Raw genomic sequence first — 62,500 nt, 5'->3', positions numbered from 1 at the left:
TGTGTGCGCGCGTGTGTGTGTATGTGTGTGTGTGCGTGTGTGTGTGTGTTTGTATATATATGTATATATATATATATATATATATATATATATATATAAATGTTTTCAGTTATAAATAAGTATTTCCTTGATTCCTTTAATATCACGGCTTTTAGTTTAATTTCTAAGTTTGGTATATCTGCTAATGTGTACGCCTTTTCTTTCAGCTTTTATTTTGTTCACAGTGATGTTTGACGGGATCCATGGTCTCTGTTCACGGCTGCCTCTGTGAACAATTCTTGGCTGCTGGTGCCACATGCTTGATGGAAAAAGAAATGGAGATTCGACACGTGTGTGGAATGTGTACACGATTGGCACACACCTATGGATTCTTTCACCAGTTGCAATGAGACAGTCAAAAGGACATAAACAGACAAAAGGACATATTTATAGCCATGGTAGTCATGATGGTGGTCATGATGATGTGGTAATAATAAAAATAATTTGTATATTGTTTTGTTCAAGCATTTTTTTCATCATGATGCTGGTCATGATGATGATGATGGTAATAATTATTAATAATTTGTTTATTGTTTTGTTAAAGCATTTTTTTTAAAATCATTATTGCTTCTATTGTTTTTTTAACTAGAATATTCTTAATTCTGTCAAAGTCTATGCCAAGAATCTTTATTTGATGAAATTTTTTGACCTGGCATAAGGATTCCAGAATTAGTTTTGTAACTGGCCAGAGAGAATTCAGAAACTCCAATTTTTTTTCTCTGATTTTTTCTCTTGACAGTGTTAAAAGTGACATGATCAGAATCTGGCCATAGTAAAAAGCCAGAAATGAAAGTTCATGATTCAGTACTGGGTTACTCTGAGACTATGATCCGGGCAAGAGGGGTCGGAATAATTAGCTCAAGATAGGGTCGCTGAAAATGTAGAACTGGTCTATAGAGGGGCCCTTTTTATCGGTTGGATCGGTTTTCAATTAATTGCAAATGAAAAGTTTCGTGCACTAAATGGTAGGTTTCTGGCTGACCAACACCTTACAAAAATAAGGAAACTTTTACACATTCATTGAAACCATGGCAGCAACATAAAGAGATCTTTATCTTCTTTCCTTTTGCAAAAGAGAAGTTCGAATGATAAATTGATAAAAGCTGTGAAGGTATGATTAAAAACTTCTTCTGCCTAAAAGGCATCAAAGGACGCTGCTCATTCTGCATGAAAGAAATGGCAAGATTATTGCCAATCTAAATAGATCTGTGTAAGACGATGCCTGTCCTGCAAGGCTCTTGCAAGTTATTTCTGATCGATTTTTGCTCTTAACGGTTGTTATTGGACCATCAAATTCTATTTTGTGCGGAAATTGTTGTAGAAACAGTTGCAAGTGTTATAAAGGGTAATTTATAACAAAATGACACTACCTTTCTGAAATTATCAAGAAAACAAATTGAATTAATCAAAAAGGTTCAGTTTTATTTAAAAAAGGAAACAAAAATAACTGAAGCTGAGGGCCTCTGAAACATTTGTACGTTCTGTTTTTTTCCACTGTTTCACACAATTTCAAGTTTTGAACATATTTTTCTTTTTTTTAAATATTCTTCTGTTTACCATTACATTTAGGTATTAACAGTTTATTATTTCATTTCAGTTCGTTACAAAAATCGCATCTTTTCCGTTTGTGACCGCCCGTACGTTTTGCGCACCCCAGTTACAGAGCACGTGCCATTACTTAATAAATCATTAGTAAAAATATGAGACGTGCGTCTGGGGGGTGCAAATAATATGCGCCCACTAAGCTGGGGGGGGGGTACAAACGGAAAAGATCCCAAAAACGTTTCAATTCTGAAAAAGTTCCCCTTTATTATTTTTTTCTTGTGTTGTGATTTCGAAATGGCAGCTATATTGGTCGCGACAGCTTGATGTAGAGAGAAAATTGAGCTGAAAAATACTCTTGAAACTTCTCACTACTAGTTGAATTATTAAAAAAGGCACGTGCACAATTTTAAATGCCGAAAATCTAGAGTACAAGGATTCAAAATGCTAGAAGATTCTATATAAATAGCCGAAAGTTGAGTTCCATGAACTCTCGCCATTTTAAAACTTTTCTTGTTTCAACCAAGGTCACGTGACTCTGCAGAAGTCACTTCGAAAGTCTTGCTCAACATCTCAAACCGCTTCGTGGCCTCGATGAGCTCCAAAAATTGACAGTAACTTCAAACGTTGTGTAGCCTATACTCACTTTGCAAGAGTTTAAACAGTGTACAAGTTTATTTAAACATCACTACATTTCTCATGTTTGTTTTTAAGAGCTTGTTTTTCCACGATATTATTCATTTACTGATGCTACTACTACCACCCATAGTTTTTTCACTAGCTATTTAGAAAGCAAAAGAAACAAAAAATGAGTATTAAAAACTACTGCATAATTATAACCAGGGAAAAAGGATTTTGATTTTTTGCTTTGTGACTTTTTGATTTGAGTACTGCGAATATAAAAAACACTGATAAATTGTAAATTGAATTTGGTAAAAACATTAACATGCTTGGTAATTAAAAAGGTTTTCGATCCAAAATTTTTCACAAAATTTAGTTGTGTGGCGTGTGACATTTCCTGACAGTACATCTATACAGTATTTTATGCTAACGATTCGTCACAAAAAGTGTACAGATTCATAACCTTTGTTTTAGTTTTTCCTCAATTTATTAAGAAAATGCTCAGACCTTTATATGTTTCAGGCTGCAACGCATTAATATAAACTGCTAGGAGGCATAAAATTTTTGGATCTATTCTGTTCCTCCCCCCAGCTTAGTGGGCTTATATCTTTTACGCCCCCCGTGAGCACGTGCTATCTTCTAAATAGTAATGTGCTATATAACATATAATTTGGAACTGGGGTGCGTAAAAAAGAGGGGGGGGGGGAGGGCGGAGAGAAACAGAATAGGTTCAATTTTTTGAAAAAAGCGAGTAAACTTGCGTTTGGAATTTTTATAGAGAAAAAAAAATTATTTTAGACCAAATATTTTTGAGATGCAGAATTTAAGTTTGTTTTGGTTCTGTAATAAATTTTGTTCTGTGGCACATATTCTGGTCAATTTGAGTGCCTTAAAGTACATTTTTGCCTAACATGCTTGATTATTACCCTTTTAATGTTTAAATTTATCTGTTAGAAGCAAAAAGCCAGCATCTCTACTGATTCTACCCTAGCTACGAGTTTTTGGAGCTAATAGTCTAATAGTTTCTTAAAAAACTTCATTTGATTGTTAACAAAATGCTAAAAAAAATTGGATCTATTCTGTTTTCTTCTTCGCCTTCAATTCTGCGCAATGTAACTGAAGAACCGTGATTGTCACGTTTAGTGAGAAACTAAGACCTGAAGTGCCTCTTGTAAAAATGTGACTGTTGCAGGTTGTATCATAAGTAGGAGGTCCATCATCATCGGAGGAGGAGGAAGACCCTCCCCTCCCATCATACCCTTGTCCGCTTGGATGTCTTATTTGGTAACTGTTATCTCGAATATTGCTAAAGACAGAATTTACATAGTTCATGGTTGTCTCCTGTTTTGTTACTTTGTTCCAGTCAAGTCAAAAGTCAAAATGGTTGGTTGTCTATTGAAATTGGAAGTCAAAGAATGTGTTATGCAGGAGCTAACCGGATATGAAAGAAAAAAACCGCATTGGAGTACTTTTACATGTTATTTTCAAAGTCACAATGGTAGCTATAGTTTCCCATAAACCTTGCGCGTGATCCCTAATTTGAAATTTGGCAAATAAAACAGTAGACATGTTTGGTAGGACCAAGATTTTACCAGAATTATAATTTTTGTTATGTAAGGTTATGTAGGTATTGTTATGTTGGATAAGTCACAAATCTGGCATCCCTCCAGAAATGCGTGGCGATTCGAGATTTAATAAAGAATTTTGAAGTGAGTTATGCAAGTCACTTAACCTACATAACACAAATGCTGCTACGACTGATGACCGATTGTGCTCTCATATTCCATTCAAAGATCATTTAGAAGTAAATCGCGACGAGTTTGATAGGTTCCGACGAATGAAACTCAATCGGTTAAGAGTATTCGACAATCTTTCGTTCTGGATAAGTGTTTAAGTTGTTCTTTCAACCGTATTATCCAATCGAAGAGAGGAACATTTTTTTAAGAAAATAGATTTGCAATTGATTGCACAGGTTGAGGTGCCATCCGGACGTGACATCTGATCAGACCGTGCCAGACGAAAGTAACATCTGATCAGACCATCCCAGACCAAAGTATCCTCTAATCAGACTAAAGTGCGCTCGATAAACCGTGTGCGCTCGAAGTGCGATCGAAACTGTCTCTGATCAGACCGTGCCAGACGAAAGTAACTTCTGATCAGACCATCCCAGACCAAAGTATCCTCTAATCAGACTAAAGTGCGCTCGATAAACCGTGTGCGCTCGAAGTGCGCTCGAAATTTTCTCTGATTTGACATTTCCAGACGGAAATGACCTCTGATCAGACCGAAATCAGTCCAGACGAGTTTGCGATTATGGCCCAGACCAAACCCAGACCATCGTTCAGACGAGTGTGCGCCTAAAATCACTTCCGATCAGACTATTGTGCGCTCCAAATCACCTCTGATCAGACTCAATTGCGCTCAAAATAGTCTGATCTGTGAATGGTTTTCACTACGAATGAATTTTCTTTAAATTTGTTATAACATATTCATGTCATGAAAATTGATCTTTGCAATATTAAAGTCATCTTAAGAAAAGACCTTTCTAAAAGTATTGCTAAAAAGAAGAAAACCTAACTGCTGAGAAAAACATTTATTTAGTAAACCATTAGTGCATATTTCGAATTAAATGGATGAATGTAGAAAGTTTTCCATATAAAACTTTGTGTTCTACAGTTAATCAAAATATCAATTTAAGGGAATCAGGATTTTCTGTCAACTGGACCCCTTTGGCTCTGATCAAAGCCATGAGACCCTATATGTGTCTGTGATCAGAATGCTGGTTTTTGTTGCCCCTTAGCAGAGCCAAAATCTCTCGTTAAAAAAACCAAAAAAAATCGAACGAAAAAATTTTTGCTCGAAATGGTCTCTGATCAGACTCAATGGCACTCAGGATCTCCTCTGATCAGACTAATGTGCGCTTGAATCCGCTTCTGATTAGACTATTACCATCCTGAAGTGCCCTCTGATCATACCATATCCAGACCGAAGTTACCTCTGATCATATCATCCCCAGGCCAAGGTGACCTCTGATCATATCATCCCAGACCAGAGTGACCTCTGGTCATACCATCCCCAGACCGAAGTGACCTCGAACCAAATCCCAGACGCTGTAATTTCGGTCTGAGAACACACCGTATGCGTTGAACTTGGTCTGATCAGAGGTCACTTCTGCATGGAACCTCAACCTGGATGCTAACTTAGGATCACCCGGATCATCTACCCTACAACGTTCCTTGGTTTCATACAAGTAGATTTATGATTTGAAAGGTTCCAAGGATGTCACACAAAGACCAAACATGATTTTCCGAAAAATAATAAAGGATCCATTAAAAAAATTTTGCGACTACCAAAAAAATAAATAAAACATTTTTTGTCGAAATGACCTTTACAAGTCGCAAAACCTCTTGGATATCATACCACTCACTCATGGCATATAAAATAAAAATTGGTGCATTAAACTATCTGTTTAATACAGTGAGGGCATTTAAATTTAAGAAAACGCATCTAAAAAAATAGTCTACTGTTTGAAATTTTGTGCACCGAAACAATAGTTGAGTTTTGTATAGTTATATATAGCATCTTTTTGATGTTATTGATGTATGGGAAAACAAATATGGATTACATTTGTTTACATTTAAGCATTTACAGATTTAGCATGGTTTCAGAGAACATTCAAACCTTATTTGTTTAAGAAGACTTCTTCTTCTACTTAGCACACAATTTTGCATTAAATTTAACTGCAGTGTTTCTTTGGCGCATCCCAAAGTGATACTGGGAAATCACATCAGTGATGCGCTATTGAAAAGTATAAAACCGTATATTGTATATAGTCAATTTATTTGGTGCAGTTAAACTCTTATACGATGTACTTATTCATTGATTGTAGTTAATCCTGAAGGGCATGTTATAACGTTAACTTAAAATCATTGTTTACCGCCTTTTAGTTCACATATTATGTCGGTTACCCTAATTCCTGCACTGGAAATTACTTGTTCATATTTGTTGTGCCTTCTCTGCAGCTACATTATTACCAACTCACTTTTTCAGAGTCCAGTTGCTCAATTTAATTTAGTTTTTGATAATCGCATTTACTTTCTAAGTAAAATAGACAAGTGTCAGATAGGCATTTTGCTAAGCGAATTCAAATACAAACTGTGTTGAGTGCACTCGCCGCACAAAATAACTCAACAGAAATTCTAATAGCGATTCAGATAGCAAGATCAAGTTTACAATATCGATTGTGTACTACAACGCGCAGTCTGCATTACAAAAGCGAACTCCACTGGGCATCGAACCCTTCTGGGAAAAACTTAGTGCAGACACAACTTTGAAGTGAGAAAAATGGAGGATGTAGGCGAAATTGGTTCTTCTTGCGCAAGAGAATATTACATTGGATACGCTACTTGAACCAAAGCCCGAGAATGTTCAACTTCCCCTCGAACCGATTTACGAAAGTACAATAACTTGTTCCTCAGCACAGTCAGAACGAAAATGTCTAGCTAGGAACAAACAATTGAAAATGAATGACGAGAATCAAGGTCAGAAATAGATGAAGATAGGAAACATGTGCGGAGACAAGCCATGGAAACAATCTGATAGCAAAACAGTATCTATGTTATATCTCAGTCTGGGCACCGAAGGAAGACGAATCATATGTAGCAGAAATCCGCACCTCAAGATGGTTATACTAACAACGTTGGAACTTTGGAAAAACATGGAAGATACCTTCTTTCGTCCGCGTAATTTTACAGTTGATGGATACTTGCTCCTCAACACCCAGCAATCAAAAAAGGGGAATCAATTGAACACTTCTTTGGTAATTTGACGGAATTGTCCCTGAATTGCACCCTTGGAAATCAATAAGAGACCCTTATCGAAGATCTCTTTATTGCCAATATGCAGGATCCTGAAATTCAAAGAGAATTACTCAGAGACACTCTCGAACGCGCACAAGCACTACGCTTAGCCACAAATATGGAGCTCGGACAACGAAATCAGTTACAAATTTCAAAGACTCAACCAACGTCAGACGTGAATGCAATAACCCCAAAACGGCCCTTTTTCCAGTTGAAACATCGACAAAATTTTACAACCCTAATCAATAAACGAATCAACTATGCCGAAACTGTGGCCTCACTTGGTCAGCGAATCACAAGGATAGATGTATTGTAAAAGGCAAGACGTGCAATGATTGTAATTTACAGATGCACTTTTCGTGTTTGTCGTAAACCAAAGTCAACATCTACTAAATCAACTCGCCCCAATGTCAACTCAATTGAGGAAAATACAAGTGAACAGTCCGTTAATGCAATCCCAAATACCAATTATAACCCCCAATGTGGTTCAAACTATGACAGTTCAGACGACAATGAGGTAGCTAGCATTGCTAGTACTACAGTACAAATCGATCCCCAGCAAGCAATCTTACGAACAGGAAAAACGAAAAAAAAGACTCCTCATCAACTCCGGGAGCGTGTGCAGCATTCTAAACGAATCACTCGCCACTGAAATTATCAATAATTCTACACTTGCGACAGCACCTGCTCAAGAAATCAAGGCCATTGCTAATGAGCCCATACCCATCATTCAAATGATGCAGACGCCGGTGGAGAGTAATGGCTGGCGGATTGAAGACGCAGATTTTGTGATCGTTAGAGATGGATTGAAACCACTCATTGGTAGAGATCTATTTGAGGTACTTGGGATATCAATCACTCTAACGCTTTCTTCAGATGAAGGTAGTATGGTCAACACTATCACCACTCAATGTCCATTCAAAACATTTCCTCAATTTATTTCACGCATTAGCAGATCAAAAGTTCACATCGTTAAACCTCATTTTCACTAAAATTTCCAACCTAAATATCAGAAGGGTAGAAATGTACCCATTAATTTAAAAGAACGAGTTAATATTGAAATTAAAAAACTCCTTAAAAAAGAACACATAGTAAAACTTAATAATCGTTCAGATCAATATTTTATTTCTCCAATCGTTTTTACAGTTAAAAGAGATCGAACTATAAAAATAGCTTTAGACTCTAAAACACTTAAAAAAGCTATACATAAAAACAAGTACCAAATGCCTGATATTGGGACATTGATAGATTCCATGTCAGAAATAATCGCTGATTACAAAACAGAACAAGTCGATAACATTTATTTCTCATCTATAGATCTCAAATATGCTTAGAGTCAACTGAATCTGCGTCCTGACACTGCTAAACATTGCGATTTCAATACTGTAAGCGGTGATATGACAGGCACATATCGGTCTAAAACTGGTTTTTACGGGCTTACCTGCCGACTTTCAAAAGGCTATGGACTATACATTAACCGGCCTCGAAAATACCTTTTGTTTCCTTGACGAAATCCTCATTGTATAAAAAGGTTCGGAAGATAATCACTTTCAACTTGTAATAAACTACCTTAAAAAACAAGACGCAGATAATCTTTACCTAAATTTACCTAAATGTCACATTGCAAAACAAGTTTTTTCTTGGTTGGGATATAATATTACTCAATCAGAAAAATCACCTCTTGAATCTAAAACTTCTGCAATCCTTTCATTTCAACCACCCAATACACTTAAAAGATAACGCTCCTTCCTTGGTCCATTGTATTGGCAAATTTATCCCCAACTTAGCACAAATTTGCCATCTTCAAAGACTCCTTCTTCGAAAATCTAATAAATACCTCTGGACTGATGAACACACTATACTTTTTAATGCTAATAAAACATGAATTGGAAATCATACAGAAAACACTCATTACAATCCGCAACTCGAAAAACGTATAAAATGCGATGCTTCTCGTTCCGGCCTAGGGGCAGCATTATAACAATTGACAGCTAACGGCTGGAAGCTAATTTCATTTGCATCTAGATTTTTGAATAGTAACGAAGAACGTTACAGCATCAATGAGCTTGAAATCCTTGGAGTGGTCTGGTCTCTAGAAAATTTTAAAAATTACCTTTACGGTAATTAATTTTCCATCATAACTGATCAACGAGCCCTTCTTTCCATTTTAAGAGAACATAGATCCAATACATATTATAGCAGTCGCCTATCAAGATGGGTTGATCGTCTTTTACACTATCAATTAAAAATAGAACATTTGTCAGGCGCAAAAATGGGTCTTGTTGACTACATATCCCGTAATCAATATCAACCAGCAAAAAGTTTTTCTAAATATGACGAGGAGTTTTTAGTTGCCTCTTTATCTCGTATACAAGCTGATGCCAAACTAATTCAACAAGAAAAAAATATTTCGGCTCTTCGACTTAATATAATTCATCTAGAAAATAAAACTGAGATACAAACACCTAATATTCAACAAACTAAACAAATATTGAATAAAAATTCCGCGATTCCTTAACTCAAAAGATTTCGATACTCGCCAAGCGAAAGCCTAATTCAAAATTTATTCCTTTTAATTGTACAGATTTCGATAGACAACTTGCATCGCGGGTACGCTTAACTCAAAATCAGTTAACACCTGCTGAACATAATAATACTTTACAACAAATTCTCCAAATCACCCTATTTTGATTGTGCTCTTGACCCGCGAGTACGCTTTACTCAAAACAAATCAACACCCATCGGACATAATCCTCATTTATTAACACAACCACAAATTACGCATACCTCAAAAGCCCCATTTGCAATTCACGCTAGCCAAATTAACACCAAATTAATTCCACACAGGCATCGCATAGTGCAAAAACTATTAAATCTAAACTACAAAATGAGCCTCAAATTCAACCATTTGAGGCGCAAAACACCATAAGGTGTCACTCGCTTACCAAAATCAGCCACAATTCAATGAGTTAAGCCACTTTAACTCGTTAATCACAAATGAGCTTCAAATTCCTGCCTTAATTAGCACTACAAAATCAAATATTTTAAATATTTCACGTGCTCAATTGATAAACAAAAAAAAGTGGCTTTTTACCCAAACTCATTCTGAAATTCAGTTGGTTCCTAACTCCATTAATCTAATTCAAAACTCATGAAAAATGAGCCAACAAGTGTGCGCCATGAAAGGAAAATCACCCTCTACTCGAACTACCCTAACTTCGCCTCGCGTTTCGTTCACAGATAACACAACACAACACACGCCTCGCCAATCAACCGCATGCTCGAATTACAGTACCCCACTAACTGATAGCCCTCAAGTTTTGTCCTTCGATAACGTGATTGGAAAAGTGTTTAACAAAATTTTGATCGCCTCTCTCACGAGCAAAGATGCAGTGCTCAAAGAAGTCCGGGACTGCATCATCTGGTCTGACGAGGAAGGATTGAAACAGCTAAACCCCTACCTGCATAGCTATTGGCGAGATTTGCGTGTCAGCGTGGTTAAGTTTGCATGGATGAGAAGGTGGCCATTCCAAACGCCCTGAGGGACGCACTCATCGAGGACCTTCATGCCAGTCACCCGGGTAGCTGGGAGATGGTATGTATGTCCCAGCACTGTTGGTGGCCATACATGAGTACAGACCTTTTAATTCGAGCACTAGAGTGCAAATCTTGCACTGCAATCGGTAAAAATTTAAAATATATAATTCCTGCAAAGCAATAACAAGCGCATAAACCATGTATAGTCCCGAAACAAGAGATAAACAAGAGATACAAATAGGTCTTGCAGGCTCTATTAATAATGAAAGAAAAGATCATGAAATTTATATGTCAACATGTATTGATAGATTTTCCCAATATCAATCTGCTGAAATTTTTGATAACGCAAATGCTTCCAATGTAATTAAATTTTTAGATTATTATATACAAATTTACGGAGTTCCCCGATCATTACGAATAGATCAAGCTCGCTGTCTTATTGGAAACCAAGTACAAAAATGTTGCACAAAAAATAATATAACATTGATGCCAGCTCCAGCAAATGATTACCGAACTATAGGTTTAGTAGAACAGCTAATTAGTACAATTAAACAACGGCCTGCATGTACAAAAGAAGCAAATAAAGAGTTAAATTCACTCACCAAAAAGCAGCACTAGATCAATCCTCTACCAGCTCCGCATATCTAAACATATAACTACTAAGATTTCGCCTTTCGAATCACACTTTGGGGGGCGGAAAGCCAACACTCCGCTTAGAAATTTTAGTGTTAAATCAAACTTTCTGATTTAAGTTACGAGAAAATTTTAAATCATAATTTAGACGAAGAGAAGGCAACGCCCAACAAATTGCTGCCTGAAGATCACTGGGGAAATTATCTCAGTGATGAAGAAAAAGAAAAGAAAATGTGCAAGGCCACTCAGAAAGCTCTCTCTCTCTCTCTCTCTCTCTCTCTCTCTCTCTCTCTCTTGAACGGCTGGCAGAATATGATGAAACTCGCTTCTCACGCTCGATAAAGGTCCATCGCGCTATAGTCATTAGGGAATCTCCTGTTCAGTTAAACAGCGCCCGCAAGAAAGACCCGAAGAAACGGTCCGAAAAGAATCTGGACGGCTTATATGAGGTGTTAGCTCCTTGCTCGTTCAGGAATAGTGACCGAGCCAGGAGCTAACAGTGTCAGGAATAGTGGTATTGCAAAGTTTGGAACCAGAGACGAACGGAAGACTAAGTTGACTGAGTATATCAATCGAAGGGGAATCAGAAATAATGAAAAATCAGCAGAGGCCAAAATACTGAGTCACAAAAAAGAACTCAAACGAATTCAGAAGGGCGACCGCAAGATGAAGCGCCACAAACGTGACACAGCCAGCGGTATATCATCCAATCGATCAAACTTTTCTCGCGCAAGGCGAGTCAGAATGCCAAAAGTGCCACTCAATCTCGCGCCGCCAGGGTTCTCGTTTGAACCTGAAGAAAATTCCTTTCCGCAAGTCACAGATTCACAATTGGTTATTGCACCTCCTTCAAGAAATCAATCTACAGAACTAATGATACCTTCTACTTCTGCACCCTTGGATGCATTGCATCAAGTTCGTTCACGAACAACAAAGAGGGCACAAAAAAGTCCAAAATATCTTGGATTTGAAAATGATGATTCATCCAGAGAATCGACAAAGTTATGTCCACCCAATCCAACACAGCCCCGCAGAAAACGTTGTGCTGGCGATTTTCAATCAGTACAATCTTCTGTTGTTCAGACAATTGTTAATACACCAGCCCGAGTAGAGCCTATTCATAATCCGTTCCCCCCGCCAATCATAGGAGAGGTCTCATCTACTGACCCATGCATCCGACCTTCAAATCAAAGTCCTCCAGAAGAAATGATAATTGGTGAGGAGGATATGTAAACTCAAAACTCTGAATGAATAAAACTTGATACATTATTGTTTACGACTAGCTATGATAGCCAGTAAATATTTTGTTGATAACTGTTTTACTGGTGAATAGGTATTAGTATGTAAACAATATTGATTATAAAATTTCCATGTTATGCAATTTTGATTTTCACCAAAAACGGAGAATTGTTGTGCCTAGTCATTTTATTTGTTGCAGTTAAAATCCTATACAATGTACTTATTTATTGATTGTACTTAATCATGAAGAGCATGTTATAGAGTCAAATTAGGTTAATTGTCTACCGCCTGTTAAATCACATATTATGTCGGTTACCCTAACTCCCGCACTGGAAATTACTTGTTCATATTTGTTTTGACTTCTCTGCAGCTACATTATTACCAACTCACTCCTTCAGTTTTGCATCTCGAGTTCAGGTACTCAATTTAATTTATCTCTTGATAATCGTATTTACTTTCTAAGTAAAATAGGAAAGTGTCAGATAGGCGGTTCTCCAAGCGAATTCAAATACAAACTGTGTTAAGTGCACTCGCCGCACAAGTTAACTCAACAGAAATTCTAATAGCGATTCAGATTGCAAGATCAAGTACACAATATCGATTGTGTACGACACCGTAAATGGAGGGAAAACAAGATATATCAATGGTGGTAACCAAGCTAGGGTCATAAATTATTCCTTTAGTTTCATAGTAAGACCGTACTGATAAATCAAATATGAATTCATATATTATCGTTTATGAAATACAAAAAAAACTACAACCGGTTTCAAGGCCGTTTTTTTTAAACTTTTCAGGTGTGCGTGAACTATTTTAATGAGATCAAATAAAGAGCTATTCATGCGATTCTTTTTATATTTTTGACATAATAATGTTCCAGTGTTGTTATTGTACAGTACAATTCATTCAATACAAAATCACTACGTTCTCCTGCAACCAGTCTGAAGTTAAAAGCTTTAACTATTTCAGAATCTCACTGGTACTTGACTGTTTGCCTACTTTACATCCATCGTAAAATACACCACATGGCCCTCTTTTGTATTTTTTCTGACAATATTGTGAATTATAACTACAATTAGAGGCAATTAATTTTTGTTCTTACATTTTTTTTGTACACGTTTTTGGAGCTACCCGGGCCGAGGAATTTGGCCAAAATTATGTAAGATCAGCGGCAACTAGCGTTGACAAGTCGGAAAATTCACCGCAATTTTCTTACATAATTTGGCGTTGAATGCGTTGAATTTAAAGACAAAAGTTCAACGCATTCAGCGCAAAATTATGTAAGAAATGGCGGTGAATTTTCCGACATGTCAACGCTAGTTGACGCTGATCTTACATTTTTAGCGTTGAATTTAGCGTAGATCTTACATATTTAGCGTTGAATTTAGCGTAGATCTTACATATTTTTGCGTTGAATTTAGCGTTGATCTTACAAAAAATCAACGCGTAGAACTCTGGGTAGAGGACTCGAACCACTGACCTCCTGTTTACTTGTCGCCTCTTCTACCATTGCGCCACCGTACCTTGGTTTCCTTAAGAGCCGAAATCCTTATAAAGCGTAGATCTTACATATTTTGCGTTGAATTTAGCGTAGATCTTACATATTTTGCGTTGATTTTAGCGTAGACCTTACATATTTCGCATTGAATTTAGCGTACAACTTGCATATATTTCGTTGAATTTAGCCTAGATTTTACATATTTTTCGTTGAATTTAGCCGAGATCTTACATAATTTGAACGTATTCAACGCATTTATCATGTGAGAAGTACGAGGAAAAATTTAAATTTTTTTTTAAGTTTTGAAAAAAATTTGAATTCCTAAAATGGTCTGAAATGGTTTTTGCACCGTAAGAGAGCAAATGGTTATTTTTTGCTGACTTTATTTTTCTCAATTGTGCAGTATAGGGGTCGAAACAGTAAAAAAATTAATTTTTCGAAAAAAAACTTGAGAAAATTTGAAAATTTGAAATCTTCAAATGGTCTGAATTGGATTTTGCACTATAAAAGAGCACTAAAAAATGATTTTTCTCTGACTTCACATTTCTTACCTTTGCAGCATAGGGGTCGAAACAGTGAAATTGACTTTTCGAACAAAAAACTTGGAAAAATTTTGAAATTGTAAAATGGTCTCAAATGGATTTTGCACTATAAAAGAGCACTAAAAAGTGGTTTTTTGCTGACTTCGTTTTTCTCACCTGTGAAGCATAGGGGTCGAAACAGTGAAAAAAATTGACTTTTTGAAAAAACACTTGAAAAACTTTTGAAATCATAAAGTGGTCTGAAATGGAATTCAAAAAATTCAACCTTAAATTTGTAAGATCTAAGCCAAAATTCTACGCAAAATATGTAAGATTGGTGTTGAAAGCGTTGAATTTATGTAAGATCTACGCTAAATTCAACGCTAAATATGTAAGATCTACGCTAAAATTCAACGCTAAATATGTAAGATCGACGCCAAAATTCAACGCTAAATATGTAAGATCTACGCCAAACTGCAACGCAAAGTATGTAAGATTGGTGTTGAAAACGTTGAATTTATGTAAGATCTACGCTAAATTCAACGCTAAATATGTAAGACCTACGTTAAAATTCAACGCTAAATATGTAAGATCTACGCCAAAATTCAACGCTAAATGTGTAAGCTCTACACCAAACTGCAACGCAAAATATGTAAGATTGGCGTTGAATGCGTTGAATTTATGTAAGATCTACGCTAAATTCAACGCTAAATATGTAAGATCTACACTAAAATTCAACGCCAAATATGTAAGATCTACGCCAAAATTCAACGCCAAATTTTGTAAGATTGGCGTTGAATGCGTTGAATTTATGTAAGATCTACGCTAAATTCAACGCTAAATATGTAAGATCTACGCTAAAATTCAACGCTAATTATGTAAGATCTACGCCAAATTTTATTGCAAAATATGTAAGATTGGCGTTGAATGCGTTGAATTTATGTAAGATCTACGCTAAATTCAACGCTAAATACGTAAGATCTACGCTAAAATTCAACGCTAAATATGTAAGATCTACGCCAAAATTCAACGGAAAATTATGTAAGATTGGCGTTGAACGCGTTGAATTTATGTAAGATCTACGCAACATTCAACGCTAAATATGTAAGATCTACGCTAAAATTCAACGCTAAATATGTAAGATCTACGCCAAATTTCAACGCAAAATATGTAAGATTGGCGTTGAATGCGTTGAATTTATGTAAAATCTACGCTAAATTCAACGCTAAATATGTAAGATCTACGCTAAAATTCAACGCTAAATATGTAAGATCGACGCCAAAATTCAACGCTAAATATGTAAGATCTACGCCAAACTGCAACGCAAAGTATGTAAGATTGGTGTTGAAAGCGTTGAATTTATGTAAGATCTACGCTAAATTCAACGCTAAATATGTAAGATCTACGCTAAAATTCAACGCTAAATATGTAAGATCGACGCCAAAATTCAACGCTAAATATGTAAGATCTACGCCAAAATTCAACGCAAAATTATGTAAGATTGGCGTTGAATGCGTTGAATTTATGTAAGATCTACGCTCAAGCGTAGATCTTACATAAATTCAACGCATTCAACGCCAATCTTACATAATTTTGAGTTTTTTAGCGTTGACACCTCGGCCGGGGTAACTCCAAAGTTTTATATCTTCTCAGTGTGATGAAAATCGCAGAGCTGCAAAAATTTTCAGAAGAAATTTAAGCTTGCTTGATATGACCGCCAGAAATGAAAAATTCTGCGTGTACGACGTGTACGGTTCAGCGACACAGGTACAATACGTATGGTTTCTCTGTCTTTCTTATTAAATCCATATTTCCCCCTTTTATGGATTTGGATAATCCATTTGACCGTTTCCTCCGCAACTGTTTAAAGTTTAGCCAGATCACTAACTCGCAATGTAGAAGGTTTTCTAGCCCTCGTTCTAGTGGAGATTCTCAGAAACGTTTTGACGACTTACGACCCATTCGACCAACTCTCGCACCATTCCTCAAAACAAATTAAAAGAGTTTTTGCACACCATTTTGTTCGTCGAATTTTAACTTGTATATCTTGTTTGCTCTAACGGATGGCAATATTGCTGTTTCTGTTATAATCGTTTTTCTCTAACTTGAAACATTTATCTTTTCTTTGAACTTTTTTCAATGGAGATGACTTGAGCCTGCTACTTTTTCGGTAACGCTTGTGTGCACGCTGTTTAATGAACTTATACCCAAATCTTAGCTTCTTTTTTCCGTCCATGCAAATAATTTATTTTGAATCCCAACAGCGTGGCAAACATAAAAAAGCGCAAAGCAGTTTAATCTTATTTTCTTTATGCCGGGGTCGATAATTTTTCCGAAAGTTATGTAAGAAATGCGCTGAAAGGCGCTTATTTTTCAAAAAGTTCAAAGCAAAAACCTGACATAATAATGCGCTGGAATGTGCTGAGATGCTATGGAACTTTGAAAGAAATGCGCTCAAATGCACTTATTTTTCAAATATCTCAGCTCGAAAACCTTACGCAATATTGCGCTGAAATGTGCTGAATTAAGCTGGACTTTGTAAGAATTGCAATGAAAATTCAACGCAATTCTTGTAATATTTCAGCGCATTTTAGCACATTTTAGCGCATTATTATGTAAGGTTTTTCTCTGAACTTTTTGAAAAATGAGCGCATTTGGGCGCATTTCTTACAAAGTTCAAACTTTTTCGAGCACTTTTCAGCACATCATTATATTAGGTTTTTCTGCTAAAATTGCTGAAAAATAAGCGCGTTTCAGCGCATTTCCTATATATTTTTTTGAAAAATTTTTCGACCCGAGCTGAAAAAAAATATCTCTGCGCTTTGTGCTTTTTTTCTGTTTGTCACGCTGTTGGGATTCAAAATAAATGATTTGCATGAACGGAAAAAAGAAGCTAAGATTTAGGTAAAAGTTCATTAAATGGTGTGCACACAAATGTTACCGAAAAAGTAGCACGCTGAAGGCATATCCAGTGAAAGAAATTCGAACAAAAGAAGCAAAATTTCTTGAAAAATTAAAAAAAATGAGTGCCGACAAATATGTTTCATATATATTTATTAAATTTTTTTTCATATATGTTTTGGGGTATGATGCAATCAGATGGATAAAAAACTGTTTGATAGATCTCCAAACAAATTAAGAGTTCTTGTTTACTCAGAAATCCAATTTGTTTTTTAGAATTTTGTTTTTAACATTATAAGGCTTCTATGAATCAAAGACTAAATGGAAGATTGTTAGCAACATCTTACAACAGAAAGAAAGGGAAAAGCGAATTCAGCGCTTTTCTTACATAATTTGAGCGCATTCAGCGCACTTTTTACCGAAAAATGCGATGAAACGGCGCTTTTATCTCGACTCGGGGACGAAATCGTGTTTGAAAACCACAAAGTTCACGCCTTCTGTCACGCTTTAACACAAACAAACGTTTTGAGGAAAAAAAACCTCTAACAGATCATAAATTGCGATGAACGTAATTTTTTTGTTTCTTAGTGTATATTGCAATTTCATTGTGTTATCATCTCCAGTCTGTATAAGATTACAATTACTCAATTGTTAGAACGGTTGAAGGAACGAGTCTTTCCACCTAGACTTCTTCAAATATAGAAATTCTGTATAACCAACCGGAAGCGTACCTATTGCTGCAGCAAAATTCCCTTTGCAGGACTGAGTTTGAAAGAATATTTTCGGTTGTTGTCAGCTAATCATGATATTTAGTTGACAAAATCCCAACCTCTTTGTCCAAACAAATTTTGTCCGATTTCTTAGGTGGTTGAATTTTGTTTAGAAAAAAAACATGATTCGGTTGATGATGATAACAAATTTCACTCCATTACCTGATGATAACACCTCCCACTCCAACACATCCCACTCCCACCGCCGCATCTTCTTGTCCTATTTTTTTAGTACACTCTCCAACTAATGCTACCAAGTTCGTATTAGCCAAGGCTTCCCCAAGCCAAACCTATTGGGAATAGGTTCTCTAAACTTAAGTTATCGACTGTGAGAACCAACTCCTTTGTCCGTAGAAAATTTGTTCAATTTTTAAGTGGTTGAATATCATTTAGGAAATATGTATTTTCCGCAAGAATATGATTTTGTTGGTGACGATGACAATTTTCATGATAACAACATTTGTTATCATCGCCAACCAAATCATTTTTATGCGGAAAATAGTTATTTTTTAAACGATACTCAACCATATAAAAAATCGGACAAGTTTTGCTGGGGCAAAGAGGTTGGTTCTCACAGTCGATAGCCTAAGTTCAGAGAAACTTTTTTTAATGGGTTTGTGTTGAGGAAGCCTTGGCAAATACGAATGTGGTTGCATCAGTTGAAGAACGTACACTGTAACAAAGTAGGAAAAAAAGTGGGGTGGCGGGATTGGGAGGTGGACTGGGAGGGGGGGGGGTAAAGTTGACAAAAACACCACATAACCGCTCTCCTCGCAATTAAAATTTCTTCACTTCATTTATTCTTTAAATTGCTTTTTTAGAGAAAAAAAGGATGTTAGATAACTACTCAGAAACAATGAAACAATGTTTTCGTTCCTTACACAGGTGGTGCATTTCCTAGGTCAAAATGTACAAAAAGATTAGCAGATCAATATTAATTGCCATAGATTTAATTTGGGATCATTTAACCACTGAGATGAGCAGGAGTCATAACGGTTTCTTAAAAACAAAATTTGGGGTAAGTGGAAAGGCAGTTATTGAGGAGGGAGCTGCGTGACTGAGGGGGGTTGAAACTTTTGAGATCAGGAATCGCTCTTCTCGCTAAGAAATTTTCTCCTTAAAACACATTTGGTGAATCTTATTCCTAGAGTCTAGTACTATTTCTAGTCTGTTTACTCAGAAATCCGATTTGTTTTTTAGAATTTTGTTTTTAACATTATAAGGCTTCTATGAATCAAAGACTAAATGGAAGATTGTTAGCAACATCTTACAACAGAAAGAAAGGGAAAAGCGAATTCAGCGCTTTTCTTACATAATTTGAGCGCATTCAGCGCAATTTTTACGGAAAAATGCGATGAAACGGCGCTTTTATCTCGACTCGGGGACGAAATCGTGTTTGAAAACCACAAAGTTCACGCCTTCTGTCACGCTTTAACACAAACAAACGTTTTGAGGAAAAAAAAACCTCTAACAGATCATAAATTGCGATGAACGTAATTTTTTTGTTTCTTAGTGTATATTGCAATTTCATTGTGTTATCATCTCCAGTCTGTATAAGATTACAATTACTCAATTGTTAGAACGGTTGAAGGAACGAGTCTTTCCACCTAGACTTCTTCAAATATAGAAATTCTGTATAACCAACCGGAAGCGTACCTATTGCTGCAGCAAAATTCCCTTTGCAGGACTGAGTTTGAAAGAATATTTTCGGTTGTTGTCAGCTAATCATGATATTTAGTTGACAAAAACCCAACCTCTTTGTCCAAACAAATTTTGTCCGATTTCTTAGGTGGTTGAATTTTGTTTAGAAAAAAAACATGATTCGGTTGATGATGATAACAAATTTCACTCCATTACCTGATGATAACACCTCCCACTCCAACACATCCCACTCCCACCGCCGCATCTTCTTGTCCTATTTTTTTAGTACACTCTCCAACTAATGCTACCAAGTTCGTATTAGCCAAGGCTTCCCCAAGCCAAACCTATTGGGATTAGGTTCTCTAAACTTAAGTTATCGACTGTGAGAACCAACTCCTTTGTCCGTAGAAAATTTGTTCAATTTTTAAGTGGTTGAATATCATTTAGGAAATATGTATTTTCCGCAAGAATATGATTTTGTTGGTGACGATGACAATTTTCATGATAACAACATTTGTTATCATCGCCAACCAAATCATTTTTATGCGGAAAATAGTTATTTTTTAAACGATACTCAACCATATAAAAAATCGGACAAGTTTTGCTGGGGCAAAGAGGTTGGTTCTCACAGTCGATAGCTTAAGTTCAGAGAAACTTTTTTTAATGGGTTTGTGTTGAGGAAGCCTTGGCAAATACGAATGTGGTTGCATCAGTTGAAGAACGTACACTGTAACAAAGTAGGAAAAAAAGTGGGGTGGCGGGATTGGGAGGTGGACTGGGAGGGGGGGGGGGGGGTAAAGTTGACAAAAACACCACAAAACCGCTCTCCTCGCAATTAAAATTTCTTCACTTCATTTATTCTTTAAATTGCTTTTTTAGAGAATAAAAAGGATGTTAGATAACTACTCAGAAACAATGAAACAATGTTTTCGTTCCTTACACAGGTGGTGCATTTCCTAGGTCAAAATGTACAAAAAGATTAGCAGATCAAAATTAATTGCCATAGATTTAATTTGGGATCATTTAACCACTGAGATGAGCAGGGGTCATAACGGTTTCTTAAAAACAAAATTTGGGGTAAGTGGAAAGGGAGTTATTGAGGATGGAGTTGCGTGACTGAGGGGGGTTGAAACTTTCGAGATCAGGAATCGCTCTTCTCGCTAAGAAATTGTCTCCTTAAAACACATTTGGTGAATCTTATTCCTAGAGTCTAGTAAGCCAAAATGCTATAAGATAATTTGATGCCCTACGGTTTCTACCTGTTTTTTTCCGTTTTTGAAGACAAAAAGTCAAACGATTCAGACGAAAAATCGGTCAAGCGAAAAATCGCATAAAAGAAGACCACGGGACTAATATAATTGCTACAAACTTTACTTGAGAGCAATTAATACAGCCTTCTGATTTTCATCTCTACCGCTTTTTTGTTAAAAAATGAACAGAAAAATATATTTTCATTGACGAGTCTGTTCATGCCTATCAAAGTCTACAATCTTTAGGATGTTTATGATTGTGGTTTTTAATCTTCGCTTTCTTAGCTGAACATCTAACTTGTGACAAAATTTTGTACAAATGGTTACTTTTCTTGGTCTACCGTATGCTGACTCAAATTCTTCGGTTATTTACTTTGTTTGTTTGAAGGATTAACATGGACATTCTCCGTGTTCTTCGTAGAACCATCCGTGTCTGTCTCGTATTGCTGTGAGTACTAGTTCATGTCTATCTATCAGTTTCTGGTTCAGAATAAGTTCCTTTATAGATTGACGTTGGTACTGATACACTTTACTTTCAGCTTTTTCCATTTGCGCCTTCAAAGCAGCAATCTCTGCCTGAAAAAAGCCAATTAGAGTTAGTTTAGAACACAGACTAAGATTTGAGACCATTTTTAAAAGAACGGTCACAGCTAACAACGTTTTGGGCATGAATAGTCCTTAAATAACGGTTTTAAGCCCTTTTAGATTTTCAACCTCTAGGATTGTCATGACATTTTTTTCACATTACGCACAAAATTGTGCATTTTGTAATTTTGAGGCATTTGAAGCCCGTCTTGGAGAAAAAGGCAATCCGTAATCATACCCGGGTCGAGAAAGTTTCCAAAAATTATCTAAGAAATGCGCTGAAATGCGCTCAATTTTCAAAAAGTTCAGCGCAAAAACCTTACATAATAATGCGCTGATATGCGCTGAAAAGTGCTGTAAGAAATGCGCTGAAATCCGCTAAAATTTCAAAAGTTTCAGCTCTTTTCTTTCGCTCCGAGGCTCGAACCCCAATCATTGTGTCTCAATTAATCCACTGTGCTATTGAGAACTGAAATGCTTCCCATTCAACTTGAATTTATAATAATAAAACGTTTGATACGATAAGCGCTGAAATTATGTAAGAAATTCGCTGAAAAATGTGCTGAAACTTTTGTAAGAAATGTGCTGAAAATGCGCTGAAATCATGTAAGAAATGCACTGAAGATGCGCTAAAACTTTGTAAGAAATGCTCTGAAAAGGTGCTGGAAATTATGTAAGAAATGAGATGAAAACGCGCTGAAATCATGTAAGAAATGCACTGAAGATGCGCTAAAACTTTGTAAGAAATGCTCTGAAAAGGTGCTGGAAATTATCTAAGAAATGAGATGAAAATGCACTGAAATTATGTAAGAAATGCGCTAAAGAGCTGAAACTTTGTAAGAAATGCAATGAAAAGGTGCTGAAAGTTATGTAAGAAATGAGATGAAAATTCACTGAGATTATGTAAGAAATGCGCAGAAGGTGCGCTGAAATTTTAAAGTTTTAGCGCAATCTCGAAATTTCAGCGCATTTCAGCGCATTCAGCGCATGTCTTAAATAATTTCAGTGCATTTCTTACAAAAAGATACGCTGAAACGGCGCTGACATCTCGACCCGGGAACATTTAGTTCACATCACTGTTCTCTACAAAGAAAAACTATACTCTAACCGTGGACAAAAATGACAACAAAAGCATGGACTTCATCATTCTATTCCACGGACAAAGCAACCATTGTCTACAAAATATAGCGCTTAATTCCGATCGCAAAACTTTTTAAGTGGCCTTAAACCTAATTGCTCGAGTTTAATTAGTAACTATTTGAGACCAAATTCCAATAATTAATTGTTCTTGTGAGCGTGATCTAGGTAGCTGCAAGTGCTGACTTTCCTCGTTATGCAGTTGACCCATAATTAGCATTGTGAGGGCTACTCCTGAAATCAATCACCAATTAGGCTCTCGTACAATTTGGTCGGGTTGAAATGTTACTAAAAGACAATGTAACCACAAACAACAATTGCTATGGTCCAGTGAAATTCAAGATGAATGTATTAACAAATTTTAGGGTTCAGAGTAAATAACAACATCATGAACTTTTTTTGAAACAGAGGAAATCATAGCGAACTCATAATGATTTTTTATGCCAAGTGTTTATTGATAATCGGACATTCAATGACCATCAATGGGTTTATCTGGAGTTGCCATGATTCATCAATAGGATTTCATGAGTCTTCAAACAGTGAAGATGATGTCACTGTTGAAAAACACTGCTCAGAAACAGTTATCGTTAAAAAAAATGTAGAAATTTTCCGCGTATGAAGCAAACCTCAGTTTGTTTTCTTTTAAGTCTCTGATGTCTCTGAAGCCTCCGCCAAAAATCTTGTTCTTAAAGTATATTTGTAAACTACCTTGACCATTCGACTAAACTTTTTCAAATAAATTGTACTATTTGTCATATAATATATGAACGTTTTTCGTTTTTCCTGAAAATGATTCTTTTCTAACATAACCGAAGAACGACTGGCGAATCGTTCTCGAACAAACCGTTGAACTCCTGGCTTCGGTAGAGGCTATAAATTTGTAAAGAGAGGTGCTCAGCCACTTGATGCCCTCTGACTTCAGGTGTTTATCCCATTGTTGAGAACAAAAGGTTAAAAAAGTCAAATGAAAACAGACAAAAAAAGTTCGCAAGACTTATGTAATTGCTGTACTATTAGCTTGAGAAAAAATAATTGTTTATCACCAGTTTTATGGGAAAAAATCCTTTTTTAAATAAAACCACTCAACGCCGGGCGCATGAGAGTTAGTTTGAGAGCAATTGATGAAAATTTTATTGTAGTCTAATTAAGATTAACCTAACAAAACTGACAACAATTAGACCAATTTCTCTCAAACAACGGGCAAGGCGCTCTCAATGGATGATGTAGTTTGCTTTCGCATAAGGAAGCAGCATCAAATGGTAAAGATAAAAGCTGGAGATTTGGTAAAAACGGAGAAGGGTTATTGTCCAATAATGTCCTCTAAGCTGTCAATGTTTGCTTCGATAAAAAGTCAAATAAAGCCAAGTAAAGCTCTACAAAAGTTGCTCATAGAGTTAATGGCCTGGGTTTCAACCTGTTTGTCCAGCTTTGTGAGACTGAAAACCAACTTAAATTACTCAAATTGACAGAATATTGTTCCAGAAAGTTTGCCTTTTTGCATTAACTAACGCTTTTGGAAGGACAAGAGACGTGTTTGTCAATTTTGGATTGCTCTATTCATTAACAATACTCTCAAAAAGCAAATTATTAAAGCAACGGAATCTGAATTTATTAACGGAATCTGAGTTTAATCTTCTGTTTCTACTTACATGTCATTAATTTTCCTTATAATTCAAAACTTCTTTTAGCAGAGAGAATTAAAAAAGAAGCTTAAATGTTGGAAGGCAATGTTGGCCTTCTTTTTTGTTTTAAATTGGTACAACTTTGCCTGCTTTTTTGTCAAAAAAAATCCTGTTTTTAAGACTCATTGGAAGTTCACATTTTTCCCTCAACTAAAAATTTGAAACAATATATTGATAGAGAAAGCAATCAGAAGGAAATGAGCTAATACAGAAATAAAGGAAACAAATTTATTCGGTGAATTGACAATTTCATTTAGTTGCATAAAAAGGGTATCGACAAATTTTATCAAGATAAATTAATCCAAACGACGTTTTGACAACACTGAACTGTTAGACTTCTTTATTGAAAACTTCTCTGAAAATAATCAATTAAAATTATCAATTAAAACGTTTCCGAAAATTACTTTCGTTTTTCAACATTATTGTCAGTAACATCCAAAGTGAATAAAAGTTGTGTTTTTTGAGATGAGATTGTTAGCTTATAAAAGAAAAAAAGAGAAAACATTTTCTGTTCTATGATGCTTCTGGTTTCATGACATTTGCTAATGAAATAATAAAGAAGTAGGCGGGAGAGGAAGGTGGGAGGCGATTTTGAGCATTACCCAGGTTGAGGTCCTGACCCAAATTGGTTTATGATCAGACCCAGTCGAGCGCACACCCGTGTGTTCCCAGACCGAAATTACAACCGACTTTGTTAGAGAAGGATTAGTTACCTGTAGGCAGGCATCAGGACGTTGCAAGCTTCTCATTTGATCTTCTAAATGAGAGACTTTTTCGTTTAGGAAGTTGTGCTGATCTACTTCATCAACTTCCAGATCTATCATCATGTTCACTCGATGTATGTATTCTGCTGATTTGCGGACTAGATAATCGTTCTCAGTCTGTAACTTCTTTTCAACACTTCCCCAGTGAGAGTCAACGTTCTTTTCTCGAATATTACACTAAATACAAATCAATACACATGTCAAATATGGCGACCTTGATAAACAAGGTTTATTCTGTTTTGCAGCCTGGCTTGATTAGCATATATATGCGTACAAGATATAGCAACACATGATTGGTAAGCGCGGTGGGGATGGGGGGGCGTAGAAAACACTGGGGGATCAGAATAGATCTGATTAAGGTAAACTTTGATTGTTCACGCCCAGCTGCTTCTAAACTTTTTTGGTAGTTTTCAAGTGTAGAGACTGTGAAACTTCAATAGTATTGTTAAAGCTTGTCTTTTTACCACCACAGTGAATTAATTTTTTTTAAAACGAAAACTAATTACGAACTCTTTTTTATTGCTTTTCAGTAGTTGAACTGCGTGATTTTATTCGAGACGCTCACAGATTAATAATTGCACAAAAAGGCAGCAACACAAACATAATTGCAACAAACTTTGTTTGAGAGCAATTAATTACTCCGTTTCTCGAAGTTATTTAGATTTATCAGTTGTTATTTGGGTGTGCCAACTTCCTCTAGTGATTCCTTTTTTTCTGCAAAAATAGCTGAAATTTGATTAATTCAAATTCAAGTATAGTTCCCCGGAGGTTGGGGGCAGAGCAAATCACCCCGCTGAATCAGTCTAGAGACATTCTTTTCTTCTGGATGTCCAGTATTCTGTTCATTTCCTAACTTACACTGGCTAGTCTTCATTTTTGAATAAAATTCACTGCATGAAAAAAGTATGTTCAGCTTAACTCCTGCCAACGAGGTTTGCTTTCTATGCAATTCGAACTTCCGCGTGGGTACTTGAAACATTTTAATTTGTGTACGAAGTCCTAACCACTCAGCCAAATGGCCTTTGTGGTAATTGTCTATAAACTAGCTTAAGTAAAAAAAAAGAGCGTGTGAACTACTATAGTAATTACAAGTTATGAAGTACAAAAGTATGGCATTATTCTGCTCGGGCTTAATTTTGGGGTGAGAAAATTTTTTAGACTATACAGGATAAACTAAGCCTGAGCGAACTCAATGACCTTAATATACAATGCAGAAAAACTGCACATGAAGAAACTTAAAATATACTGGAGATGCATTGTTTCAGAACTGAATTAAATTTTACTCTTGAAATGTGCTGGTTCAGAGCTGAATTGCCCTGAGGCTCAAGTCCGAGTCTCCAAAAGTTTTAATAGGTTAAAGTAAAACCAATTGAGTCTAGCTTTTTCGAAAATGAGATAGGAAAAGTATGGGCTGGCATTAGTCATTCATTTGGAAATGAAGCAATAAGAACTGCTTAACATGGCTTTTGACTTAGCGCGAGTTGAAACGGGCAAAAAAATTAAAATACAAAAACTTAATTTTTAGTTTTAAATTTATAAAACCTGCAAAGTTTTCAAACTCACTTTTAATAAAAAAAATTTACAAAAAACGTGCTCTGAGCAACGTGCTCTGAGCAATGAATCACTATGGCAGCACCCATAACAGCCAGATAATCCCAGTGGTTTTAACTTACCATATTTTGCAAATACTGTTAGCAAAGTTTAAAAAAAATTGTTAAAAACGCTGTCCATGTAATTTCCTCATTTCAATTTAATTTATGTTACTGGAATAAAAATTCGGTTAATGCTTTTTGGTCTAATCTTTGAATTGGTTAATTGAACCTTCTAACGTGCACAATTTGAGATCCTTCATTATTTAAGTAAAAGCATTCAGGTTGCCGCCCCTTTCGATTGAAATGTGATTAATTAGGTACCAGTTGACTGGTATAATGAATAAGAGGCACGTAGCCATCACGTCCTCAACCATCAGAAATGGGGAAGAAATCGAGGTAAGTAATTTCCATTACTTTTAAATTTTACAAGATGTTAATGATCGGATGTTATCCCGTTCTTGGAAAAAGAGGATCTATTCTGTTTCGGTCACCCCAGTGCTTCTTATGACCCCCAGTTAAAAATTTTTTGGAGTTATATAGCAGGTAACTATGTAAGAAAACAGCACGTGCGCCTGGGATCATAAAAAATTTTGCTTACTAAGCTGCGGGGGGACAAAATAGATCCAAAAAAGATTTGCTACTTAAAGACGCATAAATATTGCCAAGGCATGCTGTTGAAACCAAAAAAATGGTGTGCATAGGTTACGGGAATTCCAGAAATTACATAGTTTTTTGATGCCGAGGATAAAAGTAAACTGTCCTTTATAGTTCTGTGTGAGTGTTCTATGATTCCAAATAAAAAGGTAGGCCCCAGTTGCACTGCTTTTACAGCCTTAAGGGGAAACAGTGCTTATCTTTGGCTATTTATCTTTGCGCGCGAAGTAGGCTTACTTGATCCTTTCAGACTAACAGACTCTGGAAAACACCGAATTTTAACTTTAATTATAACGTTGGCAGTATACAGCACCAGAGTCAATGATAATAACATAGTGTTTCTAACAAAGAGACTAACTAGAGTAAATGAAACACGCTCTATGTAAAAGAGAGTGCAGTCCCTGTCAACAGAAGTAGGTGAATAGTGTCATCATTTGGCGATTCACATTTTGTTGGTTAGGAATCCAGTAAGGATGCAAGGTAGAGGTTGTTCTGGCTAGTGGCATGTTATCCTGTTGAGTTTCCAGCTGTCTTTCACTGTCATTGTATTGAGGTTTTGGTCCCAGTTGTGTTGAGAGTTTTAGTGTGGGAGTCTTTTGTCCAGGGTACAAAGAGATTTCATTTCGTTTCCATTATAATACAAGTTTTAATCGGAGCGGATTTACCAGCTTTATATATTGGTTATTATCCTACCTAGCAACTGTGAATAATATGACTTTTATTAAATTTTACATTTCTAAGTTTAATTCCCTCTGTGTAAATTCCGAAAAGAAAAAAAGAAAGAAATATTCTCAATGCTTCAAATAAGTGTGAAGTAGCGTCTCTTAGAATAAGGAACAGAAAAGTATTATAAGTACATATAAATATTAAAAGCAGTTGAAAACAGAAGAGTTTTGAGTTTTGTCGGGAACAACTGAAGTAGCCAGTTTCCCGGAGGGTAAGAACTGTTTCTCGATAGGAACTGTGGTCCTTTACTGAAGCTCAACTCAAAATCTGGAGCGCAATTCCGAGTATCGCAGATCACCTCCAGCAATTGTTGAATGCGGGCAAGGCACGCCGCTTGATTCCGATGATGAAGATCCACGTTGCAATGAGGCTGCATCGTAAGAAGGTGGTCGAAAATGAAGTTCTCCATTGGCCAATTTGTTGGCCATATAGTCCCTCTAGAGGAGATTGAAGCTGTGGTGGTACATACAATTCCTGGTACGGCCTTGAAACAGCGCAGATACTTGATTGGGACGAGTATCGGGCTTTGGGTGGCCGCGCACAGGGTCACAATGAGGGAACAGTACGAGATTTACCGCGTTCCTGTTATATAGGAGTAATTTGGTTAGTTATGGGACCTAATTTTGGCATTCATGTAAGGGAGGCGTGAACTCATATAGAGGAGAGGGTTGTCTCTCTGTAGTGGTGTTGCAAAAATTGTGAAAAAGCTTCGTGTTTTGCTTTTTGCTCTTGTTCAAACGAAGCAATTGGTTGTTGACACCCGTCTGCATAGAATGTAGAAATCCAAACTGCAAATAAAGAGGGTCATAATTTTGGCGAATAAAAAAGGAAGTTGTTTCCCGCGCGGACATGGTTTTGAGGTTACTGTTGAAACGATCGGCCTACGCAAAAAAAAACATTGTACGCGTGCCAAAAACGTTTCGTGAATTTTGAGTGGTAGGCAACGTGGATACACTCAAGAGGGAAATCCAGATCACGTCCTTCTTGCATATATTCATATTCAGGCTGGTCAATGGTTCAGCTAACGGCTGTCGGTTTCAGCGTTTGTACTCCACGCTCTGTATCGAAACGGAGAGAAATAGTAATTTATGATAGAGAAAATCGCTGTCTAGATGACGGCTGTAGTCCTCGAGGTGATCTGTATATGGGTCTGTGAGAAGAGTCAGTTCTTTAATTAGAATGACCTTGTGTGGACATATGTGGCATAAAGGCTGGAGAAGCTCCACATTGTCCAAGACCGGTTATGATCACCGTTGCAGAGGGCGCTATCGATGTATGGTCAAGTCTTTGTTCATGTACGGATAGTTGTCGGTTGATGATGACTTTTGATAGGGAGGATTTTGTGAGATTGGGTTTCGGTGTCTCGGTGCAGGTACTGTCTCGATCTTGTACCTTGTGTTGCTGTGTAGGATGAGTCATCGGCGAAGTCGGGGGAGAGCATGACGGTTGTTGAACGGGCGGCTGATGTGGCATCCTGACGCATCCTGAGAATCCAACTTTTAGAATGACTTCATGGGGAGTTGACCTTTACGATTGCTCTGCCCAAGACGCAACTGGCCATGAGAAAGTGGGTGGCAAGATTGCGATATATTAAATAGCGCTGGAGTTTGCATCTTGCATTCCATTGCACTTGCTCTAATGTTGAGAGATCCAACGGTAGAGGCTGGAGAGTCGAAGGAAGGCTGTTTTGGATCTCATGCTTCAGGAGATCAAACGGTGTTTGTTGCGGTAGAAGAGTTTTTGGGATGCGTGCCGATTGCTGGGTTGAGTTCTTGGTTGGCTGAAAATGACATCTTCAGCAATTTCCTGATTGTCTTTATGACCTATATCTAAAGTTTGTCTTATGTTAACCTGAAAAAAAAACCTAGTTGGGTCCCTTGCTGCCTTAAGGGGCATAGATATAGCGTTGCTTATGTCTGAGCGCAAAGTAGATCTGTCTCATTCTATCTGAATAACCGACTCTGGAAGTCACTGAAGATAAACTTAAGTTATAACAGTGAAGATAGAGTTCAGTTATGATATACAGCACCGGAGTCAGTGATATACTGATAGTGTTTCTAGTTAAGAGACCCGAATAGAGTTAAGTATGTATGCTCTTTTAAAATGAGAATAGAGTCTTCTCAGTCTGTGATTGGTGGGGAATACTCATTCTGTATTTTCGTCTGCTGCACAATAAAAACATTCATTGTGTCTGCCATTAATTAATGTTTTTGACTGAATTGATGAACGTAGACAGCTTTGCATAAGACGTCCTGATTTACATGGTTCCAAATCTTTTCATAACGGGACCGGCAGTTGCTATCATCAGCTGGACAACTTGGTTCTGATCAACCCCATCAGACCCTCAACGGGGTTCTGATCAGAATTCTGCTGTATTGTTGACTCTTGGCAGAGACAACAGCTGTCAATAAAAAAGAAATTTGAAAAAAAATTTGGTCAACTTAGCCTCTGATCAGACTATTGTGCGCTTGAAACTGCCTCTGATCAGACAAGTTCCAGACCCTTTTCCAGAAAAAAGTGCGCTCAAAATTTTTCCAGATCATATGTAACTCGAGCGCACCGAGAACATGTGTGCGTCGAAGATGGTCTGATCAGATCTCAATTCGGTCAGGCTACCCAACCTGGGCCTCTTACCTTTTTGGCGTACTCTCTTCTAAACCGGGCTTCCCTTCCCTCCCGTCCGAAATCCACCACTTTGCTCAGGTCAATTCCATCAGGCCCTCTGGCAGCCGAGTTGTCGCCGGTTTGTTCCTGATTTCCTTCTTTCTTCAGGCCCAACTTACGCAGACGTTGCAAAAAGTAGGGCACTTTAGTCTTTGAACCTCTCCTGGCGGGGGCTGCATCGTAATTGTACCCCAGCATCCTTCGGTTTCCATCATTTAAGTGCTCGCTTATGTTTCCAAAGTTTGAGCTTTCTTGACAGTTTTGTTGCGTGTGACTTGGTCCTGCTGGAGTCTTTGGCTGTTCTACGAAGCTATCAGCATCCGCGTTAGAATGCTCGCTAAAATTTCAAAATATAAGCTGATTCTTTTTCTTTCAAGACGAGATTTCAGTTGATATGAGTTGTCACATGAGATGACAGAAAATCAATAGCAGCCCAAAATGGAAAAACGAATGGGGAGGCTGGTTTTGCGGCACGTTCGATTTTACATAGCCCAGGCTGAGGTGCGCGTTCCAAATTGTCCTGATCAGACCATTTCGAGCCATTACGTCGTCAATCTTACAAATTCTGCATGGTCCGCGTTTGCAAAATTGAGTGACGACTTTTTGTCACTAATAACCGCGAAGAAGAAATTGGGTTAAATTCTGGACAATCCTTACAAATTCCGTCACTGATCTCGGAAAAATAACGTTTTATGCCATCAATGTTCACAATTTGTGAGCAGAGCTATCGTCATTGCGGCACTTTAACCTTTAATTTACAATGAAAACTTTGGCCGAGTAATTTTAAGATATCCCCTCACTTCATTTTGAGAAGAAAAACCAATTACGTCCCACTTGTTTCCCTTTAATCAGTTTTAAAAGAATTGCGATGAAAGTAGTTACCTAAGCGCGGTTGTCAAGTAAATAAATTTTCAGACAATAGTGACACACATCTGCCAGCCTTTCTCGCTTGCGATCAAATTACGCAATCGCGGATATCAGTGACGAATATTTTCTTTTTTGTGCAACTTTGAACTAGTTTTCCTTACTGTCACTGTTGTCTGCTAAGGCTTATAAAGTCTAATCTAAAACAAATAAGGGCAAGCGGACAAAATTGACATTTGCAAGCAAATTTGCTTGCTCAAAATGTAGGATTGGCGACGTAATGGCAGACACCTGGCAATTTTAGGCTCAAAATTACCATGCAATTTTGAGCGCACGCGCGCATTTGAGTCCGATCAGAGAAGATTCGATCTTGATTAGTCTGGGACGGTCTTATCAGAGGCACTTTTGGTCTGGGACGACCTGTTTAGGACAATTTCGGACGACACCTCAGCCTGGGAGCAGGAAAATTCGGGCGCCTGAAAAAAAGGAAATAATATTTTGATCTGAATAGCCTTATCTGATTCAAAACGAAAGTCATCACAATTAGTAACTGAAATAAATTAATAATGATGATAAAAAATTTCAAAAATAGAAAAACTGAACGGTCAAAAAAATCACTCAAAAATTACCGTCCACCAAAGTGATAAAAGTAAAGCACCATGATCATATCTTGATACCATTCTTGACAACGAAAGGTCATGACATGCACCAATTTAAAAGACCGTTGCTTTTTTGGCGACAGAGACATTTTTTTACTAAATCGGGTTGTGAAACAAAGTGCAGTTAAATGAGATTAAAGTTTGGTCCTATTGTTCTAGCATTCTTCTCTTTTTTCGAAAATGGTCACTGCAAAAAACAAGGTTTCTCAAGTTTCTTCAACAATTACAATATCGCCCAACTTTTCTCTATTTTTCATCGCTTTATTTTCGCATTTTATTTTTTTGGCAAAGATGTTACTTATTAGTTTTTTGTTAAAGAAATCTTGATCTGTTTTGTTATGGACTATTAAGTGTCATTTGTTATCCTAAAGGGCAATTTTTTCAATCTTAGGTATTCCCATGGTGCAATTTTGGTTCAAGTTTGACCAAATTTGACCGTAACGGTTATTTAAAATTTTGCTGATAGGAGTATGTATGAATCAAGGCACATTTTGTACTGATAAACCAACGCTCACTAAGATGAAAGTCTAGATAAGAAAAAATCTTGAGACAGAACACTTGGGATCGTTTTTTCGTAATTTAGGTAATAAGATATTTTTGATTCGTCTCACCAATTATTTGTTCAAGCCCAATACAATTTTTAAAATCAAAGTTTATTAAAATCCGAGATCCCCGGTTTGAGATGGTCTGACCGGGACATTTTTGAGCGCACAACTCAGCTTGGTGGCCGGGAAATGGCGAAATGGCAAACTGTGTATCGCATCTTCTTCAATTGATTCTCATCTTCTTCAAATTTTTTTCCTTGTTGGAATATGTAAGTTACAGAAAACAAGGCGCCTCAAAATTTTTTGTACAATAATAACCTCACCTAATTTTTCTCTCGTTTTTATTGCTTTTTCACACGTCTTAATTTTTTTGTCAAGAATTTTACTATTTTTTGAGAAAAAGATTGATCTTTTCTGTATCGGCCTACCCAGTGCCATTTATTACCCTAAACGGAAAAACATTGTCATAGTTTCAGGTTTTTTGTTTCAGGTTTTGCCAGATTTGATTGTGACAATATACTAATCATTTTGCTGGTAGGAGTAGGTAAAAATGCAAGCGCTCTCTGAGCGCAAAAATCTAACATTTAATAGGATGAAGAACTGGATAAGAATAGATTGCAAATCAAAACCACTAGCGCTCATTTTTTTGTAATTTAGAATAATATTTTTTTGATTCATTCCTACAAACAAATTTTTTGATAGCATTACAGTTTTTCAAATATGAGATTTTTTAAATCCGGTACCAGGGTCAGGGTCGCTCTGATCAGGAACTTTTCGAGATTGCCATGCATATCTACATGGCAATCACTGGATCTAAGCGATTCGTTCTTAATCCCACTTGATTAAAAAAAAACGGCCAAAACCTGGTATTTTCTTGCAAAAGATAACCGTTGTTGGTCGTCTTTTTGTGTTCATGACCCTTTGTGAACATTATTGACATTTTATGGTAAATTTAGTTGAATTATTGTAAGATATATGTCTTTGTCATGCGCTTTTCGATTTGTAAAAGAACCAGTTACTGAACCTATCCGACAAAATTTCTTCTGCTTGAGCCAATGGGGCCAACAGATCACCAGTATGTTCGTCCTCGTCAATACAATTGCTGGCCATTTTCAACCAAATGCGCTTAGTTTGCTTTGTTTCCTCTTTTCAAAAGTTTTTCGTGTCGTAGGTTACTTAACTGCGCAGAAAAAGCGCATTTTTGTGCATTTGTTTGCCGCAAAATTCCTACCGCTCAATATTTTTTGGTGGAAAATAATCGGCCTTTCATGACAATTCTTACTCAAAATGTCTCTTCTTGTTAGACAACCTCTATACAAGGTAATTCAGTACTCTAATTGAACAATACCTAATGCCAATGGTACTCTAATGGCTTTACCGTCCTCTAAGAAGTATTCTAGCTAAGACAAGTATACTCTGACGATAAAACAAAATTGTGTATCATTACATTAAAATGTACTTAATTTAGTGCAAAAATTTTTTAATCGTGGAGACCTCACTAGTTTTTATGAGTTGCCAACTTGTACTGTTGAAATCGGTTTTCCCACTGTGTATCCGTTAATACCGCACCCTTTAGAGCCAAACGCCCCATTAACGCTGAATGGTACTTCGAACTATCGAATAATACAGCTGCATGTAACGCCAGTGGTCTAATGATGCTGTATAATACGTAGCCACAATAGGTAGCATTAAATAAGGTAGACGAAATCATTAATTACCAGTTTATTCGGAGGACAGCTGCAATAGCGCATGCCTGGGATGAACAGCACGAAAAAAATATTAGGAATCATACTTAGTAAGTCATAAATGATTCTTAGTATTCATACTATGTTATGTATGATTTTTATGGAATCTCGAACGCTGAAAACATTCACTCATGGAAATTAAGTGCATTAGGTTATTGCTTTCGGCTGCCTTCGACGTCGTTTCAATCCATTAACAACTCGTTTTGTCGATAAGCAGTAGTTTAAATGTACATCTTAGGTGCTTAAGTAGGTTATAATTGTAAGTTAGGTGCTTTAATGGTAGCAGGAAGCTCGGGCAAAGAAGACAATATTTGCAGATCATTTTCAGACGCAACTAGAGTCAACAAAATTAGCCTTCTGAAAGGATCAGCCTCCAAAAAAATTTACCAACTACCAATACTTCCACGAAAGTAAAAAAAATTTTATAAAAATTGAAAAATGAATTTTTTTTGTATAACGAAAAGGGTGTCTTCGAAGTTACCATTGCTATCAGTGTCAACTTCAAATGAATTTTCCACAATGGATGTTTTGCCAGCAAACGCCAGCTTCGAAGAAAACTATTACAAACAAAAATAATGGACAACACAAATAATTATTGGCAAAAAGAGAACAATTTTTTAATATTGTCATTGAGAGTAAGTAGCATTAAAGTCAGTAAAACGCGCGGCCAAAACCTGAATTGTTCAACACTTATTCCTCTATCTACCATAAACAGATTATGTTAACATTTAAAAAAATCAAAAAAATTGCGTGACCACGTAACCTAAATAACAACAAATCCAGGCAAAAATCAGAAGTTGCAAAACAGCCGAAAACAAATGGAATAGAAAACAATTAAACTATTAGCAATAAAACTAAACAAATTTGGTTTTTTGTATCTAGATTAGTTTTATTGTACCTAAATTAGACACAATTAATCCTAATTGGAGAGCAAATGATACCTATCATTAATCTAAGTTATTTTTGAAAAACAGCCGTGACAAAATTGTAAAAGCTGTAGCTTTGAAATGAAAAATTTAGATGAACTAAAACATGGCTAACAGAGAACTCAAAGAGATCAAACATTATTGAGATTAAGCGAAAGAACAACAAAAATAACAAAAAATTTTGGCAAAATCCTATAAAAAAAACAAAAAAATCTTTTTATATTGATTTCATTAGAGAGCCACTTAGAGGTATCCATAATGAGACTAAGTGACAGATAATAAAACAACAAAAGGTAGAGAAAGCCTAAAATTTTTTTTTACTTTTTCGGAAAACAATGTGTCTATGCCATTGACAACATTAAATTCAACTTTAATGAACACAAATTTCATAAATGCTTTAAAAGAGCCATTGAGGATTGTCATTAATGAGAATGCACAATAACAACAAAAAGTTGTTAAAAGAAAAAATTACTTTCTTTTCAAGAAGTAAGTGTCAAAATCTTTGAGAACCATTGAGTGCCTTTTTAAGGGTTGAAAGAAGTATTGATTATAATGTTTCAGCATACGAATTGCCTTTTAAAAGTATCATTCAGATAACGAAAAGAAAAACAGCAAAAACAGAAGTCAAATTTCCGGACGTGAAAAAAGTTTTGCTCTCAAAAACCGAAAATCTGTTCGAACAACATTCTTTAATAATATTTTGAAAAAATATTGCGCATTTTAACTTTAACTACTCATTTTTCGCGTCTCGTACTACATTGTGACTAAATTTACGCCTCAATTTTGACTTTTCACTGAGAAGAGGAGATCAAAAAAGAGTGAAACGAACTTAGCAGGACAATCCTTGAATTACAATCCGAAGAATTGAATTATTCAGGACACGACTCTTAAAATTGTAACGACGCGGTCAAAAAAGAAACCAACACCCTCAGCACTATGCGATAAAATTCACTTTAAATCTAAAAATAATTCCATTTTTTTCAAGATTTATTGTTTAAGAAAACTGTAACAAGATCAAAACTTCGACTGTACGTTCCATTAGAATTGAAACACAAAAGAACCCTTTTGTGGAAATTTTTTGTCAGAAACCAGATAAGACGCAAAAACTAAAGATATTGGCAACAATTCTCTGTTAGTGGCGTGGCGTAAAGATAACAAAACCTGAAACCTACATGCAAATATCTTTAACTACAGCATACTATAGAACTTTAGAAGTCATACAACACTTTCTAATAGCCCAAAAAAAGAACTGTTACTTTTGAGACTAACCATAAGACCGCATTAGAAACACCAAAAGAAACAAAAATAAATAAAAACTTTCAATTTTTTGAAAAGAAACTGCAAAAATGAAAAAGCTACTGTTAAAAAGTCAGGCTAACAAATAGGTCCAATTGATCTTCATGCAAGGAAACGTGTCATTTTTAAGACTAATCGATAACACCAAACTCTGGGCGAATTTCGCTGAAAACTGAAAAGCTCTCTGAAACTTTTTAAAAGCAAATAATTTTAGAAATTACGAGAGCAACAGCCACGCACTGACTCAATTATTTCCATTACAATAGTCCAAAGCAACAACCAGATGAGATCCATTAGTAAAGTCCTAAGGTGATAAAACATCAATAAGTACAACGAATACAGGCAAAAGACAAAAATTACTAACTTTCACTATTTTCATTGAAAAAGTAAATTTTCTGCAAAGTAACACCGTTATAAAAAGAAAAAACTAAGAGCTGAAACAATTATTTCGTTCAATTGAGGCGCCGTTAGCAACAAATGAGATTTTTCATTATTGCAACTAAGAAGTAAAACAAAAAAGTTAACATAGGAAACAGGTAAACCCTATTATTTGACAATGTTTCTTGAAAACAATTAGTGTCAAGGACTTAGAAAGTTTTAGCTTGAAACTGATACTACGAAATCAGTTGACTTTACTATAAACTTTCCTATCACCCTATTGCATCTATTCTTAAAAATATTGACTAAACACAATCAAAGTACAACAAATGCTTTCAAAATCAAAAATTCAAAAAAAAATTATGAGACTAAATAGTGTAAAAGTCAAGTGTCAAATGACATCGAACCAATAATTAAATTCACATGGGCCTCCTCAGTGGCCAGTAAGAGCTGTTAATAATCATACAAAGTGATAATATAACAAAAACAGCAATAGAAAAAGGGCAACAGTACTCAAGAGAAGAAACACTGAAAACAGAAGTCAAATTGCAGCATGTAAAATGATTAAAAAAAACAAAACTTCTCGCCGCTCAATTTTTCATGTACGTTAAATTAAAAATCAAGCTCCAAACCTACTTGCTTTTCGCTCCATTTACTGCTCCAGCGTTATTAAAATCACCACAAATATGAGTTCGCACTGACGTGAAAAAAACCAAATAAATGTGAACAGACCTTCAAAAAATTTTGCAGAAAAAAGTCAATGAATTGAAAGGAAAACCTAGAACTACTATATCTGACCAGCAGATTAAGTGAACAATGCCGAACAAAAGACAAACAGTTTCAAAAGTTCAGAAACTAAAATTTTCAAATTAAACTATATTAGAATTGTTGCTAAAACTCCGTTTACTTGTTCTCATTAACTCAAAAACCCTAAAACAATTAAAGCACGAGCCAGAAATGGCTCCAAAAAAGTCATATAGTTTTATTGGCCACAAAAAGTCTCGAAGAGACCAGAAAAACATGAAAGTTGAAATATTCAAAATTAAGATTTTCAAGATTTAATGAGAGTTTCTAAATTTTGCTATATTTTTTATGTTCGCAACCTTGTTTTGTTTCTCGGGTTTGCCCAGTAACACATCTTCAAGAGCTAGAAAAGTCTGTGGAATTTTGTTATTTTGATACTTCTGATTCGTTCCATTGTCCCGAGTAAATATCCAGCATCTCAATTCCAGTTGCAGCACTTCAAATTCAGTTGCCCAAAAAATTGATAAACTTGGAATATTATAGAAATTTTCTTAGAAAATTTGAAAAAAAGTTTTTACAGAAAAATTGCAAAATTTCGTGTTATTAAAACGCTGAAATTCATTCCATTGCCACTTGCAACTATCCAACAACTTATTATCATACCCTAGAGTTCCTTGGTCTGTGAGGTTGCAAAAACTCAAAAAAAGGTCAACAGTTTTTTTTAAAAAAAATTGAAAGCCATTGCAAAAACTGGTATAATTTTGAGTGTTTATATTTGCGGTGCCGAAACCTAAAGCTCAAATAAAGATCTTTAAAAGTAATTATGTCTAACGAAAGACCTTTATCATCTCTGACAGACATCAACTTAAGACTGGCCCAACCAAAATCTCCAAATTTGCACCACTCAATGCTCTTGAGGGACTACTGAAGCAAGCAGCTATTGACGAGTTACAACTGTTCTAATGCCCTAAATACATTAACGGCTCCCCGTCTGGGATAACTCACTACCCTCACTTTTTTAAATATCGAATGATAACCCCGTCTTTCTCTATGCCACTATTTCATACTACTAACAGCAACCTGTTCTCAGCTTTATTTTCTTCTTTTCCGCATATTCCAGACTGATAGGTTTTTCAGCATGAATGCCCCTCTTGACAAATATGGCCACTTTTTCTTGTCTGAAACTTCTACTTCTGGTATCAATATTGCAGCCAAGTTTTGTCAGGCTGTTATCAATCTTATGCAATGATTATATGAGCGACATCCTTACAGAGGCAGGGGATCAAGAAACCAATCTTTGCCGTGTGAATCAGGCACCTTATCTCTCGTCAATCACTCCTTTTTTGACAACTTTCTTAGCAAAATCATGGTATAAATTATAAACTTGTTCGATATACTTTTCTAAAATCATGTAAAGGCGCTAAATGCTCTGATTTTTTGAAAATTCAGCGCCTTATAAATGCGCTGAACTTAAGAAATGCACTGACTCTTCAAAAAGTTCAGCTATTTTTCTCGCGTTGCCTGAGACTCGTCCCCTGCTGTACTGTTTGTTAGTCGTCACCAAATCCCCTGTGCCATTAAAGTCTGATTATTTAGTTAAATTGAGAAACTGTTTTGCTAGAAATGCGCTGAAAAGTGCTGAAATGCACTGAATTTATAAAAAGAAATACGCTGATAGTTCAGCGCATTTCTTACCTAATTTCAGCGCATATATGCGGGTTTCAAATAAAAAAATGGTTAGCTAGTTTCAGGGCAAAAACAACATAATAATAAGCTGAAGTTAACCAAAGCTGCTTATTACATGAAACTTAAATGGTGATCATGCGCTTAAATTTCAAAGTTCCAGTACAATCCGAAAGTTTCAGCGCAATTTATTATGGCTTCAGAGCCTTTCTTAAATAGTTTTAGCATATTCAGCACATTTCTTACAATAAAATGAGCTGAAACGGGTCGGAAATCTTGACCTGGAAGTGAGTAGAATCAGTTACAAAGTTCCATGGCCACCACTGAAAACGGATTACACTCACTATAAGGGGAAATTTTGACAACCGCATTTCAGTTTCGTTGCCAGGTAAATTACGTTGTTTTACGACTCAGGGGCCGCTTGATTGTGGATGCTTTCGTGCTTTGGTCCATTTGGAATGCCATTTTAGTTATGAAACCTCTGTGGAATAAATATTGGACAATACAATCACCTAACCATATGGTCTTCTCACCAGCAATTACGTCACTGCCAAGTTGAAATTCATTATAGATTTAATACCCAGAAAACTGAAAAATATCCATTTTAACTGGTTGTTATACGAGCAAACTTCAATTATTATTCCTAAACAGATGGTTTTTAAACAGATCGGAGTTATTTTTCGTGTCTAAATTTAATTGACCAATTTTGAAATTATTCATTATAACACGTTGTAACCAATTGTATTCATTGTCAAGTACAACTAAATTGTAGCAACCCAATTACAACTCAATTGTAACCTTTGTCCGGTCGACACAATAATTAAAAAGTTTTTTGTTCTCCATATCGCATTCATTCAATTTCAAAACGGTGTTAAATACAGTCAGTAATTCATTAGCCATTGCTTCGACTATTCACACAGAAGTTTACTGAACACCATTATACACACTTCAAAAATTTTCTACTGAGTGTAGAAATTCAAACCTAGCATTAAATTTACGGAAAAAATTTGAACAGCGTATAGTCTTTAAACAGTTTGCACAAAAAACTAACTTTTTGTCAGAGCTTTAGTGGGAAGTTAGCAATTCAAGCTTGTGGCGGATAAAGTGAGATTAGTACCTCACTTTTTAATCAACAATTTTGTTTCTGCCTTTAAGGAAAAGTCTCTTAAAATTGTTATTTTTTCCGAAATGTTCTGTTTTTCGGATATACTAGCCCTTCTCAACAGCGTTCTTCTAAATATTCTACTCACTATGACTAGTGGGGGGTGACTTAATTTCTCTTAACAGAAACAAAAAATTGATTTATTACAGATGCAATATTTGTTTTCAGTCGTTGAAAAAAATGAGTTAATGAAAAACCAAATTATAAGCCCTGGCTATCCTAGCTCTCTTATACTGGTGTTTTGCAATTTTTATTGCATTTCTGGCGTTTTAACGCCTCTCATACGGGCGCTCCAACATTATTCTTCGAATTAAATCTAGATTACCCCGAAAATCGATTAATTTTGCTTATTTTCTCACAACAGTGATAATACATGGTAACATTTTCTCGACTAACGTCGCTGTTCATCATGATAAAAAATGAAAAAAAAAACAATTTTCAACAAAAGTGACCAAAAGTGCATGAACTTTGTAACTCAGTTTGACAACGAGAGCTATTCTTTTCCATAACTGAAGGAAAAACTTTCCATTAAAAAATGCTCGAAAGGCTCTTTTCGCTTTGTCTAAATTTTGATTCCCTAATGGATAAAACGTTTATTCACGAGCAAACTCGTAAATAAAAGTTTTCTTGAGAGCCATTATTCTTCAGAGTTTCTGTTTTTTTTTGTTTTGTCGACAATTTTTCAACAGTAGGAAGCAGAGTCATTTGTTTGACATATATGACATTGAACTGTGGATCAGTGAAAATAAAAATGTTTACAGATGGCCAAGAAAATCTAAAGTCTTACGACGTTCAAATGTGAAGAAAAGCTTATCAGACTTAAATTATCATTTGGCGAAAAAAAATTTCTTTAGAGGATCAATCAAATTGTATTAAAATTAGATCAACAACTCAGTTTCTTCTGAGAAGTTTTGGTGAGTTTAATTCTGTAGCGAAACAAATCAAATTGATGAAATGATTATATTCGCTCACTTCTGCTCCGTTGAAGAAACTGTTCGATTGATAAAAATGATTTGATCAAAAAATTATCAAAGCACAATTGAACTGAAAAAAGAGTTCGGCGATTTAGAATTTATTGTTTTTGTTCCGAACCACCTTAGTGAGGAAGGAACTATATGCTCAAAAGGGGTGTTCATTTCAGCTGATTATGGACGATCAACATCTTCATTCTACAGAGTTGCGAATGGTATCGTTAGAAAACCCGTAGAGCAAATCATATATAATTGAAAAGTTTTCATTTCATTTTTTTTCTAAAAATTTCGTGAACCTTCCAATTCTTTTATACGCTTTTCAGAAATTTTGTTCAAATTTTTGTCAGTAAAGATGAGAGTTGTTTAAACTGTTGACACAAAACTCTAATGGTTTTGCCTACAAACATGGAGGATGGTTGCCAATTTGTTTGCTCTTACCACTTTATCTCAAATTCTTGTTAGTTTTTGAAAATGCACCACTGTTTTACCAAAAATGGCTCCAAATAGGCTTCGTTAGCCATTTTTTCTTTCAAATTTTTCAAAAATAGACCTTAAAATTACTTGAGTAATTGCCAAAAAAGTTTAGCAATTCCTCAGATTCCGCTGAAAGTGTTCTGTGATTTTTCGACTTTTCAAAGTAAAGTTGCTAATTTCTGTTGCCTTTTCAATTGATCACAATTATAGCAGGTCCCGATGGCTTTAAAAGAAACGCCAGTTGAGTCGATATAATGCTTTAATAAAACGCACGTGCTTTTAACAACGATGAACCGTTTTCTGGTTTTTATGCAAAGATTATGGGAATTTTTTACTTTATTTACTGTGTTTTATTTACTAAATATCATTTTTGTGATCGTATCAGATATTTTGGATATTCACATGTCTAAAAGGCTTCCTTTGAACAAATAAATTGAATTTTTAATGATATCAGTGGATAACTAATCGTTTTAATGACTATATAAAAATCGCTTTGAAGGACACTTTTAAGTTTTGCCTCTTTTTGTTTTTCTTTTTGACCATCATCATTGAAACATCTCACCCCATTTCAGGTAAAAAAACTGATGTTTTTTTGGCGTTGATTCTAAATGTATTCATATATATTTATAGATTATGAGTTTTTTCTTGTGGTTTTTGATGGTGGTTCTTTTTTGTATCTTTTTGTCTCTTTGCACAGTCTCTCCAAATTAAAATTCATTTGTGACTCAAATAGTTACTATCAAACTTTTCAGTAGATAACTTATGCTTTTAGTGGCTTCAACACTAAGTTTCCGTAACATTCTCTTCTTCGAGATCTATCTGCATTCGTTGTTACTTTGTAGTCTGGACACCTAATCCCTACAAAAAATGTAAAACTGGCTTTCTAAAGTGTTACAAAATAATTCTTTTAGTTAACTATGGTTGTTATTGTTGTTATGGTTGTTATGACGTTTGAAACTACTTGGTTTAGAAAAAATCATAGAAAACCTAATTTTGTTTTTCTTTTAACTTACTACCGCCATTCTGTACCATAGTCGCACTAAGCACAGCATGCATCTTCTTTCTAGAGAAAAAATTAATCTTAATAGCGTTTGTTTTATTATATTTAAGAAATTTTGGCTCTGATACTTCGAGTTTTTATTTGAAAAATGTGGCATCAGGATATCTGTCCTGTTAGAGTTTTATTCGTTTTTTGTCATGTCAATAATGACGGTTTCCATTGGTTAAGATAAACAGAGCAATTGACTATAAATGATTTTATTAGTGATCAACTTATAGTTTTGACGGACTTGACACCGTTTTATCCAAGGTTTCAGCGAATGTTCGAGTTTTGGGTATTTTTGTTGCAACTGTTTTTTGTCGTATGACATGTTCATGATGATGAGTTGTCCCAATGACTTCTTATGGATGTATAAAGATTTTAGCCCAAAAATTTCAATTTAAAGCTATTGGTTTTATTGAGGATAAAAATAATTGTTTTAGAAAATATCAAATTATATTTGAAACTTTGCCCTTTTGATATTTTTCTGTTGGTTTGTTACCGAGTCTCATCTGCTTTGAAGAGAAATAAACGCAGATTTGTTTTGTTTAGTTTTTACTTGCTGCTATTTTTCTTTCTTGGATAATCATTATTTACCTTTTGTTGTCAAACAATTTAGGTATGTTTGAGTTTTTTCTCTTCCTCAATTGGTAGACAATTATGTTCAAAATTTGGACAAGCAAGCCGGGTTGGAACATAATGCGCAATCGCACATTACAGAGCGTCCCTGTCAGAAAACTACTTAATAGATTGAAACTAGTTTGAAATATTGTAGTCCAATAGAAATTCAACAATGATTCTCCATTCAAAAATTGAGCAATCCTGATTAGCTTTATGTTTTACACTCCACGAATATGAAATAACAATAAGTTTTTAATTCTAGCTTAAGAAATTCTAGCTTAAGTGATTACTTCGGTAAAATTTTACACAAACATAAAATTAATTGTTCAGATTCATTTTCTTTCAATGTAAAAATGTAATTAGGTTGCTTTTGTTTCCAATGGGTTTTCTCGAAATAAAAAAACAGAACTTCTTTCGTCCACTTCCATTTTGCAGAGCGAGCACTTTTCATTTTTTGACCTGCAAATTGACTTTGAAACACCAAAAGATGAACCATATTGTTCAAAACTAAGCAATCTACCTAAGCAATCTACTGGAACTATTGATAGTTATAATCAGGAACAAAGCCTCAGATGGAGATTGATGTTTCCAATATTCCTAACAATTTATGGTCGGGTTTTTACAGTAGTTTACATTCATCAACCTGTAAGTAAAAAAATTACCAATGGTCAAAAATAGAAGAGCTTAACTTTTCATATGCGAATATAGTCGGAGCAATGTGCCAAATTTAAGAAAACTTAAAAAGTACGAAGAGGAACACAATTTATTTGTGAAAAGAACAATTATCAACAAGAAAAGAAGAGACAAAATGGTATCAGCTGGTGAGTAACAATATACATTACATACATACTCGCGGAGTAACCACTCAGGGTGTTTCAGTACTGAAACACTGTCATTTCCGAACTTCTCTTAGACTGTTTCCTGCTTTTCCATTCTCTGTTCGTGTCAGTAAATAACAATGCCCAGTCTGATTTTTCAGTAATGATTGTATTCTGAAGTTAGCATGATTTTACTTTATCCACAACTATGAAACATTTCAGTTGAATTAACATTCTAGTTTTTTTGCGTAATAATGTGTATGATTTATGGCATGAAACTTAGGGATTCCCAGGTTGAGGTGCCATCCGGAAGTGACCTCTGGTCAGATCGTACCAGACGAAAGTAACCTCAGATCAGAGCATCCCAGACCAAAGTGTCCACTGATAAGACCCAATTTCGCTCGAAATCTTCCATGATCAGACTAATATGCGCTTGAAACCGCCTCTGATCAGACCAACAAAAGCGGAAATGACCTCTGATAAGAGCATTACCATCCGAAGGTGACCTCTGATCAGAACATCCCCAGACCGAAGTGACCTCTGATCAAACTATTTTGCTCTCGAACCAAATCCCGGACCCTGTAATTTTGGTTTGGAAACACACCGTGTGCGTTGAACTTGGATCTGATCAGAGGTCACTTCCCTCTGGCGCCTCAACCTGGGCATGGTCACAAGGCATGGTATGTTTTTGAAAACTCAATAGAAAAAATTTACTTGACAGCTCTATTGTTGTCTGGATGAATAAATGTCAGAAAAATAAATGATTCAGAATTTAATTTTAATTTGAAGCTATCATTATTTTGTTCACCCTTCAATAAGATGCCATAGGCTAAATTTTGGAACTGTAATCGGATTCTAGTTTTAACGATCTTCAGCTTATAAACTCGATTGAACCAGGGCCGCATATGATTCTCATGACATAAAATGAAAACAAGTCCTGTCCGAGATGTGGAATTAAAATCTTTCCGAGAAATCCACATTTTATTTGGAAGTTCCTTCATAGATAAATTTTATAAAGATAATCTAATTTATTTTATATTTTCAGTTCAATATGTCCATGCGACAATGACAAAATGGCAAAACAAACTCCAGCAAAAAATTTTAATGAAAAATTACATATCATTTTGTTCACGTAGAAGAAAATGTCAAAGAAGGCATGACATTTCCAAAAAATGAGATATTTCCAATAGTTAAGAAAAATCTATAAGTCCAGAAAATCTATAGGTTAAACTAATACGTTAGAGTTACCCAGGAACGAGCATGTATCTGAGTAATCGACAATTGAAGCAGCATTCGAACAAATGTCGGAGCCATATTCGCGTCTAAATCGAGAATTGATGATCCAGTTTTGATTATGGAATAGACATCGAAAAATTTTAGCCAAATAGTCATTCAGGTGAACTGATTACTGAAGATGAGCTCTTTTCACCAATTTTGAAAAATCTCTTATAAAATTTGTAAAATTTAATAAATTCAATCAATTATTGTTGCCACGATATTGAGACTATGTGAAGAGTGGCGAGGAAAAAGTGACAAAAAACGATGGTGAAATCAACTGCAGTGTCTAATTTACGCAACTGCTGTGGTCGCAACCAGAGTTAAATCAAAACATTACTTGATGGTTTTATGACCTTTCCGAAAATACTCACCGCCTGAGCTTGACACTTCTAGATTGCAACAAAACCCGCTGCTTGGCCCAGGTGTCACCTCTAATCTACCCCTAATTAGTGGGGATTGAATGTAATGCTTATTCCACTCATATTTACCGAAGAATTGATTTTAAGAGTATAATTTCAAAAAATACACTAAATTAAAGCTCTTTTCTCCACTCGTTTTACACTTTTTGCAAGAGTATAATGTAGTGTGGACTGTTACAAACTCATAAATGTATAGGAAAATAGCAAAGAAGGCATGAAATTTCCAAAAAAAGAGAAATTTTTTATTAGTTGAGAAAATTGTTAAATCCAGAAATTCAGTAAGTTAAAATAATACGTTATAGTTACTCAGGAACGAATATGTAGTTGAGCAATTGACAATTGAAGCAGCATTCGAACAAACACCGGAGCCATAATTGCGTCTAGTAGGAGAATTGATGATCGAGTTTTGATTATGGATTAGAAAACGAAAAGTTCTAGCCGAATAGTCATTCAGGTGGGCTGATTACCGAAGAGAAGCTCTTCACGCCTATTTTGAAAAATCTTTTAGAAAATTTAGAACGTTTAATAAATTTAATCAACCAGTGTTGCCACGATCACGGTTACATTACTTGGCGATGAGTGACAGTCTCTCTTTTCTACTAATAATTACAATATGGAGACTAAGTGAAGAGTGGCAAGGAAAGGCGGTGGAAAACGATGGTGAAATCAACTCAGGTTTAGTCCAAATTATGCAACTGTTGTAGTCGCGACCAGAGTTGAATTAAAACATTACCACAGTTTTTATGACCTTCTCGAAGTTACTCAGCGACTGATTTTGAAACTTCTGGATTGCGATAAAAACCGCTTCCCGGGCCGAGGTCTCACCCTTAATCCATCCCTAATTAGCGGGGATTAGAGTGTGATGAATATTCCACTCTTATTTACCGAAGAAATTATATATATATATATATTTTTTTTTAAAAAACTAAACTGAATTTACGCTCTTTTCTCCGCTCGTTTTACACTCTTTGCAAAAGTGTAATCTAGGGTGGACTGTTAACAACTCTTCCACGCTTAATTAGAATAGAGGCTTATTTTTTTCAATTTTACACTCTTTACACTCATATCCGCGTTATTTTTGGGGAAAATCCTCGGCCCGGGTTGTTAGATAATCATGAGCGCATTCGTGTAACTTCTGTTTTTGTTTCAGTCATGTGTGTGTCTTTTGCTCTCTTTGGAGTGTCACTCGGATACAGAGGAAGTGAGTAATGTAAATAAAGATATTGTCATGAGAATGCGATTGATCATCCCATTTATTCATTATATTATTGTGATGGCCGAGAGGTAAGGTGTGTGATTGACACGCCACAGATTGAAGGTGCAATCACCTGGCTTGGTAAAGCTGTTTGTGTGAGGATGAGCTCTAACTTAACTATAGCTTCAGGTTGACCATAGCCTGACTAATGTTGGCTGCATTGATGGTATCACGTGAAAGTTTCAGACGCAAAAAATGTGACCAAAGTCAGCAAAAAAGTGCAATGCTGCTCATAAAAAAAGAACAGGCTGATATGTGGGGAATAATAAGACAAAGGGCATCTGAGAACAGGCCGCTGTAGCCTAATGCTGTTCCGCTACGATTACGCAGGAACCAAAATTTTTATTAATTATTATTCTATATGTCATGATGCGCGGGTTATTGTTAAACGCTTTCAAAAATTGAGAAGCTTATATCCACTTTCATTTATTGAGACAATTTTCAATTTTTTCATTGCATCCAGGCCTAACAGATGCACTATCAATTTGGTTGAAAATGCCCCCACCTATAGAATTCAAAGGTAAAAAAGAACTGTGGTCAATTTCTTCTATCTCAACATGAGTTATAGCGTTGCCTATAATGAGTTGATCTTTTTTTGTAAAATTTTTCGCTGGCTAGGGCTGTAAAAGTAATGGAGTTTTAGTCTGAGCCAGATGCTCTTAAATGTTAATGAAAAAATTTGAGCTTATTAAAAATTTGTGGCGCCTCCTAAAACAAAATTTGGGGACACAAGGGAGGGGGGGGGGGGGGCATTCGACCCGGGTGCTCTTCCATACCTTGCTTGTTTACAGACAGTTCCAACTAGTCAAATAGAAGCAACCCGTTATGTTTTGCTTTTTGAAAGACACTGACTTTTTTTTACGCCAATTAATTGTTGACACTTTTCAGCCCCTCTTCTGCCGGGGGAGTGGATGAAAGTGGACCCTGAATCTATTCATTCTTCGTATGAAGAGATGGAAGATTCCCTACTCCATGCGAACCTGGTGGGAGACCAGTTGAGGATGCAGGGATGCCAGCCATGGGAGCATTTCTTGGAGGGGGAGTGGTTCAACATCATCAACCCGGATGCCAATGAGATCGTCATCCAGATATACTGTGCCGGCAGAGTCCAGTGGGTCTTCATCGCTGGTATCCCACGGCACACCGCCGATGTGTACACAGTTAACCCGATGATCGCATGAAGAAGAGATCAAGAGGTCAGCTCAGATGAACTTACAGTCAACTATTTTGGAAACTTTCAATGTTTGTAGTTGAGAACGTGAATAAATTACTTGTGTATAAAAAAACAATAAACTGCGGTTAAGGCAATGAAAATTGTTCAAAACTGCTTTCAATTAAATTATTGTACTATTTTATCGTTTTTTAAGGGAAAAACTAGAGAAGAATTCGTTGGGAACCGGGAAATCCAATTAAGATAACTTTTCTCTTGAACCGAGTCGGAATATCCGCGATCTGGCAAAGTTAGCCATATTTTTGTCATTCCTCTATATTTGATTTCGACCTGTGAAAAAAACACGCTCGACCGAAAAAGGTACGAAAAGAACATGAATTACGCCAACTGAACAGAGCACTAACCCAATCTAGGAGTTTGCTCAATTCACCAGCTTATAGTTGCAAAAATGTCCAAGATTAGCATCAAAAACTGTGGAATTATGTAAAAGAAGAATAATGATGAACTATAATGAATTTAGATGTACTTTGACAGCTAAATTTTGGCTCTGAAATTACATCACCAGAAAGAAGTTCAGAAAGAAGATTTGTAAGAGAAAATGTAAATGCGGTTGTCAACCCCCTCATTCCCTTATTCAATAACAGCGGTGAATGCAGTAAAATTGCATAATCTAGCAGTGAGTTTACGTTATTTCATTTCTAATGTTTTCAAAGTGTAGTGTTCCCAAATGAATGATGTTAAATGTGAGGGTTGTTGGCTGGATAATAGGAGTGAAGGGAATTGAGCGGGTGAGGGATACAAGGAGGCTCGGTAATTTGCGTTTGCACATTAAGTTCCGACCCCGCTCATGTACATTTTTCAACTTATTTGTCTACCAAATGAGATTAAAAAATTAACATATCAACATATCGTTCAATTAACTACTAAAACTAAAAAAAACAAAAAAAACAATCTACTCTTGAGGGCCTATGAGACCTGTGGCTACCATAAAATGGCTACCAGAAAAGACTGCAAAAAAATCAATTAGTTAAAAATTTTAATTACGACCAAAACTCCGTGTCCATTTTTTGAAAACCACTAGTAAACAAATCAAAATGGCATGAGATAAAATTTATACTAAGAAGATTAACCGGTACTTGTTTGAAACAAAATCGGGGACTTTTCCTAAATGAGTTTATTAAAACATTGCTTTTTTTAATAAGAAAAATTTAAATTCGAGCTGACTAGAAACAATAGGCATCAATTGAAATCATTGAGAGAGTCTTTTATACCTCAAAATAGAGCGACTGAGGCCTTTCATTATCCAAACTATGTCATACGACTACAAAAAGAACGACAAATACAGGCAAAAACGAAAAAAAATGCACATAAAATTATGCACGAAAACGAAGTCCCCCCAATCAATTAAATATTAAGCTGATCACTAAAAACAAAGAATATCTTCGTCTGCATTTTTTGCAGGTGACAACATTTGTAAATCAAATGACGACGACTATTGTGATAATTTGAAAAGAAAACAAAAACCTACAAAAAAGGGTCAAATATGCAAAAATCACGAAAATTGGTTTTTTGAACACTAGTTGTTCCAAGAAGAAAGACCATTTGAGAAAAAAAACCGTTATGAAGAGCAAATTGTATTTCAATATATTAATGAGAGATGCTTAGCTACAACTTAACAGAAATAAAATTGGCAGATCTCAAAAATCTATCTCTTTTTTTTATTAAAAACAAATATTTTCAAAATTCATAGCCAACAAAAGCTTTGGACTAAAAGAGTAGACAGTTTGTCTTGCAACTACTCAGAAAACTAATTGCGACTGTTTTTAATGAGACTAAATCATAAGACTATAATAAACATTAAATACAAGCTGAACAAACAAGTTTCACGAACAACTTTACGAAACCACAGTTTTGAAGCCATTAAATTTAAAAGATATTAACCGCGAGAAAATAACATCTTCATTTCCATCTCCTTCGATCATCATAATGTCTTTTTGTAACACGACTAACACAAAATGACAACAAAAAGAACCACAAAAACTGAAAATATGTAAACTTCACAAAATTCTTCTGAAACAAATTGTCTAAGCACTGAAAAGCATCATTTAAAACGTTTAAACAACAGAAAAATTATTGTTTGATTGAACACAAGATTAAAAAACTCTAATTATTGAGGCTAATAAACGAAAACTATGCAGCATTGTAAAATACGGAAAAAAACGCAAACCAGAAAAAAAGGGATAAGTTGAAGAAAACTATTACTTTATTTAGAAGTTTAATTCGAAAGTCAAAACAACCATTAGCTATTTACCCATACCAGGGATCAAGTTCATTTGTTTATCTATAGTTGGCCACTACGATCTTTAATTACATATTATTTGGCATATGACAACAAAAATTAACAACAAATATAGGGCGAAAAAAACTCTACCAATTTCTGCAAGAGAACGGTGTCGCAGGCCTTCAAACCATATGTTGAGAAAACAAAAAATATGCTCAGTTTCAAAAGTCGTGAAGCTGTTTTTTCAGCTAGATTGCCAAATAATGTGACGACTTACAAAACAAACGAAAACAACAGCAAAAATAGGCATTCATGCACAAAAATCAGAAAAATTTGTATGAAAACTCGTAGTACCACAAGCAAGAAAGCCTTCGTTTAAAACAATCGGCAACAAAATTAATTTTTAGTCATTACGGAGGAAAAATTGACCTGTATTTACTGAGAATATGCAAAATGTTGACTGCAATAATATAAAAAATTGACATGTTCAAAAAATCACAGCAATTTCCTTAAAACAAATACATTCAATAACATAAGAGACATTAGGTAACAACCAAATGAATATAAAAGGTTCACTTGCACCTCTTAAGGACAAAATTCAGATCTTTGAGTGGTTAAATTTAAAAATCCGACTGCCAAAAGAACAAAAATTGAAGGCAAAAGACAAGAATTCGGTTAAATTTTTCAAAAACTCCGTGTAAAAAACATTTTGTCAGTAACTAACATTAAAAAAACCATTGCAAAATATTTTGGAAAACGGCAGCATCAAAATAAAAACCACAAAGTCTCTGATTCTAAGAATCCATGGTTTTATCGAACCTCTCCCTGAGATTGTCATGCGCCCATCAAACCTACCAAGTGTTCCAAATATTTGCGAATTAGACCAATTGTTGAGCGGAATACTTCAAATAACTTCAAATACTTCAAAAAAAACAACGATGCATTTTGTATAATTATCGAGCTAAATCTGCAAAAAACGGCAAAATTTTATTTCCAGAGGACTTTCATACGGCGCCTAATTGCAACTAGTGCTCTTTTTGAGAGTCTGTTAAGGTTTCTGTTAAAAACTTTAGCTTATTTTGAATTATATTAGCGAAATTGTGCCAAATTTTAGCAAAAATTACTGAAAATGTGAACAAAAACAGTCGAATGTTCACGAAACTTCAAACCTCGATAACTCTCTGTAAAAACGAAAATTGAAAAAATCTTTTTAATTCCGTATTCTACGCTGGACGGGTTTTTTAATGATACCAATCACATTTCTCTACGATGAATTAAGAGAATGTAGATAAGGATTCAATTACATTGTTCTAAACAATTCGTTAATTTTTTTTCAGTTTTAAGTTGCGTGAACAACCAACTCGTTTTGGTTGCGATAAGGACAAAAGTCAATGTTTTTTCAAGTTTCACTTCTGACTTGATTGTTGCACGACATGCTCCAGGGGAAAGAGGAGGCCAACTAACTCATCACAGACGGTTGACCAGATCGTCATAGAGGGTGTAACTTAAGTTGCCTAGAGAACCGTTTCGGAAAAAGGTCAAGAAAAAACGGGAGAATCAGCCAAAACGCGTGCGAGCGCGGAGACCGGGCGAAAGTACGTGCCGTAAGCCGTTTTCACCTTCACCACACCGTGTTGTCCATCTCGTCTAGGGTAGAATTCGAGAACACGTCCAAGGGGCCAAATTCCACGTGGAGTCATATATTTCAGAATCCAAACAATGTCGTTGACTCCCAGCGGTGTTTGTCCACTATCGCTCCATTTGGACCTCTTTAACAGTGTCGGAAGATACTCCTTGACGAGTCGTTTCCAGAAATGGTTGACCATTTGCTGCACATTCTTCCAAGACTTGAAACTGGCGGGTTCTTGGCTGTCAAACTTTCCTGGTGAGAGAGAATTGAACGGTCTGTTGATCAGAAAATGGTTTGGCGTGAGAGGCATTTCATTTTCCGGAATGTCAGCGACAATCGTTAGTGGTCTGGAGTTCAATATAGCTTCTGTCTCGACCAAAATTGTCCTGAACACATCAAGCGACAATCTTCTGGAGCCTACAATGATCAATAGAGTGCGTTTTGCGGTCTGGATCAAGCACTCCCAAATACCACCAAAATGAGGTCCGTAGGGAGGATTGAACTTCCAGGTTGTGTTCGTTGCTGCCATTGCTTTGTAGATTTTGTCGTTGTCGAGACGTTTCACAGATCTTTTTAGTTCCTCAGATGCACCAATAAATGTCTTGCCATTGTCACTGAGCATTGTTGTTGGCTGAAATCTGCGGCCTACAAAACGTCGATAAGCGTTTAGAAAAGTGTCAGTGTTGAGATCGGGACAAGCTTCTAGATGGACACACCTAGTAATCAGGCAAGTGAAGATGAGGCCGTAGTGTTTTTCAATCTGTCCTTTGGCATCTTCTATTTTAAAAGGTCCAAAAAAGTCGACTCCGCTGTTCGCGAAAGGATACTGAGTAGAGTCTGTCGGAAAACGGCAGGCAGGAAGGGGAGCCATGACAGGTTGAATGTTTTGAGCGGCAAATCGTCTGCGGAGAGAACATCGGTACTTTATACTCAAAAGTGTTTTCCTGAGGCCAATGATGTGGTATCTTTGCTGCACAAAAGCTTTCACTGGCTGTGTTCTTTGATGAAGGCAAAGGTTGTGTGCATGCTCTATATAGAGTCTCGCTATCTTGTCTTTTGCGTGCAGTATAATCGGAAATTTCTCGACTTCGAGGTTATCTGGCGCAAATTGCAATCTTCCGCATGACCGAAGCATTTCATTGTTGTCCAACATTGGGTTGAGCGAACGGATTTTGCTCTTTGAATCTATCCTGGAACCACGTTTCAGGGCTTGGATTGTTGAAAAGAAATTTTGCTGCGACATTTTGATCAGCCGATTTTTTGCGAGAATGACGTCTTCTGTTATATACTGCTGATCTTTAGGCCTTTGTTTTCCAATCCGAGAGACCAAATTGAAGACTGTTGCTTAAGTCAGGTGCAACTTGTTCCAAGTTGAGAACCGTGTCGGTCGATTATTTGCTCCGACAAATTGCGTGAAATTTCATGCGTTGCTAACATATGCTCTGGAGAGTTTTCAGGAGCACTGAGCTGTCTTGTTGAAAGACATGCTGGCGCTGTTAGCCACTTGGCTGGTATTTCGTCTGGATTGAGACCACGGGTCCCGTGGTCAGCTGGATTTTCTTTGGCGGTAACGTGTTTCCATTGGTAAGCATCAGTTGATTCAAGGATTTCTTTGAGGCAATTCGCAACAAAAACAGGTTGTTTCTTGGTTGTAGATAACCAGTCAAGTACTACTTGACTATCTGTCCAGAGTGTAGAACGAGTAATGTGAAACGATGACTCTTTCATGATGGTTGAAAGGATGCGCACTCCGATGACTGCGGCTTCCAACTCTAATTTGGGTATGCTGATATGTTTAATTGGAGCAACTTTGCATTTGCCTATTAAGTAACAAGTTTCAACATCAGTGGCTAAGTTAGGAACTGTTTTCAAGTATGCAACGGCTGCAACTGCTACAGCTGAGGCGTCGACAATTACATGGATTTCATTTTCACTTTCTGGTGAATGGCAACTCTTATTGAGAGTTCTGTTCAATGTCAATTCTGGTGAAGAAAAGTATAAGTCCAAATTCTTTTGAATTGGTTTAACTACTTGGGTGGCAATTTGTTCACCCCATTTTTTCTCAAGTTTCCAAAGTTCTTGAAGAACTATTTTGGAACGGATCGTTGATGGTGACATTATCCCAATTGGGTCAAAGATCGAGGAGACAAGACTAAAGATCTTACATTGAGTGTACGCTAAGGCATCTTTTGGGAAATCAGCGAGAGGTTTCATAATAAAACAGTCTTTCTCAAGATTCCATTTAACACCAAGAACTCCAACAATATCTGTCTGTTGTCTTTGTCATCTGGAGGGATTTGGTTTAGGACTATAGAGCTGTTTGAAACAAATTTTGTGAGTCGAAACCCACTTGTTTTTAGACAATGTTTTGTTTCAAGAACTGCCTTACAAGCTTCTTTTTCTGTTGCATGTGATTGGATGTAGTCATCTATGTAAAAGTGCTTTCTGACGGCTTTGAGGGCCTCTGGGAAATGTTGAATGTTCTCTTTGGCACAATGGTTAAGAACGTATATTGCGCACGAAGGCGAGCAATTTGCTCCAAAGATGAGTCTGGTAAATTGGTATTTTTGTATCTGATTGTCTGCTGACCAGAGAAATCGAAGAGCAGATTGATCAATCTGATGGATGGCGATTTGCATTAACATGCCTTCGATGTCCGCAAGGACTGCAACGGGATGTTCTCGAAATCTCATCAGGACACCTAAAAGGTTATTAAGGAAATCGGGTCCTGTAAGAAGGTTTGAATTAAGCGATTGTCCGCGGAATTTTGAAGCGGCATTTGCAACTCGGCGGATTTTTCCTGGCTTGTTGATATTTTCCACAGGATGGTGTGGCAGGTACCAAATTCTGTCTGGTTGAGGATCTTGCATTTCCACCGGTTTGACATAGTTTTTCTCAAGGTCTGTCAAGAGAGTCTTATTGTTTTTTTCTTGCAACAAAGGTTTACGCTGAAGGCGTGTGTTGAGGCTTTTGACTTGGTTCAGTGCAGAATAGAAGTTGTTTTCGAACTTTATTTCTGATTTCCAGGGCAGTTTGATTTCATATCTCTCGCCATTGTGATTGATAGAGTTCTTCAAAATATCAAGAAACTGTTCTTCTTGTTTTGTGTAAACTTGTTCACGGTCCTTCTGAATGCCATCTGCTTCAATACTCCAGAACTGTTGAACAAGTTCGTCAAGTCCATTTTCATCTTTTCTGTTTCTTGACACATGGAAAATAAATTTCTTCTTCTGCTGACTTGCGGGCTGCTGAGTGGTTGCTGAGATACGGTTCTCATATTCACCGGCGAGAGTCCAACCAATTTTAGTTTTCACACCAAACGGTTGATTTTGATTGCCAGGTATAACATGTGTAGGGTAAGTGAATGCGAATGCATTAACACCGAGGAGGGCGCCGATTTTGCCATCGGCAATATTTGGGAAATGTATGTGGCGCAAACTGTTGAAGGCATCACAAATTTGATTAAGTTCAAAAATTTTCGCAGCTGCGACGTTCAGGGACGGGGTGCTGAACGTTCGAGAGAGTTCAAACGATATTTCAGTTGACTTATATGGAGTTATTGTGACTGGCTTTGAGAGGGACATGAGAGGGAATTTTTGAGAGGGACATGCTGTTCTCTGTATTGAGAAGTTGTAGTGGTACTGACTGTTGAGTTTCACGGGGAAGCCCAAGAAATCCAGCTATGGCGTCCAATACAAAGCTGAATTGGCTACCGGGATCTATGAGGGCGTAGGTATCGAATCCTTTTCCCCCTTTGAGGAATGAAACCGGAATAAGCTGCAATTGCTCATAACAATTTTTTGGTGTTTCTGAGCACTGGTTAATGCTGAACGATTGGTTAATTGCATTGCCGTTTAAATTACGTCGTTGCACGTTTTGATGGCTTTGGTTGTTGAAAGTTAGGGGCTGTTGGGGGCTTTTGGGGGCTTTGTTTGTTTGACTTTTCTGTTGAGAAGATGTATTTGGATTTTGACTTGAATCGTTACTACTAGAAGAAGCTGTTGGATTGCTAACAGAAACAACTTCAGCAGAAAAAAAGCTGTAGGGCGTTTGATTTGCTTGGCAGGATCATGAAGAGTTATGTGGTGGAATCCACTGCAAACCTGACATCGTTTTAGCGATGGGCACGATTGTTTGTGGTGCTTGTTGCTCAAGCAGTTTGTACAAATATTGCTTTGGCTGACAAGGTTGTATCGATCACCTGGTGAGCACAACTGATACTCAGGGCAAGTGGCAATGCTGTGTTCTTTCTGCTGAGTCCTTTGCTTTCCCACTTACAGAATTCTGCAAGTAGGTTATACGATGCGTGTCTGTAATGGAAGTGTTGTTGTGAATCATTGTGTTGAAGTTATTGATCCACTCGTGAAAGTGATTAAGGTTACCATTGAAATTCTGAAGTTTCAGAGGTGGCAATTTGATTGAATGTTTGAAATCATTATTTCCTATTTCCTGTGTTACATTAGTGTTCGAGTGTACTGAGCTAATATGTTGGTGTACAGTGGTTAGTAAACTCTGGTCGATTAGAGGCTAGCTGAACTGATTTTGTCCAACAGGATTTAGCTGTTGATTAATGCACATTGGGCCATGGATCGTGGAAATTACTGGGGCTTGAAGGTTCGATTGAAGTTGAGAGCCAGGAATAAACTGGTTGTTACACAACTGACTGGGCTGTGCCATATTTTGATTAATTGAGAAGCTTGTGCTGACGAGGCCGTGTTGACTGTTCACAGGTTGTGGAAATTGCAGAGGAGCTGCAATTACGTTTGATTCTGAAGCTACCTGGTTTGGCTGAAAATTAGGGGCTGCAGGATTTAAGACGGTATTTTGATGCGTTTGTTCCATGAGTTGCATGGTAATTGGTGGGACACTTGTGGAGTGTACCCCAGTTATAGGATTAATACATTGATTGGATTGTAGGCAATCGTTTTCTAAGACTATTTTATCAGTTTTACTTGGAAGATGTGAGGTTCTGTTTGCCACTGTGGGTAAGCAGGGGACTTTTTGCCGATAACAGTTCAAAAGTTGACTATCGGGGTATGCAGTTGTTCCTATGTAAACTTGAGAAGGTCCAAAATTCTGTTGCAGATTGGGAAAATTATGATATTGAGGATTTCTGTTGGCAAATGAATCCTTATTGTTTCTTTGCTTTGGCAAGCTTAAAGGATTCCTCCAATGCCAAGTTTTGGGCAAATAGACCATCTGCATGTAATTGAATAGTTGGATCAGTCAAATTGAAAGGGTTTGAAAGTGAGTGATTGCTTGAAAGGTTCAAATTTTGGATTGGAGGCAAAAGGTTCTGCGACGTGTTAAAGTTGTCACTCAAGATGATTTGAGCTGTTTCAATTTCGTTGACCTGTCTATTTACCAGAGTGGTGGCAATTTCGAGTTTCCCCAATCTTGTTGGAGATGTGAATTCCTGGCTGGTATCTTTGTCAATGTAGGGAAAAGATTGGGAGCATTTATTTGGTTTTCAAAGTTATTTTTCGATTTTAGACTTTCATGAATTTCCTTTATAGGATTTTCTTGGTGGGCTTCAAGCACAAGTTGAATTTGAAGTCTTGGTTCATTAGATGTTTGTAGAAACAACGATGGTTGTCTTGGCCGTGGTGGTATTGGGGGTGGCTGATTGATGATGTTACTGCTTGTCTGCTTTTCTTCTATATCGCGCTGATGCTGGATTCGTTCCTTGTCGTCACTGGGCGCAGGTGTTGATTGCTGAGACAAGTTTCTTCTGCTGGAGATCATTCTGACATCATTTCTAATGCGACTGGAAGACTGACTGAGCTGGCCATCATCGTCCAAGAGATCGACTTGCAGTTCCAATTCATTGAGTCGAGTTATTAATGTCGTTTGCCTATTCAATATTGATGATGCAGCGCTTTGATGTGGCTGCTGTCTCATCACGTCCTCTGACAGTCTCTTGAGCTCCGCTTCCTGGCCTTTGATCTTGTTGATCATCAAAGACAATGATCGGAAACTCCTTTTCTGCTCCACTGTGTTCTCAAGGAGATCGAGCAGTTTCTTTATTGACATTTCTGTCGCTTTGAACATATTGATGGCAAACTGACATTCAGCGCTGTTCTGCTTCAACATCTTGGTGGCTGTTGCTTTGTTGAAGCCAACTGTTGATGCTTTTGGTGAAGCAGCTCGTTACTGAAGGTGAAGAACGGCTTTGAGAACCGGAGCGACGCAAATTTTTGATTTGAAAAAAGGTTGTCTAAGGTTTCAATGCTAATGATCCTAGTTTTTTTCTTGTTCAAAAGACCAGCGAAGCAACTTTTCTCAAAATTGATGTCCTAGGATGTGTTTTGTGTGCTAAATCTAGCTTTTTGCACTAAAAAAAACCTAAAAGCTTTTCCGAACGTTCGCAAGTTTTAACCGTTTTTCGTTCAACAGACCTAAATAATTGCTTGTTTTTTGCTGAATTAAAACAAGTTTCGCCTAAATAGCTGGCTTTAACTGTTTGAGCTAGTGTGTGTGGCTACTGTGGTTTACAGGAAAACTGTGCCTTGCTATAATTATGCAGTAGAACCAATATTAGACCAGAACTCAAATAATTGTTACATTAAACTCCTTTTTCTTGAAAACTTCAATTAACTCGTCTGTTTTTCTCAAATTCGAATAAATTACCAAGCTTATAATGCTACCCAAGAAACTTTCTGAGCTGCCTAACCCTAACCGAGCACTATGATTAAAAAATACCTCTCACAGTTTTTTGCGAATATATAACTTTGAAACCTGTTCTTTTTCTAGGAGTTTATTGCTGTTGTGACGGCTAAAGATAAGAAATTTGTAAAAATACGATACGTTTAGGCAACAAGAGTTACAGAGGGGCTACTGAAAGCTAGAAAATTGCAGAGACGAGTCATATTGTGAAGATCTTTGGAACTCTTTGGTGTATTGACTTTTTTCGGGTTTTGCAAAAACTTTTTCGTTTTCTTTAAAACTGTGTGACTTTATCTGTTGTTTTTCACTCTTTCTTCTTTATCTTTAATATGCATTGTTTCTACTTCAAAGCTCTCTCCGACAGATATCGTCTGAGATCTGCCTTTCAAAATAACTGAGAGTAGGAAAAAAATATTCAATTTTCTGGTGACTACTGGAACCAATTTTCTTCTAAAACTCCTCTTCTGCTAATGGTAACGTCTGAAACCAATAGGGATAAAGGGATTTCGCAGACGGCAACTTCTGAGACCGAGGACTTCTGCAAAAAGTCAAGTTTGGACGTTTTTTCCAAAAAAAAATTAAAATAGTATTTATTTTCGTCAAATGAAAGTTTTGATATTTGGTGTGGCGCCTAAGGACTTTCAATTTACTTCCCTATACAGTTGAAACTATCAAACTGACTGACAATTACTTGTTTTAGGGGTTTGTTTAGTGGTTTATTTGGGAATTCAATTGAATATGTCGTCAGAAAACTAACTTGTGTTTTTGAATTTTCTGAATTCAAAAAATTTTTTCTGACATTTCTCATTTATATGATACTGATTGGATAAATCTATGGAAAAGCCTTTCTGTTTGACTGCAAACTATTTCAAGAGAGTGTTTTATTGGTTTATTCAGCAATTGAAACGAATATGGATTGAGAAAACTAAATTGTGTTTTTTGAATTTTCTGAATTCAAAAAATTTTTTCTGACATTTTTTATTCATATGATGCTGATGTGATATATCGATCAAAGTGGCTTTTTGTTTGATCGAAAACCAATTCAGAAGAGTGGTTTAATTGTTTTTTCCGCAATTCAAACGGATATGTAGTCAGAAAACTAAATTGTGTTTTTTGAATTTTCTGAATTCAAAAAATTTTTTCTGACATTTCTTATTGATATGACGCTGATTTGATATATCGATGCAAATAGCTTTCTGTTTGACTACAAAACAATTCAAAAGAGTGGTTTAATAGTTTTTTCCGCAATTGAAACGGATAGGTAGTCAGAAAACTAAATTGTGTTTTTTGATTTTTCCGAATTCAAAAAATTTTCTCCGACATTTCTTATTTATATGATACTGATTGGATATATCGATGCAAATAGCTTTCTGTTTGATTACAAACCAATTCAAAAGGGTGGTTTAATAGTTTTTTCCGCAATTCAAACGGATATGTTGTCAGAAAACTAAATTGTGTTTTTTGAATTTTCTGAATTCAAAAAATTTTCTCCGACATTTCTTATTTATATGATACTGATTTGATATATCGATGCAAATAGCTTTCTGTTTGATTACAAACTAATTCAAAAGAGTGGTTTAATAGTTTTTTCCGCAATTGAAACAGATATGTAGTCAGAAAACTAAATTGTGTTTTATGAATTTTCTGATTTAGGGAACATTTCTCTTATTTTTGTGTTTTTTTTTTCGCAGATTTTTCTTTAAAAATGAGAAAATTGCCTTTACTCGCTTTGAAATTAATGAAATTAGTCAAAGTTTTTGAATCGAGTTGTTATAGTAACAAATAAGGTTTTTTGGGGGACAAATATCAATTTTTTGGAGGCTTTTTGTCGAAAAAAAAGTAGAGATTTTGGATGGCTCTAACAGGGGAACAGGACATCAGAGGTAACGTCTGAGACCTCGGGCGGACTTCTGCTGCTGACGTCTGAAACCAGTAAAAAAACTAGATCCTCTCGTCGGGGTGACGTTTGTAACCCAAACTTGGCTTCGTCGCTGAAAAAATTGCTGGTCTTTTTTTTGTTTCTTTTCTGTGTCTTTTTTGTGTCTTTTCTTTGTCTTGACCGGCTGCCAGCTTTCGGGTTCCGTTTACTGTACTCGGCACTTGATGGTTGCACTGACCGCTGATGCTCTCTTCAGTGCGTCGCACAAGTTGTGGAACAAAGAAACTATTTGCCGGTAACAGGGGAGACTTTTGTCCTCAAAATTGTTTTGGGGAAAAAAGGTTTTGTTCTTTGAACGAGGAGTAAACCATAAAATGTAAGAGAATGTAGATAAGGATTCAATTACATTGTTCTAGACAGTTTGTTAAGTTTTTTTTCAGTTTTAAGTTGCGGGAACAACCAACTCGTTTTGGTTGCGATAAGGACAAAAGTCAATGTTTTTTCAAGTTTCACTTCTGACTTGATTGTTGCACGACAATGAATATATCGATCGGCCAAAATTGACTGAACAAAAAAACCAATTGAGTATATAGTTCCTCCCTCCCCCACTAAAGTGGGGGTCGAAACAATAAAAACTTGTATGTCTTGCAGAAATAGCGATGCAGTGGTAAAAGATTGCACAATTGAGCATGAGGCTGAAGGTTCGAGTATCGGACTCCGCTGTTAGGTTTTTGTAATCGCAAGATAAACTTTTGTAAGAATCATGCGAGATATCAAAAGATAAACGTTTGGTCTCGTCTAGGGTAGTTCGGGTCAGCAAACAAGTAACGCACCATCGCTGAATCCTGTTCTCTAAACTGAGTTTTTTTCTTCCGCGGTAGACGAGACTTTGTACGGATACCACCGATTCAGTGGAACGCCGTTTTATTGCTATGCTTGATATTCGGAAAACTTATTTCAGATCTCTGGAGAGTATGAATTGTTGATTAATACTATACAGAACACTAGCAAACAACCGAACCAAGATCGGTTAAACTTCAGTAGAATGTAAATACACTTACCATAGATCGCATGGCTTTCCATCAAAATTGACACCTGAGATGTCATTTTTCATTAATTTATTTAAATGGATTCCAAATGAATC

At 36.3% G+C, this 62,500-nt stretch overlaps 2 protein-coding genes across 3 annotated transcripts; one reads left to right on the top strand and one right to left on the bottom strand.

Moving 5' to 3' along the window:
• Positions 1-21,345: 21,345 nt before the first annotated feature.
• Positions 21,346-34,150, bottom strand: LOC142340779 (uncharacterized). Its single transcript, XM_075391486.1, has 4 exons — positions 33,945-34,150; positions 30,823-31,189; positions 25,166-25,393; positions 21,346-21,624 (listed from the first exon to the last, which is right to left on the bottom strand). Exons 1-4 carry the CDS (start codon positions 34,028-34,030, stop codon positions 21,439-21,441), a joined length of 867 nt encoding a protein of 288 aa, XP_075247601.1. The 5' UTR covers positions 34,031-34,150; the 3' UTR covers positions 21,346-21,438.
• A 6,291-nt stretch (positions 34,151-40,441) lies between these two features.
• Positions 40,442-49,082, top strand: LOC142340778 (uncharacterized). Of its 2 annotated transcripts, XM_075391484.1 has the most exons (4): positions 40,442-40,572; positions 44,692-44,780; positions 47,625-47,675; positions 48,618-49,082. In XM_075391484.1, exons 2-4 carry the CDS (start codon positions 44,768-44,770, stop codon positions 48,908-48,910), a joined length of 357 nt encoding a protein of 118 aa, XP_075247599.1. In that variant the 5' UTR covers positions 40,442-40,572; positions 44,692-44,767; the 3' UTR covers positions 48,911-49,082. The 2 variants fall into 2 exon arrangements, with proteins under 2 accessions (XP_075247599.1, XP_075247600.1); XM_075391485.1 differs by lacking the exon at positions 40,442-40,572 and having other exon boundaries at positions 44,668-44,780.
• The last annotated feature ends 13,418 nt before the right edge of the window (positions 49,083-62,500 follow it).

The sequence above is a fragment of the Convolutriloba macropyga genome, chromosome 6, assembly GCF_964194025.1.
Source record: "Convolutriloba macropyga chromosome 6, txConMacr16.3, whole genome shotgun sequence".
Classification (NCBI taxonomy): Eukaryota; Metazoa; Xenacoelomorpha; order Acoela; family Convolutidae; genus Convolutriloba; species Convolutriloba macropyga.
This window is presented reverse-complemented; position numbering and strand designations above follow the sequence as displayed.

What these genes read in the sequence shown, in the direction of transcription:
- LOC142340779 (XM_075391486.1), bottom strand. Translation starts at nt 34,030, where the DNA reads ATGGCCAGCAATTGTATTGACGAGGACGAACATACTGGTGATCTGTTG. An exon ending in GAAGAGAGTACGCCAAAAAG is followed by an intron (nt 25,394 to 30,822) that starts GTAAGAGGCCCA and finishes ATTTGTATTTAG; the next exon opens with TGTAATATTCGAGAAAAGAA. An exon ending in GTCCTGATGCCTGCCTACAG is followed by an intron (nt 21,625 to 25,165) that starts GTAACTAATCCT and finishes GGCTTTTTTCAG; the next exon opens with GCAGAGATTGCTGCTTTGAA.
- LOC142340778 (XM_075391484.1), top strand. An exon ending in GTCACTCGGATACAGAGGAA is followed by an intron (nt 47,676 to 48,617) that starts GTGAGTAATGTA and finishes GACACTTTTCAG; the next exon opens with CCCCTCTTCTGCCGGGGGAG.